At 48.9% G+C, this 70,128-nt stretch overlaps 5 protein-coding genes and 3 pseudogenes across 5 annotated transcripts; 4 read left to right on the forward strand and 4 right to left on the reverse strand.

Annotated features, from left to right (window-relative positions):
- Window positions 1-29,039: 29,039 nt before the first annotated feature.
- LOC119168359 (uncharacterized) lies at window positions 29,040-32,029 on the reverse strand (annotated as a pseudogene).
- A 9,506-nt stretch (window positions 32,030-41,535) lies between these two features.
- Window positions 41,536-43,900, forward strand: LOC119169941 (uncharacterized). Its single transcript, XM_037420937.2, has 2 exons — window positions 41,536-41,618; window positions 43,019-43,900. The coding sequence occupies exons 1-2, from the start codon at window positions 41,553-41,555 to the stop codon at window positions 43,877-43,879; spliced, it is 927 nt and encodes a 308-aa protein (XP_037276834.2). The 5' UTR covers window positions 41,536-41,552; the 3' UTR covers window positions 43,880-43,900.
- Window positions 43,901-44,378: 478 nt separating this feature from the next.
- Window positions 44,379-45,699, reverse strand: LOC142771888 (uncharacterized). The gene has a single exon (XM_075873849.1). The coding sequence runs from the start codon at window positions 45,647-45,649 to the stop codon at window positions 44,384-44,386; it is 1,266 nt and encodes a 421-aa protein (XP_075729964.1). The 5' UTR covers window positions 45,650-45,699; the 3' UTR covers window positions 44,379-44,383.
- Window positions 45,700-46,050: 351 nt separating this feature from the next.
- Window positions 46,051-47,702, forward strand: LOC142771890 (uncharacterized). Its single transcript, XM_075873850.1, has 3 exons — window positions 46,051-46,234; window positions 46,666-46,877; window positions 47,274-47,702. The coding sequence occupies exons 1-3, from the start codon at window positions 46,060-46,062 to the stop codon at window positions 47,643-47,645; spliced, it is 759 nt and encodes a 252-aa protein (XP_075729965.1). The 5' UTR covers window positions 46,051-46,059; the 3' UTR covers window positions 47,646-47,702.
- A 2,212-nt stretch (window positions 47,703-49,914) lies between these two features.
- Window positions 49,915-51,732, reverse strand: LOC142772103 (uncharacterized; annotated as a pseudogene).
- On the forward strand, window positions 51,419-55,110 carry LOC119174050 (uncharacterized). Its single transcript, XM_075873851.1, has one exon. The coding sequence runs from the start codon at window positions 52,522-52,524 to the stop codon at window positions 53,098-53,100; it is 579 nt and encodes a 192-aa protein (XP_075729966.1). The 5' UTR covers window positions 51,419-52,521; the 3' UTR covers window positions 53,101-55,110.
- Window positions 55,111-55,327: 217 nt separating this feature from the next.
- Window positions 55,328-59,059, reverse strand: LOC119174049 (uncharacterized; annotated as a pseudogene).
- Window positions 59,060-62,971: 3,912 nt separating this feature from the next.
- LOC142771891 (uncharacterized) lies at window positions 62,972-65,242 on the forward strand. Its single transcript, XM_075873852.1, has 2 exons — window positions 62,972-63,241; window positions 63,672-65,242. The coding sequence occupies exons 1-2, from the start codon at window positions 63,116-63,118 to the stop codon at window positions 63,960-63,962; spliced, it is 417 nt and encodes a 138-aa protein (XP_075729967.1). The 5' UTR covers window positions 62,972-63,115; the 3' UTR covers window positions 63,963-65,242.
- Window positions 65,243-70,128: the final 4,886 nt, after the last annotated feature.

Genomic DNA, 70,128 nt, shown 5'->3' on the forward strand with positions numbered 1-70,128 from the left:
TGTGTTGGCAATTCACTCAATCGCTTGGTAGAAGGCTTGGCAAATTACGAAGAAAAAACATCAAAAAACAATGACACATCATAGACAAGCTATTTACAGCTCTTGCGATCGCTTCCATTTTGTACAGTGTGTAATAGCATGACCTTAAGAAAGGCTTGTGGTACTTGAGTTGCTTCCAATAATTTCCCAGAGCAATCGCTTCTTCACCACACAGTGGTACCACGTCACTGTATGGTTAAATTGAAAAAAAAAATCAAATAGAAATTTGTTGTCACAGCAAATTATGCTAATATTTTTCTGCTTGCTCTCAGATGTCTTGTTTACCGTGCAATGCATGAATGAAGTTCGCGAATTTGGTGCCATGGCCTCCTTAAAATAGGTTATGAATCTGGTTTTAATGTAGCACATGAAGATGTAAGTTCATGCCATTAATACTATATGAAAAAGATACAGCTCCAAATAATCCTGGTACGCAAAAGTAAATAGTACCAAAATGTCTTGTATGAGGTACAAATAAAGTAGTGAAAAATAAAACTTCAATAGTAATTAGCAATTTACAATGAATCAATTAAACAGACAATGAATGTGGAAGCTTCACCTTTCTTCTAAAAACTAAAGTGGATACATTAGTTTAGGAGCAAGCCAGCTTATACACACAAAAATGGACAGAACAATGTATACCAAGCAATTCACACAACTCTAAATAATGCTCTCAGCCGCAAATATTGATAGCTCTGGTATGACCACTGCGCAAACGGAACTAGTCACACAGATAAACAAACCCACAGATAAAAACCTTGCAAAACACTAGAAAAAATTATCTTACTTAAACTTACTAACAGCTACACGCATTCCCACACTTTTTGATGCACATTTTGCTTGCTGTGTTGCGTTCTTCTGCATTTCTTCATTCTTTTTACGCAAACTAAACCTTAGTATACACAACAAGAACTGCTGCACAACCTTATGAGCAATGTTATGACATGTAGGTAGGGATGAAAATGCAGGTCCGATTGCCAAAATCACGTCAGCAATGTGCTTGAATGCAAGTTTTCTTGCTACTATTGACTCTTTACATTTTCTGAAGTAACTCTCCGTGCATTCTAAGAGGGACATGATTGATGCTGATGGTATGCATAACGATTGCTTGTTTGGTACATAATTCTTTAACTGCAAAAGCAAACCAGCCCGAGCAGCGTCAGTTCCAGTCAATGTGCCTTTGCAAAGGTCACAAAGCCCATGCTTCTTACCGACGCTTCGAGCAATGTACCCTGCCAGGTACTCTAGCGATTCGTGCTCTTCTGGCTCAAGATTTTCAAGCATGGCAGGCATTTTCACATCTAGCTCAGCCCTCAAGTGTGGTCTTGACAAAAAAATCTGTTAAATGAACAGTCGTCTGTGTCGTAGCTGCCATGCTTGCTTGGCTTAAACTGCGCAAGCGCTACGAGTCTCAGCATGTACTTCAATTCCCTATCTCTCGGGACAGGCAACTTGGCTCTTATGGCACTAAAAAGATTCTCTAGGGCGTTATGCGAGAAGCGACTCAGGAGAAGGAACTTCAAGCCTTTGGACTTGACATACCACTGGCGAAGATTTAATGCTGTAGTAGTTGTTATTATCATGCCATTCTGCACTGGCTTCTACAATGCATTAGGCTGGCTGTGGTCAAAAATGTTAAGGTTCCTGAACATCTCCATAAAATTGTGAAGAAATATTTCAACCTCCTTGCCCTTTTGCGGACACAAACCACGCAAAGCCAAGGTCGGTGTCCTTGATGTCATTAGCGAAAACCACCTAAACACCTGATCTAAAAACCAAACCGTTGTTACAGCTTTCTCATCAATTTTTTTCTGCTCAACCAGAAGCCGCAGAGCAGCAGAGATACTGTGGTTGAACAAGGCACAAGCTGGGCCAACATTCATTTTGTCAAAGTGGCTTGGGTTTAGATGTTTCTGCTTTAAACGTGGGGCAAACTTGAGGCTGTGCTGTTCGTTGATTTCGCACAGCTGCTCCACATACTTCTCAGCGCCGGGGCACCCAACGTGCTTGGAAGGGATGTCACGCAGCAAAGGACGACACAGTTGTCTATAAGGAAAACAAGTTTATTGGAGCGAACCTGTGCTCCCCTAACAATTGAAAGAATACACAGGCGGCGAAGCAGCAACCGGCAAAACGACGGGCACGCTAGTGAGCGTCGGCGATCGAATGTCCCGGCGTCGGCTGTGCGGGAGTTTTTATCTCTCGGCGCGAGAGTTTCTCGAATAGTCGAATTGTATCGAGAACGCCGTGATAGCGTTTGTTCGAAACGCTGTTCGTTCGGAACGCTCGAAGCGCTGTTCGATAGCGTTTGTTCGAAACGCTGTGATAGCGTTTGTTCGAAACGCTGTGATAGCGTTTGTTCGAAACGCTGTGAAAACAATGATAGCACAGGCCGGCGCAGCCAGGCCGAAAAAACAAAACACAAATAAACAAACCCAATGCATGGTTCGTGGCATTAACCCCACTCTAAGAGTGCATCGACCCAATGCTAACATAAGGGACAGTCCAAACAAATTGAAATAAAAGTTCGTCATCGTCCGTAGAAAGGTTTTAAGCGAACCACATGGACGACTTCGGGCCGCGTGCGTCGTCGTGATGTACGGGAGTCACCATCGGGGATCACTTCGTACGTTAGTTCGCCAACACGTCGTAGAATCCGGTAGGGTCCGAAATAGCGTCGTAGAAGTTTCTCACTGAGTCCACGTCGTCGAATGGGAGTCCAAACCCACACACGATCTCCTGGATGGTACTCGGCGTCGGAGATTGTAGCGTCCGGCATCCACCAGTTGCTGGTCTGTTATACGAACTCAAGCGAGCTGGCGGGCCTCCTCTGAACGTTGGAGGTATCCTTAGACGTCGGCGTTGAGGTCGCCGTCTACTACGTGCGGAAGCATGGCGTCTAGCATCGTAGTCGGCCGTCTTCCATAGACGAACTCGAACGGTGTCATCTGCGTGGTTTCTTAGATAGCCGTGTTGTACGCAAACGTGACGTACGGGAGGACTTCGTCCCACGTCTTACGTTCAACGTCGACGTACATAGACAGCATATCCGCGATTGTCTTATTCAGCCGTTCCGTTAGTCCGTTCGTTTGAGGGCGGTACGCCGTCGTTCTTCGGTGATCTGTGTTGCTGTAGCGTAAGATTCCTTGCATGAGCTCCGCAGTGAAGGTCGTTGCGCGGTCCGTGATTAGGACCTCAGGGGCTCCATGTCGCAGCACAATTTGGTTAATAAAGAACTTTGCAACTTCTTGTGCAGTTCCCCTAGGAAGAGCGGTGGTCTCTGCGTAGCGCGTCATGTAGTCTGTCGCTACGACAATCCATTTGTTCGCGGATCGGGATGTAGGGAGCGGGCCCAGAAGGTCCATTCCGATCTGTTGGAAGGGCCTCGTTGGGACAGCGATTGGCTGCAGAAGTCCGGCTGGTCTCGTCGGTGGTGTTTTAGGGGCGAAGCTCCTTAGGGCGTGGGCTGTGCGTCCCCTGTAGCCTGTATGTAGCCACCTCTAGTTTAGTTCTTGCACTGTTCACTAGATGGCGGTACCGTCTTCTGTATGTAGCCACCTCTAGTTTAGTTCTTGCAGTGTTCACTAGATGGCGGTACCGTCCCCTGTATGTAGCCACCTCTAGTTTAGTTCTTGCAGTGTTCACTAGATGGCGGTACCGTCTCCTGTATGTAGCCACCTCTCGTTTAGTTCTTGTAGTGTTTACTAGATGGTGGTACTTGTAGCTGATGATAAAAAGATGCAAGATGTTATAAACTAGAAAGCGGTACTTGTAGTTGATGAAAGACGCGAGATCTTATAAAATAGGAATGATGTCACATATGGCGCGTGTCATTGATTGAAGGCAATTGTTCGATTTAGTGCGGCGACGTACGCTAGGGGGAGCGTAGTAATAAAATCCCTTCACTGTTGGCGCGCGCTCGGAGTCGCCGGATGGATAAGGCTGCACAGCGGAGAGAGCGCAAGGCGGCAGCAGCGCGCGCTCGCAGACAGAATCCCGATGTGCGAGCGCGCGAGGCAAGGGACATCGCAAGCCATCCATCGTCTAAGAACAAATAAAAGTTGATTTGTGTATATACACACACAGCGTTTCTCACGTCTTTACATGATGATCGACTGGGCGAATTACACGGAAGATTCACGGTTTACCGATGAATCCCTCCGGAGCTTCGCCCATTCATCATCATTCACCCCGTGAATATGCCGTAATTTTTTTCGTCGCTGGCAGTCACGGCAGCTCCCGACATAGTGGGTGACATCGAATGTAAGGCGGGGCCAGAAGTATTTCGCCTTGATCTTTGTAATCGTGCGAGCTGTTCCGAGATGTCCGGAAGACGGGTCGTCGTGGCACGCTTCCAAAATTTCGTCACGAAGGTCTGCGGGGATGAGAAGTAGATAATTCGTTTCTCGTTCCGAGGTTGACATTCTTCTTCACTAGGATGGAGTTTTTGAGGCTGAATGCTGGTAAGTTGCGCTTGAACACTTTAGGCGCGGCGACGTTGCGTCCTTCGATGTAGTCGATCATGGCACGGAGGTCAGGGTCGGCACGCACAGGGTGGCTAGGTCGCTCTCTGTCACGACTCCGAAGAATGCGCTGTCTTCATCGGAGTCCTGTGGTGGTGGGTCGACGGGGGCGCGGGACAGGCAGTCGGCGTCGGAGTGTTTCCTGCCGGATTTGTGAAATATTGTAACGTCGAACTCGTGCAGGCGCAAGCTCCACCGCCCAAGACGGCCAGAGGGGTCCTTCAAATTCGGGTGCGTCGGGGCGTCGTATCGCGGCTTGCGCGTGTTGATTGTCGGGCACTATGCGTCGTCATCGTCGTCTTCTCAGCGGCAGGCTTCGTCATTTCGGGTACGCGTCGCGCAGCGTAGCTGTCGTCGTTTTCGGGGGTCTTGTCAGGGTTTCGTCGGGTCGTCGGGATGAGGGCATGTCGTGAATCACGGTCTTGTGTCGTTGGAGGGTTTTCCTTTTCTCGCCGTTGTGCAACTTCACCTCCAGAAGTTGCTGCTTTCAGTTTCCCCCTCGTGGGCTGGGGGACCTTCCACGGGCGAAGTCAGCATTGCTGCGACGGTTGGGGGATTGGTACGGGTAGGGCGATGGCGAACGGTTGAAACGGGATGGTCTACGGCTGGCGTTCGACAAGTATTCTTCGATCTCAAATGGGCACTGGCCGGCTCGCGGGCAGGGTGGGTTGACGGAGAACCCACGCAAACCCAGCCTCTTGTACGGGCAGCGGCAGTAGACGTGGTCGGCCTCTCCGCAGTGGTAGCACAGCGGACGATTATCTGGTGTTCGCCACACCTCGGTCTTCCTGGGCGCCTGGTTTCGTGTTACAGGGGGTCGGGCGGGCGACATTGGGCGGCGGTACGGCAGGGCCTCTTGATAACGGGTTGGGACGGGTCGGGGTCGACGAGCAGCAGCGGAGTAGGTCATCGCTTGTGGTTCGCAAGATGCTTCCGACGGCGTGGAATTCCCCAGTGCTTGCTGAACCTCCTCGCGGACGACGTCAGTGAGGGAGGCGACTTGGGCTGCGGCGTACTGGGAACATTTCCTTAGTTCCTCACGAACGTCGGCGCGGATGATCTCCCGCAAGTCTTCCATCGCCAATCCAGGGGCGTTTACCGGGTTCACCGAAAGGGTGTTGAGTGGTCTATCGTATTGCCGCGAACGCATATCCAAGGTCCTCTCGATCATCGAAGCCTCGGTGACGAACTCAGCGACGGTCTTAGGGGGGTTGCGGATGAGTCCAGCGAAGAGCTCTTGTTTAACTCCCCGCACCAGAAAGCGCACCTTCTTCTTTTCTGCCATTTCAGGGTCAGCTCTCCGGAACAGCATCTTCATCTCCTCAGCGAACAGTACAACACCTTCGTTAGGGTGTTGCATTCGCGTCTCCAACAAAAGGGCGGCTCGTTCTTTCCGCACAGCCGTAGCGAATGTTTTGAGGAATTCGCTCTTAAAGACAGTCCAGTCGGTTAGGGAGCCTTCATGCTTCTCAAACCACGTTCGAGCTGCATCCTCCAAATAGAAGAAGACATGACCAAACGTTTCTTCGTCATCCCACCTGTTAAAGATGTGGATGCGCTCCAGCTTCTCCAGCCACTCTCCCGGGTATTCCCCAGGAGATTCTCGGAATGATGGGGGCTCACGAGGTTGTTGCAGAATGACGGGAGGGTTGGTAGCGCTGGTCATGGTGCCTGCGTTGATCATCATGGTTTTTACGTCTTCTTTCCTTTTTTTATCCGTGAGCAGTCCAAACTCTGGCTGAAGGCCTTGCTGTTGGCGGCTGACACGAGTTGGGCGTCCTTGTCGTGTTGGGCTTGCTTATCGGCTTGGCAATGGCTTAGGGTTCATGTACCCCGCACCTCCACAAGATGTCACGCAACAAAGGACGACACAGTTGTCTATAAGGAAAACAAGTTTATTGGAGCAAACCTGTGCTCCCCTAACAACTGAAAGAATGAATACACAGGCGGCGAAGCAGCGGCCGGCAAAACGACGGGCACGCTAATGAGCGTCGGCGATCGAATGTCGCGGCGTCGGCTGTGCGGGAATTTTTATCCCTCGGCGCGAGGGTTTCTTGAATAGTCGAATTGTATCGAGAACGCCGTGATAGCGTTTGTTCAAAACGCTGTTCGTTCGGAACGCTCGAAGCGCTGTTCGATAGCGTTTGTTCGAAACGCTGTGAAAACAGTGATAGCACAGGCAGGTGCAGCCAGGCCGAAAAAACAAAACACAAATAAACAAACCCAATGCATGGTTCGCGGCAATATGGCGAGCGAAGGTCGCGTGACAGAAATAACCCGATCATTGCGGCTGTACGGCAGCGGCGGCTCGCGGAAAACAGATGCGTTACTCTGAAATTTTTCCAGTGACTCTAGCCCGCACCGGCCTACGCTGTTTGAACAGAAAGAGTTTAGTCGGAACAGTGGTGCCCTTGACCGTAAAGTCAATGGCGTTGCCGCGACTGAAGCCTGTAATCACACGCACCGCTGAGGTGATGCTTGCACTGATCTCCCCGAGTTCAATCTCCTCATCCACACCGAAGATCGTACCCACACGGGTGTTAGGGGTGAGAAGCTTGGCCTTCACTGGCGTGTCGACGATCTTGGTGATTTGGAGGAGGGGGAAATATCACCACTAGCAGCAGTGTCGACCGCGACGAGGTTGCGCCGGTATTTGACGCGAACGCGAATTGTCGCCGCGAAGCCGGAGAGGAACGCCGCAATCGAGTCCCTCGAGGCTTCCAAAAAGTGGGCCAATCTTCCAACAAGTCGGAAGATGATGGTCCTGACCTCATATCACCACTAGCCGCAGTGTCGACTGCGACGAGGTTGCGCCGGTATTTGACGCGAACACGGGTCGTCGCCGCGAAGCCGGAGAGGAACGCGGCAATCGAGTCCCTCGAGGCTTCGAAAAAGTGGGCCAATCTTCCAACAAGTCGGAAGGTGATGGTCCTGACCTCATCGCTTGCTGGGGGGCTGGGGTGCGTGGCTGGAAGACTAACCGTGGTGGCGTAGCTTTCGCTTGTTTTTGCTTGGCTCTGCGACTGCGCACTGTTATTGGCTGCTTGTATCGAGCGGACAGGGATCACACAGATAGGTGTTAATGATTCCTATGAGATGCTCGAGGCTGGCTCCAACTTCGGCATCAACCGCGGCAACATTGCGGCGAAAGTTTATGCGCACTTGCGCCACTCCACGTTCACCCAAGAGATGGGCTGTAACAGCCTCCTTCATAAGCTCACAAAAACTTCTTTTTTGAGGCCGGTCTGTAAAGGACAGTTTCTAGCTGTGCAGAGGGGTCGGGGCATTCGCGGGGCCTGTGTAGATGAGGTGCCACGGAGCGAGGTTGGGATGCAACCTGGGGCCGTTGTTTCCTGTTTCTTGTTGACAGGAACTTGGGGCTCGCAGAGTTTTGTGTTGGGCCTTGTTCCTGTGGGTGGTAGTGCTGGGAATTGCTCATTCGCCGGCGCAAGCACGCAGCTGTTGCGTGTCGGGTGCACAGGCCGAGGAGAGAGCGGCAGAAAACTCGTCCTGGAGAGGTAGGGGGCTTGCTTCTGGGTGAGTGAAACACTCGAAGCAGATGCCGCACCGCCTTCCTCACTCGTTCTGATTATGGTGGCTATATGGGGAGTTGTGCGAAACTACAGTTTACTAAAATATATTCTAGTACACTATTCGCAACTTTCATATCCTAGAGAGGGCGCTGGTGCAAGCCCATCATGGCTGTCGTTTGGGGATCGTGCAGCCAACGCGCCGGCAGCCGCCACCGGTGTGCCCGTCACTTCGACCTGTGTAGTACTTTCGGCTGCAGCCACCGTGTTGTCAAGGATTGGCTGAGAAGGTCATTGACTGTAGCATGTTGTGATGAGGGAAGAAAACGACAACGATGGAAGTGCGGGGCAAGGCGCGTGTGATTTCGAGCCAACTGTGCGCGTGAGGTAGGCCAATCAGCTGATGACCTGTGGCGGCCCATAGAGGTAGCGTGAGGGTAGCGAGGTTGTTGTGCGGGAAGGCTTGACGCACTAATGTAATTGCGGAATGGGCACGATTGTAGAGGCCGTTTTGGACTAACTCGAAACAGCCATGCGCCCTGGCTTTAGCACAGTTGGTGATGCAGCAGCCTTAGGTCGTTGAACGATCACGCTAAGCTTGCGGGTGAACGTGGCTTGACGGGTGACGGCTACGGCAGTCTTAAGGACATTGTAAGTGAACAGCGCTTGACATTGTGAGTTGGTGTTTGGCGTAGGCGCCTTGTAGTTTCGGAAGACGTTAGGCTTGAGGGCTCGAAAGCGCTGCTTAGTTTTAAGCTACGCTTCCAGAAGAATATCAAGTAAGCTGGACTTGATAAACTCAGCTTATGTGAAAACAGCCTATACTAGACGACTGAGTTGATGCTGTTTAAGAAACAGGACATAGAGATCCCATTAAATGGCTAGCCATAGCACAGGCTGGGCAGATAGCGTCTTTTTTCTTCTTTTTCAATTATCCCAGGTTGGTTGGCCAAAAGTGCAGCTAATACAATATGTATAGGTTACCCTATAGTGCCTCGAAAGTTGAAACTCGTTGCAGGAAGGGGTATTCCAGAGTGGAGTTGTTCGCTTGACGTGTAGAGGCTTGCGTGGAAGGTGACGTATCTACATGCATACATCCGTCACTGGAATTCTTCCCGCTTCAGCAAAAAAAAAAAGTCTGTTGTGTGTTTATTCAGAAGATTGCAGCAAATATTTCTTGGGTAGAGTATTGTAGCCTGTACAGAAAAGTTAAAAATTGAATTTTAATCGTAGAGCTGCTTTAAAAAAACAACTTTATTGCTGCGTTAAGTTAGTGTAAGAAACGAAATGCAAATACCGTAAAAAAGTATCAAGCCATTTGAAATCATACATTGTTTTGTATTGGTTGGTGTTGCCCGTATGCATGTCTAATTTAAAAGTTTTCATTCTTCTGGACTCTATCTTTGTAAAAGCAAGTCGGATTGTGATATAGAGACATTTCTGAATAGACCAAAGCTCAATTAACACCTGTTTTCATTCCTCATCACTGTGTTGTGTGAGAAAAGTTGTTTTTTTTTTTCTGAAACAACATTTTTGTGTGGGGGGAGTATTGTGATGAGTGAAGAAAACGACGACAACGATAGAAGTGCGGGGCAAGGCGCGTGTGATTCCGAGCCAACTGTACGCGTGAGGTCAGCCAATCAGCTGATGACCTGTGGTGGCGCATAGAAGTGGCGTGCCACGATTGGGCCACGTATGACCATTACGTGGCAGTAAGCTTTGTGGCTGGGGACGAGCTGAAGCAGCGGCAGACGGGAGACAGCGGGCCGAAGCGTCAGATGCAGGCGATCCAGGTTCCGGCCAGGGAACGCGGCTGTCCACGCCACTGTCGACCAACTACCAGCTGGGGTGACGTTGCCGGCACCAGTACTGCATCTCTGGGCGCGGCCTGGCCTGCTGTTCTCTTCCTTGCCAAGGACATCGCGGATCTCGGCGAGGCATCTCCGTGGTTAGACGTTCGGCACAGCAACGTACGTGGCCTGGCTAATGGTCACGGTTGCGCCGAGCATCGCATCTCGACGCAAGCTGTTCGCTGGACGGGCTGACCATTTACAGGCATGGAACATCGCGTCTCCGATGCGGGTTGACTGCTCCGTGGTCGCACCCACGCCGTCAAGTGCAGTCGTCACGAGCGCGTCGCACTTCGGCAAGTGAGTCACTCCATAGCGCCTTTCCACCGCCTCCTACCCTGCACCTCATCGGCATCTGTCGTATTGCCGATCTGGCTCTTAGGTTTTGGAACGTTTCTACTTGAAGGCTAATTGGTAATTTTTTAAATCAAGTTTAGTTCTCTCTGTCGGTTGTACGTACCTTTTGTGCCTCATTGTTTTCTATGTTTATTTTCTGTGTTTTGTCATAAACGTCGTGTGTGTTGTTACCGCGTTGTCTCAAAGTCCATTTCTCCTCGCACGACACGCAAAACAAGCGTTGAAGAACCATTAGCTCCGATAAAGAATATTTTCATTACACATGTATTTTATCCCACACTGCGTGTTGATAAATGCGTGTGCGCCGTATACATTGAAGGAAAATAATTTTCGAACGCCGGGCACATCGTCTGCTGCGGAGTACAGTTTTGTGAATGCTGCTCGTGCCACGGCCGGGGAAGGCCAAGCCGCGGTACTCGTGCAAAGCAGGAAACCTCGCCTTTGACTGCACGGCGTCTGCACAGCGGCATCCAACATATTCTGTGATTCTTCTAGCTGAGCAAGCAAACAATAAAGATTAAATCATTGCTACTTCGACTCGCAGTAACTGTCCGACTTCACAATAACCGTAGTACAAATTGCCAGTGACAAATTATCCCCGTCAGGCACGAATTAAATCTGGCAACGTGAAAAATTTTTTTTCGTTCATAATTTTAATATTTAAGCCTTTTAAAGTAAGAAACTCAAAACAAATGCAAAATATGTTTATTGGTTCAATTTTTGCTCAGCGTCCACATTTGTGGACATTGCACCTCAAAACAGTACTATTAGTGAAAGGCGACAAAGAAAAAAACACGCTTTACAAAAAAGTAATTTTAACTTCTTTCAAAGTAAAGTTGGAAGAAATTACCAGAAAAAGTCTATTTAGTGTGAAAGAGGTAGAATCAGTCATTCTGCGATGTCAGGCAAAGAAAAATGTCACACTTCCTGCAGCGGACGCGGCTCTTAGATGAGCATCCCTCCCTCCTACAGCGTTGTGCGTTGGGTATTGTTACGAAAGACGGCGACGCCAACACGGTCCCGAAGGCGCCACTGCTTCCAACTCCGCCGGGAAGGTCACCAGCCGTTTGGTAGCGTATGTTTATCAGCTCGTGACTGCTTCTGCGCAGAGCTGATGAGATGAGCGGACGAGACGACGGTGAGTTAAACAAGGTTTATGTACAGCCTATATACAGAGGCATTACAAATTCGGCACTGGGGCCGACAGAGACTCGAAGAGCCGAGCTCTCCTCTCTAACACATAGGTCTGCTCTAAAACGGGTTCGCTCTGACACACATGTCAGCTTTCACCTAGGACCGCCGATCGCGCCGCGCCGCAGGGCTTCTTTTATTTGCACCGGGTCCAACCAAAATGTCCAATCAGAAGCGCCGCTGGTCGTCAGGGCAGACTCCTCCAATGGGGTCGCCGCGCAATGCGTCAGACCCCCAGACATGAAGACGCCAGTTGTTTACTCGACGGGTCGCTTGCCGAGGCTGACTCACTGCACGTGCACGCCAGAGAGGCGCCGACAGAAAGGCGCCGTGGCGTGCTGACGCCGTTGAGTTGTTGATCGCGTCAGGCGGACTGCGGGCTGGCCTTGACACAGATTGCCTTTTTGAGAGGCACGGCCGTTCGCTGTGGACTCGCAGGCATAACAGTATGTTCGTTTGCTTTGGCCAGTGGTGGATGCCGTTGTAGCGAAGAGTGCTCACTGGCAGGAGTGACGCATTGGGTGCCTTCCTTTTCATCACCTGAGGGTTCTCACTGCTTGGTCGCCCACGCTTTTTCTGGGGCTTGTTGACGCTCAGCAGGCAACTTGCGACATCTCTTTGAAATGCCATCATATCCATTGTGTCATTTTTTTAGCAACCCTTCTGTATTGGCATCTCTGATGTACTCTAGCCAACTGTTACAGAGGGCAAAAGAAGCAAAATGGGATATCACTCTCACAGGCCACTTTCTGGTTTGTGTCCTCATTGGGTAGAGGGACATTATGAAGTCTAGTTTGTCCACTCCACCCATGTATTTGTTGTAGTCTAGAATTGCCTCAGGACATTCGACGTCGACGTGGGCCTTTGAAGCTTCGCTCCATCTTCTTACCGTGCCAACGTTTTCGACTCCTAGGTGAGTAGAGGCCATGTTGACCACGTCATTGTCGTGCCAACGGACAAGAGCAACGTCACCGTTCACGGAAACCCTTTCATTGTCACGTGGTACACTATTGACAACGACTGAGCAGAGTCGTCTACGTAGAGGACCAACGTCATTGCATTGCTGTATTTGTAGGGCCATTTATATGCCCACGTCATGCCCTCATTCTCTAGGTGTGCGCCGTCAGAGAAGATGGGGAGCAGCGTTCATCTTGAAATTTGACCCATTTCCGTGGCAGGTAGCGCTCCAAATTTTGGCAGACGTGATTGTGAACGCCTCGTCTGCGCATTGCGCTTGTCAGCTCAAAATCGTCAAACCTGGTGATTGGCCCTTTAACATATCACCAGGGTAGCCCTCGATATTTCACTCTACTGTGCACATGTAAAGGTTACATTGCAGGTCATTTGAGCTCCCTTATGCTCGAACCTCTGCGAAGTTGACTACAAGTGTCTTGTCTTGCCTACCACTGGTTGCTGCTTTGACAGCAAAGACACTTGATGCCGGCTTTGCCATTATTTCACTTTACTGTGCACATGTAAAGGTTACATTGCAGGCCATTTGAGCTCCCTTACGCTCGAACCTCTGCGAAGTTGACTACAAGTGTCTTGTGTTGCCTACCACTGGTTGCTGCTTTAATAGCAAAGACACTTGATGCCGGCTTTGCCATTTGTGCTCGGGTGCGTTGCCCAGCAGGGGTGCTGAAAAAAATGTTGCTGTTTCTTAACCATTCTTGGGACTATGGCTATCTTACCTGAGACTACCATAAGAGATGACAACTGCTTAGTGTAGAGACTGAAAGGAGCTCAAGGAAATGAGAACTTAATATTTGTTTCTGGGAACTGGTAAAACAATTCATAGGGTTATAAGTGTGTCTCTGGGCAGCATTCTTCATATTGTCATGTGCTAAGAGCTCGAACGAACGTACATAGGGAAGCGACTGTCCAAAATCTCAGAGACAAAGAAGGACGTCTGCGCTAGCACGGGTTGCTCGTCTTCGTCTTCCTCGTTCACCGGCACAGAACTGACCCACTGTTCACTGGCACAGAACACCAGGTGGCATTACTCCTCCTCCCAAGAGAGCATCGACCCGATGCTCAAGCAAAAGTGTGCATAGCAGTGGATCGAAGTAGGTGACATAAAGAAACATTAAACAAATTAGTGCACGAGAGAAAATGCGTCCTGGGCCCGGCAATCAGAAATAAACGGCATTGACTGTTCACATGAAGAGTTCACTGGCACAAGAAGAAAATTTGCATCACCGCGTGAAGTATGGTTTTAGGTGGACTACGTGTACAGTCTCTGGGCGTGGTCACCTGCGCTGGGATGATGGCGAGCCTCCGCTAGAACCACTTTGTAGTTCACGTCGCTCACACGTCTGAGTACTTTGTAAGGTCTAAATTACTTCCTCAAGAGTTTCTCACTGAGACCTCGCCGCCTAATGAGTGTCCAAACCCAAACTTGGTCACCAGGTTCATAATTAACTTCTCGATGGTGGGTGTTGCACCGCCGTGCATCTGCGCACTGTTGAGTTCGGATGTGCACACGGGCCAGTTGACATGCTTCCTCAGCGCGCTGAATGTACTCATTGATGTCGGGGGCTAATTGGTCGAGCTTGTCGATGTCCTCATATGGAATCATGGCATCCAGCATAGTTCTAACATCTCGACCATAAACGAGCCGGAATGGTGTGAAGCGTGTAGTTTCCTGCGTTGCAGTGTTATACGCAAGCGTTACGTATGGCAGGATGTCGTCCCACGTTTTGTGCTGCACATCCACGTACATAGAAATCATGTCAGCTAGCGTTTTGTTTAGCCTTTCTGTTAAACCATTACTATGAGGGTGATACGCAGTGGTCTTTCGATGGGTTGTGTAACTTAACCTGAAGATATCATCCAAGAGTTTCGCTGTGAATGATGTCCCTCGATCAGTGATGACATGTGACGGGGCGCCATGCCGTAGCACAATTTGATGCATAAAAAAACTGGCAACTTCAGATGCGGTCCCTCGTGGCAACGCCTTCGTCTTAGCATAACGCGTCAAATAATCGGTTGCGATAATAATCCATTTGTTGCCAGAAGAAGACTAAGGAAACGGGCCTAGGAGGTCCATCCCCACTTGTTCAAACGGTGTACGTGGTGGATCGATCGGTTGTACATGGCCTGCAGGCTTTAAATGTGGTGCCTTGCGACGCTGGCACTCACGGCATTCCTTCACGTAGCGTTTGATATAGGCAGACATTTTAGGCCAGTAGTAGAGTTGTCGCACCCGATCCATTGTTCTCGAGTAGCCCAGATGGCCAGATGTGGGCTCGTCGTGGCAAGCTAATAAGACGTCATCGCGGAGGGCTTCAGGCACGACGAGAAGATAAGATCTGTCACCAGCACCGGCGTTCCTTTTGTATAAGACCCCATTTCGTAGGCAAAATGATGGCAACGTTCGCAATATTCCGAACATTCGGAAGGCGACGAAGATGCTCGTCATACGTTTCTGAAAACACAACGACATCATCGAGGTAGACCAGACAGCTTTTCCACTTGAGGTCTGCCAGGATGGTGTCCATCATTCGCTGGAATGTGACTGGAGCGGAACAAAGGCCGAAAGGGAGCACTTTGAATTCATAAAGGCCATCCGGCGTTACAAAAGCGGTCTTTTCCCGGTCATGTTCATCGACCTCTATTTGCCAATAACCGCTCTTCAAGACGACGGACGAAAAATACTTCGCGCGTCGCAGCTTGTCCAGAGAATCATCGACTCTGGGCAACGGGTACACGTCTTTCTTTGTGACATTGTTCAACTTTCTGTAGTCGACACAAAAGCGAAGCTTGCCATCTTTCTTTTTCACAAGAACGACTGGTGATGACCAAGGACTGCTTGAAGGCTGTATCACGCCATCCGAAAGCATTTCCTTAACTTGCGTTTGAATCGCGTGCCGTTCGGTTGGCGAAACACGGTAAGGCTGCTGCTGTATGGGATGCGCGTCGTCGTAGGTGATAATACGGTGTTTCGTTATCTGTGTTTGACGTATCTTTGAACAACGTGCAAAGCATGTGTGGAACTCCAGCAACAGCTCGCTCAAACACTGCTTGTTCGCTTCAGAAAGCGTGGGATTGATGTCGACGCTGCGGAAAGGCGCTTCAGCAGTGCCGATGGCCTCGAAAGCAAAACACTCTGTCACATTGGTGACTTTGTCGGCGTAGGGATGACAGTTCCAGGAAAAAGGTGCCGGTGCTCAAAGCTGAAGTTTGTGACAAAAACGTTGTAGTGATCATCACGAAGGTCGACAAGGCTTCTCGCTACACAGACACCCTGAGACAGCAAAAGCGAGTGATTGCTTTCTACGACTGCTTCACCGTGCATCACTCCGTCCCACGCCACCTGAACCACAACAGTTGCACGGAGTGGTAACGTGACAGCGTCGTCGACGACGCGAAGAGACACTCGGGAGTGGCTGAGGTCGGCGTAAACTGTTGTGGTGTTTGTGGTCGCGAAAGTGACTAGACGTCGTCGAATGTCAATTATAGCACCATGCTCGAAAATTCATGCCAATGATCAGGTCTCAAGAACACTGCCGTAGAACGCTCAAACTGGCAACAAATGTACAACCGCGGACTTGCAGTTTTGCCGTGCACATACCGAGTGGCGTGACGATATGCCCGCCAGCTGTACGAATCGGCGTTCCGTTCCAAGGCGTCGTTACTTTCTTGAGAAGGGTGGCCAGCTTTTCGCCAATTATGGAATAGTCCGCACCAGTGTCCACTAAGGCGCTGAGAGAGAGAGAATAAACTTTATTGGGTTCCAGCATGCGGGATTCCCTCCGGCCGCGCAGGGCGTGGGGTTCACCCTATCTCACGTTACACTAGAAGTCCTAATGTCACGCGGGCCTAGACCTCAAGGCCTTCGTGCCCCGTCGCCGCTCGGGTTACTGAGGGTGTCCCCCTTTCGCCTTTGCAGCGCCAGTGCGACCTCGAGCTGCCGGACGGCCCTTCGCTGGTCTTCTGGGTCCGTAGACCCCACACGCTGTTCTACTTGCGGCGGTAACACCGGACCGTCCGCGCTGTCTGCGTCACATCCCCAGAGTATGTGAGCCAGGGTGGCTCTCGCGCTCGCGCACACACTGCACATTTCACTCACGTAGAGTTCGGGGCACACGTGTCGCGCTAGCGATGGGGTCAGCACAGTCTCGGTTTGGAGCTGGCGCAACCTCACCGCCTCCCACCGGGTAAGATCCCTGTGCGGAGGCGGGAAGCCACGCCGTTGCTCCCTGTACCACGCGAGGATGTCGCCGTAATCGAGCAGCTGCTCCTCGCCTTCTTCTTTGGTCGCCGTCGTGTCTTCGGAGGCGGGCGCGGCCGCGGTCCGGCACGTGGCGAGACCACGGGCCGCGGCATCCGCCTCCTCGTTGCGGTTCGGAGATCCTGGTATCAGGTCCCTACCCATGTGAGCCGGGAACCATTTTAGCGTCAGCCTCGACTTGGACTCGTCGCTTGCCAACGCCCTAGCAGCCGCCCCGCACACGGCTCCGCGCGAGAAGCTACGGATGGCCGTCTTGCTGTCACTGAGTATTGTCCGCACGCCCGGGGAGCGCGCCGCCAAGGCTATCGCCATCTCCTCGGCCTGGCTCGCGCTCCGCGTACGCACGCTGCATGACGTGACGATCTTGCCCGTCGTTGCGGCGACCGCCGCCGCCACGTAGGCGTCCTTGTTCTTGACTTTGGCCACGTCCACGTAGACGGCGCCCTCGTCGTTCTGATGTTGCAGCAGCAGCGCCCTGGCTCGCGCCGCTCGTCGTCCCTCGCTTTCGCCGGGACCCATGTTCTTTGGCAGCGGATACACCACCAGTCTTCGCATGGTTGACTCTAAGGCGCTGACTTCGCGACCATCTAGCAGAACAGGAATATCTAAGGAAACTCTTCCGCAATCAGCGGTGGTGTCGTTGTCGATGTATCGTCGGTATCTTCAGTCCGCGTCGATAGGGGGTCTTGAGCATGACCAGTCTGAGCGGCCTTGCCCCTGAAGGCCGCTGAGGCTAGTTTTCCCGACGCGGGCTAGGTGACCGGCCCTGCGCTATGCCCGCATAGGTGCGATGATTCGGCGGGAACAGCCGCGGTGATAAGAGCTTGAGTGGTGCCGAGATGTCGATCCGCACTTCTGAGCAACGTAGTCAGCGGTTTCCGGAGGCCGCTGGCCGAACCTAGGAGGCGGGGAGTTGGCCGAAAAACCACGAAGTCCCAGCTCTCGATAAGTGCACTGTCGGTAGATGTGCCCAGGTTCACCACAGTGATAGCAAAGGGGACGTCGATCGGGGGCCCGCCACACGTCCGATTTTCGCGGATTCGGTTGGCGGTCACTGAGATACGGGCCCGCTTGGACTGCCTGAAGCATGGCTGGGGCTGTGGTATAAGGCGGACTGAAATGTGGTGCAGGTGGGCGCAGAGTTTATCTGCCGGAAGCATGGCAGGGGCCGTGGTGGGAAGCGGAGGCAAAGGTGGTGCTGGCTGGAGCAGAGTTTGCGCATACGACATGCGAGGGAAGTCATTTAGGGGCCGCGGCTCTGTCTGACAGGACGGTTCTCGTAGTGCCTGCTGAACTACATCTCGGACAATGCCGGACAAAAAACTGACAGTGGCCGCCGAGGGTACAGATAACTTCTGCAGTTCTTCGCGAATTACAGAGCGTATGAGCTCTCGGAAGAAGTCGACGGGGGCCCCGAAACCACCCATGTAGTCCGTAGCAGAAGCAAAGTTCACTTGTCGCTCGTACGTCTGGGTCCGTTGCCGAAGCGTGCTTTCAATCAGGACGGCTTCAGCAAGAAACTCTGACGTAGTCTTGGGGGGGCTGCGTACAAGACCACCGAACAACTGCTCCTTCACTCCACGCATCAGGTATCGCACCTTCTGTTCTTCCGGCATGTGAGGGTCGGCTCGTCGAAAAAGACGCGTCATGTCCTCAACATACATTGCTACGCTTTCCTTTGGCATTTGAATACGGCACTGGAGTTCACGTTCAGCTCGCTCTCGGCGATCGGGACTTGCATACGTTTCGAGAAGCCGGCGTTTGAAGTCCACCCATGACGTGAACACAGCTGCCCGGTTTTCGTATCAAACACGTGCCCCGTCATTCAAACTGAAGTAGACATGTCGGAGCTTGTCTGTGTCATCCCACATGTTATGAGCGGCAACGAAGTCATGGTGGACTAGCCAATCTTCAACATCCTCATGGACAGCACCATGAAAAGGATTCGGCGTTCGTGGTTTGAACAGTGTATATTGCAATGGCGTTGCGCCTACCATACCGGCTGTGTTGGAGCCGCTTGGGACGGCAATGCCTGGAATAGTTGGGGCCGTCATCTCTTCTGAGAGAAGTCCGAACTCGGGGTCCAGTCCACGGATCCTGCGGCTAGCACGGTGAACAGGCGTAACCACCGGTATGGGGCTGGAGCTTCTTGTACTGGGAGGGGTTCGGTGCGTAGGGTACCCCGCACTTCCACCAGTTGTCACGCGCTAAGAGCTCGAACGAACGTACAAAGGGACACGACTGTCCAAAATCTCGGAGACAAAGAAGGACGTCTCCGCTGGCACTGGTTGCTCGTCTTCGTCTTCCTCGTTCACCGGCACAGAACTGACCCACTGTTCACTGGCACTGAACACCAGGTGGCAATATGCTTTCTAGCACGAAAAATGCAATCAACAATACATTTCAATAAACACTTCCCCTCCTCCTTCTTTACTGAGAAAGGCCAAAGTGCACCTTGTAGTCTGCTTTGGCCTTTGCCATGTCTGTGCCCACTCAGCCGGGAATGGTTGGTGCACAGTTGTAAAAAGCTTTCCAAAAAAAGAGAAAGCGTTTTGCGCATGATATAATATCAACAAAATGAATCATGTTAATAATTAGTAGTTAGGAGGGCTGTATTGAAAATAATTATATTCGAATAAAAGATCTGGTACATTTTCTGTCATACTTCGTAGGTTTTTCTTCGGCATTTGGGCTGTGCACACAATGATCACATGTGTAGGACTACTGTTGCATGGGTGCGCAGCACTTGTGCCAGAACTGCGAGCGCCTTAGTATCTATCTTAGCCAGAAAGGAGAAAAACCAGCTTACCTGGAATTCACCAAGCAGCCTGTCGATCAACTCCTCAACGGCGCGATAGATTTCAGTCATTTTTATCCCCTGGGCGCCTGTCCTAAGATGTGGGTTAACCCTGACCATGCGGAAGCGGACCTTGTATTTCGCTAGTTCAACAGAAACGTTAATGTCAGCAACTCGCGTGTTTAACCCCAGTTTCACCAAACTGAAGGTTTCAGGCTAGCTCCATGGGGTTGTGTCACTCGGGAACTTGGCAATTCACTGGTGCACCATGGGATGCAATTCCTCAGTTGGGGCCCATTTGTGATGTCCATGACATACAGTGAACACTGATCCCAGTAAGTTTGAGCAAGCTGTAGGAGAGTATTTGGTTTTCTTCTATCTGAACTATGTTTCGTGACATCTTCATTTTTATTGGCATGTTTCGTGACATCTTCAGTTTTATTGGCAGAAGTGTTTCACGTGGTGCACGCCACTGCACCACAACCGGTCGGACAGGGGCCCCGGAGCCCATGCTAAAGACCCAACTAAAAAACCCCATAATTTTGACCCATTTCACCTAATAGGGAAGCACGTCCATTACTTCCTTGGGAGCTACTTCTAGAGCAGTTTCCCGAATGACCTATATTCGCACTACGACACGCAAAACATTGCCTCCTAACATGACCAGTTTGACCACACTGGTAGCAGATCACTTGCGCATGTCTGCGTTGGCCACTTAAGACTATCACTGAAATCACGCCTTTCTGTTGATTGGCCCTCGGAGTACCCATTACAGGAGCGCCTGTCGCAGTCAACTCGCGCAGGACGGGTGAACGTGGCATATCGGGACTGCGGGGTCCGGCCGACTATGCTATTTTTCATTCAGAATTTGTTCATTAGAAGTTTATTCAAGACAATTTACAATTGTCTTTAGTTCGAGTAAGGAGCGAGTGCTCTGCACTTTGACGCCGCTCCGCGGACACTTGCTCCCAGGAACAGCTGACCCAAGATAGGGTACTGAATGGGGCCCCGCGTTGCCCTTGCTCATACGCGAAGGGATCCAGGGCGCGCACGGGAGGAGACAGCCGTGATTTCACCTGGGCTCCTCAGGTCGCATGAGGGACTGGCAACGAGGGTTTGCCAAGCCTGGGATGGCTCAAAAGCAAATAGAGGTAATGGTGGTGGCAAGTGAGGGCTCTCGGCGAACAGGGCGTCTTGTACTCTGCGGGTTTCCCGTGCGAGATGCTCAAGGGTTTCGAATGTGTGCCCGTAAAAAAAAATGGCCTGAATCTGGGATGACTCTGTCGAATTACCCGAGCGACTTTGTCCCTTTCCAAGGCAGTCGGTGCTGCTCGGCGATGCGATCCCTGCATCGTCCGGATGTACTCAAGCAAACTTTTGTCCGGATGCTGGGTTCTCAGTTCAAGCTCACGCTGGACTCGCTGCTCGTACCCAGGGGGCAGAAATTCCTCTCGTAAGCGCTTTTCAAAATCTCTCCTTGTGGTGAAAGGCGATTGTAGCCTCTGCCATCATCCTGTGGGATCTCGTAAAACCAACGGCAGGATTCGAGCCATCACATACGCTTACGAGGCGCAGTAGCTCTAACATAGCTGTCTACTTCGTCTAAATGTCACCCACTGATTTTGGGTCGTCGTAGCCGGTATACTTGGGAAACCTCTACCTGCGGTCGGAGCTGTGGCTCATTTTCACCCTCTCTGGCTCCACGGCCAGACTGCTTTCGCAGTCTATGATTGTGTTGCATTACTCAGCGACACGCTAAAATGTGTTCAACTGCTGTGCGAGCAGCTGTTTCGCTGGCTAAAGAAATAAATTCTCCTTGTCGCCGATGGGCAAGATCGTCCCTGAACCGAGATGATTTCCGTCTGCCTGCGCCATGGAGAGAAAAATATACTGTACAACAAAAAACACACTCTTGAAAAAAATTCCAGCAAACGAAAGGTCTATTCGATTAAAAAAAAGTTCACAGCACTGCATACAAGGAGGTGCAGCCGGTGCCGACACATTGTGCAGCAGGTGTAGCTAAGTGTCTCGGCACCTACTTCGGGGTGCAAATGCAACGCATCAGCAGCGCCACTGCTTAGTGTCAATCGAATGTTGAGGTGCAAGCAGAGAACAGCTGTTGTCTGCTGGTTGGCAGACCAACCAATGTTGGTTGGGAGGCGGCCACGCCGCTCCAGCAGTAAACGTGACAGTCGGACCATGCCAACAGAAAAGAACCGCCAGTTTTATTCACACTCGTGAATATATATAGGAAAGTAAGGGGGAGAGGGAAGGGGGATAAGATTGTGCACATGCGCACTTGAGAGCTTGGGTCGCGTCGTTCAATGGGTTACAGCATTTCTTCCCCCTTAGTAGCCAAAACGCACGACCGGTTTCTTGGCTCGTGTGGAGCGACGTAGTACGTATGGTTGCGATTCAGGGGTACTCTGAGAGGTAGCCGGCGCCGTTGTTTCTAGTCGTACCGGCCCTGGGGAAACCGGTGTAGAAGGCCTCGACATGTCGTCGGCTGCTGGCGTTTCATCTGGGCTCCGCTTGCGAACTTGATCCACGTGGCGGCGGACAAGGCCATCCACAGTCTTTACCTCCAGGAGGCGAGTGCCACGCGTAGCCTCCACTGTGCCTGGGAACCACTTGTCTCCGGCGCCGTAATTTCGCACGTACACGTAGTCTCCCGGTGCGAAATTCCAGCCTGGGTCACTCGCAGCTTTGGCAGGATAGACTCTGGAAGGAAAAGACATCTCCATTCTTGTGCGCAGACGGTATCCTAATAGCCTCTCTGAGGGAGAAGGACCCTCCTGGTGTGGTGCGTTCCGATAATTGCACAATACACGTGCCAGTGAGGTGAGGAGGCAAGTGCCGCCTATCTTCTTCAAGCCATCTTTGATAGTGCGCACGGCTCGCTCTGCTAGTCCATTACTCTGGGGGTGATAGGGAGGTGTTCGAATATGCGCAATGCCATTGCGCTCCATGAACTGCTCGAACTCTCGTGCCGTGAATGGCGTCCCGTTGTCAGAAACCACCGTGCGCGGTATACCAAAACGGCTAAATATCGTTCTGAGGGCCTCGACTGTGCTATGCGAGTTGGCCTGCGACACGGGAAGCGCCTCAATCCACTTGGTGTGCGCGTCGACAACGATGAGTAACATTTTCCCTTTTACTGGTCCCGCATAGTCCACATGTAACCGCGACCACCTTTCGTGCGTCTCGGGCCAATTTACTGGTTCTTTTGCCTGAGCCATCGGCAACGCTTGCACACAGTTTTGGCATGTCGCCGCAACGCGCTCGATGTCTTGCTCTACGCCGGGCCACCAAAATAACGATCTGGCCTTCGCCTTCATGGTGGAAATTCCTTGGTGGGCTTCATGCAGTAGCCTTAGCAATTTCCCGCGTGCTGCTGTCGGCACTACAAAGCGATGGCCCCAGTAAAGAAGTTCTTCACTAACAGACAGCTCATGCCGCCTTTTGTAAAAATCGGCGATTTCTGTAGTTTCCGTGTCGAGTTTTTTCGGCCAACCTTCCCGGGTATACTTGCGTACCTGGAAAAGTACCTCATCCGCGACGGCGAGTGCCTGGAGTTCCTTCCATGGCAGGGCCGGCTGATCCCACTGGTCCAGGGTCAGAACTTGAGCTTCGTCCTCCTGGTCCACTTCTTCCTGCAACGGTTGGGGTAGACGGCTAAGAGCATCAGCATTGCACATGAGTTTACCCGGTCGATGTTGCAACCGATAACGGTAGGCACCAAGTATGATGGCCCAACGCTGAATGCGCGCAGCGGCCATAGCCGGCGTCTGGCGATCCGCTCTTAGGAGACCCAACAGTGGTTGATGGTCGGTTAGAAGCGTGAACTGTCTGCCCAGCAGATAATCTCGGAATCGCGTGACGCCATAAACCAGAGCCAACGCCTCACGTTCAATCTGTGCATAATTCTTTTCTGCGGCAGTAAGCGTCCTGGATCGAAATCCAAGGGGCTGATACTGTCCTTCAATTCGGTGGAATAGTGCCGCTCCCACACCGTAGGGTGACGCGTCGCACTCCAGAAATAGCTCTCGTGCGGGATCGAAGTGAGTTAACACAGGCGCGGAACACAAAACGGCTTTTGCTTTTCGGAAGGCATCGTTTTCGCGCTCATCCCAAGACCATTTCGATTTCTTTTCCAGAAGAAGGTATAGGGTACTCAGGAGCGTGGACAGATTAGGCAAGAATTTATTGTAGAAAGTTAGCATGCCCAAAAAAGACCGCAATTCCGTGACATTGTGAGGAGTCGGTGCCAGCTTAATTGCTTCGATGTTCTTGTCTGACGGGTGCAACCCTGCCGCGTCAATTCTGTGTCCTAGATACGTAACTGACTCCTCACCTGTTCGGCACTTGTCCGCGCGGAGCTTCACGCCGTACTCCCTGAACCGCTGCAAGACTGCTTGCAGGTTCGCAGTTGGCTTATCGTTCGCATCTGCTATCAGGACGTCGTCTAAGTACGCTTGAACCCCTGGGAGGCCTTGCAGCACCTGCTCAATTGTTCGTTGAAAAATCGCAGGGGCCGAGGCTATCCCAAACGGTAGCCTGTTATAACAAAAGAGGCCCTTGTGAGTGTTTATAACCGCTAACTTGCGCGAATCTTCGTCTAGAAGAATTTGGTTGTAGGCATCACGTAGATCCAAGATACTGAACTGCTGCCCTCCACGAAGCGTAGCGAAAATGTCGTCCACTACGGGTAGAGGATAACTTTCCATTTCACATACTGGGTTTAGAGTAACTTTGAAATCGCCACAGATGCGGACTGTTCCGTCACGTTTCAGCACTGGCACCACCGGGGTTGCCCATTCTGAATAGGAAACTGGCGTAATAATGCCTTCGGCCACGAGTCGATCTAGCTCGGCGGACACTTTGTCTAGCAAAGAAAATGGAATTTTTCTTGCCTTACAGAACCTTGGGGTTGCTCCGTCCTTTATATGAAGCCGTGCTGGTGGTCCCTTGATGGCTCCCAGGCCCTCCGCAAAAAGGTCTGCGTACTGTTCCAGCACGGGTGCCGCTGTCCGACTCTCCAGCTTCCCGTCCGATGAGAGTGACGCGATGTGAAAAAGCGGTGCCCCTTGTGTCTCGAGCATCTGTAACAGGTCACGGCCGCAAAGGCTAGGACCTTCGCAGTCTAACACAACGAGATCGCAGTCAACTGCTGCAGACTTGTAGGAAGCTTGCATTTTGACAATGCCCCGCACTGGTATCTTCCCAAGATAGCATGACAGAGTTAATGCAGCTTTACAAAGCGGTGGCCACTTATGACGATAGGCTTCGTATATCGCTTTAGGCACTACGCAGACAGGTGAACCTGTGTCGATTATCATATTCAGTGGCACTCCGTTCCATGTAACCTGCTTGTGTAGGGGCGGAACCAGGCTTCCATTACCCTTCACTGACCATATTTGTAGTGCGTTACAATCGTTATCTTCACTTTCCGCTGAACACTCTGTTATCGCGAAGGTTCTGTTGGTGGTGGCTGTCCGGGAGCATACTCGCGCCAAGTGACCTTGTCGCCCACATTTGTAGCACCTGCGCCGTCGTAATGAGCATTCCCTGGCTTGATGTCCCTGTTTGCCACAGCAGCTGCAGTGCTGCGATAAGCTGCTCCGTTCGCTCCTGCTGATTTCGGGTTGCCTGCTACGCTGCACGTTGAACACCCCAACGGCGTCACCTTGCCCGGTCATCTGTTGCGACCCTAACTCCGCGCTTTCGGCTGCTAGAGCTAGTGCTTCCGCTTCTGCCAGCGTCAAGTCCTTTTTGGCTAATAGTTGTTTCTGCAGGTTTTTCGAGCGCACTCCACAAACGATGCGGTCCCTCAGCATTCGCTCCAACATTGAAGAGAAGTTGCAGTTATGCGCTAGTTTGCGAATCTCGACGATAAACGCCTGCACGGACTCCCCTTCTTGTTGGTTTCGGTGAAAGAACTTGAAGCTTTCTGATATCTCGTTAGGGGACGGATCATAGTGCTCGTTCAAGGTTGAAACAACTTCTTCGTAACTCAGCGAGCTTGGTTTTCGCGGTGCGATTCTGCCGCAAAGGATTTCAACGGTCCTCGATCCTAACGCAGCCACCAACAAGGCCCTTTTCTTCGCGTCGTCCGTAACTTCGTTCGCTTCGAAGTAGGCGTCAATCTTAACGAGATACGCTTGCCACTTATCTGTCTCCTCTGCAAAATCCGGAAGCTTGAGGGCCATGGCTGCGGGCGGGCTGATGGGCGTCTTCGTCTTGGTCTCGCCGCTGGCGCCCGGCTTACACGTATCGGTGGGTATTCTCGTCGCCACTGTTGGTTGGGAGGCGGCCACGCCGCTCCAGCAGTAAACGTGACAGTCGGACCATGCCAACAGAAAAGAACCGCCAGTTTTATTCACACTCGTGAATATATATAGGAAAGTAAGGGGGAGAGGGAAGGGGGATAAGATTGTGCACATGCGCACTTGAGAGCTTGGGTCGCGTCGTTCAATGGGTTACAGCAGTTGCATTACTCAGCGACACGCTAAAATGTGTTCAACTGCTGTGCGAGCAGCTGTTTCGCTGGCTAAAGAAATAAATTCTCCTTGTCGCCGATGGGCAAGATCGTCCCGGAACCGAGATGATTTCCGTCTGCCTGCGCCATGGAGAGAAAAATATACTGTACAACAAAAAACACACTCTTGAAAAAAATTCCAGCAAACGAAAGGTCTATTCGATTAAAAAAAAGTTCACAGCACTGCATACAAGGAGGTGCAGCCGGTGCCGACACATTGTGCAGCAGGTGTAGCTAAGTGTCTCGGCACCTACTTCGGGGTGCAAATGCAACGCATCAGCAGCGCCACTGCTTAGTGTCAATCGAATGTTGAGGTGCAAGCAGAGAACAGCTGTTGTCTGCTGGTTGGCTACGTAAGTCGTGTGTTTTGTGCGTTCAGATTTGCAGCTCCTGATTTGTCAGCATAGAGGAATTCCACATTGCTATGGAAATAGCTTAACCCGACTGCAAAGATAACGAACTGGACGCATTGTTATGTCAAAATGGTGCTCAACTGGAGCGCAGAGATCGCAACCGCACACTTAGGTACTACGAGGAAGTTGTGGTCCGCTATTTTGGCTACGAGTTCAAGTGCCTGTTTGGCAATGTTGCTGAAATTCTCTTTGTATTTATCAATAAGTAACATTGTCTTTCGTCCGCACCACAGCACTTTCTCGGGGTCGTCGCGACATGCAGGACTTTCATCAGCGCTCTGACGAAGCACTGCAGCTGCTGCAGTGGCCGCTTGCATCGTCAGCATTGCATCGTCGGCATTGCGTAGTTGCGTACATCAGCATAGTCCGAATTTGCTGCATTGCTGAGAGCTCCTATGCAGATACTGCACTGCCCTTCAAACATGGCAAGGCGCATTCCTTCTGATAGTACAACAGACTCGGATGAGCAGTTAACTACCCATAATTTAGTTTTTTTCTCGGTGAGAGACACAACGGAGCGCGGCAGAAAGATGTTTTTCTTCATGCAAGGCAAAGGCAACGGCTTAATCACAATATCAGGAGAACTGAAACTCGAGTTGGCATTCGAAGCAGCAACGGGCACGCTGGCAGTAGACCATGCCGGTAGAATAGTGTCTTTAACTACAACGAGGTTGTCGTCTCCGCTACGCTGAGGCTGCTGGGCGAGGGCGGACAACAGAACCTCGCCTGCCCCGCAGTCGACAGCCGCACGACACTCTTGCAAGAAGTCAATTCCAAGGATAACGTCATGCGTGGAATGAGCGAGCACTGCGAATTCTGCCTTGAATGCTTTATCAGCAACACGAACAGACTCAGTGCACACACCTACTGGACACAAAGCCGTGCCGCTGACTGCTCGAAAAGTAGAAGATTTATCCCAATAAAACATAACCTTGCGGCCAAGTCTCTCCTTGAAAACTAAACTCATTACAGAAACTGTTGCACCGGTGTCTACCAGAGCCATCAGGGGAACATCGTCAATGAATACATGAACCTTGTTGTGAAGCATGTGAACTAATGGAGGCATACTTGTGTGCAAAGCGGTACGTCCAACGACCTCGCCTCCATCGGCCGCGCCGGCGAGTTTCCCGGTGGCGGAGAGGAAAGCCGCGGCCGGGGACGGGGAGATGGGGACCGTCGCTGGCGTGTAGTAGGTGGCGTCAAGCTCCTCACAGAGGCAGGCGAGTCACTGCGGATGTTTGGCCAGTGCCCGTGCTTCTGGGCGGTTGAATCCGAAAGCCAGTAGGCGTAATCGGGCTGTTGGCTTCGCCGTGTAAGCATTGCTAGTCGGTCAGAAAACGTCGTGCGTGGGCGACGTCGCGATGGGCAAAACTGGGCGATATGTCCGCGAACACCGCACTGGTAGCACACGGGGCGTTCCCGAGGCACATTGAAGGCTGCGGTGTGGAGAGGATACTCGGGGAACCGTTGCCACTCAGACACAAACGGAGGCGGTTGGCTGTCGTAGCTATAACTGCTGCGGGGCGCATAAGACGGCTCGACGTAAGTAGCCTGTGGTGGCGGAGCCCTCAGCCGTAGACTGCGGGTGGAGTAACTGCGCTCGTCGAAACTCGCAGCATTGATGCTTGGGGGTAATGTATCACACTGCGGGTCTCCAGCTTGCATGGGAACAGAGACATGGCGACGCAGTTCCTCCCGTACAATCTGACGAATGGTGGAGAAAAGGTCGGCAGGTGGAGAATTCTGGCAGACATCGACGGTGGCAACAGTTGTGACGTTGGCCAGACGTCCGAACTTCGATGTGATGCGGCGAGTTTTAAGAGCCTCGAAGGTTCGGCAGTGGTTACTCACGTCGGCCACGCATTCCAGGCTCTCCTTGCCAATGAGGAAGTTGTAGACGTCATCGGCGATGCCCTTGAGTATATGGCCCACTTTGTCTTCTTCCGTCACGTGGGCATCCACCGACTTGCACAACTTCAGAATCTCTTAAATGTAGGTTCTGCATGTCTCACCGGTGACTTGAGTCCTCTGCAACAACGTCTGCTCGGCACGTTTCTTCTTCGTTGCTGGGTCTCCAAAGCATTTCTTAATTTCCTCCACAAACTGGTCCCAGGTTGTCAATGTGTCTTCATGGTTCTCAAACCATACCAGCGCCGTGAAATCGAGGAAGAGCCCCACGTGAGACAGCTGGCTAGCTGCATTCCAACCGTTCGAACGGCTCACCCGCTGATAGTGGCTTAGCCATTCGTCCACGTCATCGCCGGGTTTCCCTGTGAAGGTTCGCGGCTCCCTGTAGTGGTAGGGCGACGTCCTTGCGGCTGGTTGCTGGTTGTCTCCGTCCGAGCTCATTTCTTGAGGTAATGGTGCCAAGCCAACACCCTCTAGAAAGGCAAGGCCTTAGCTTTCTTCTAGTGACGTCAGGCGATAGGGCGGACTGGTAAAAGTACGGAGCACTGTTCTAGAGAGGTTGTCGCATAGAATTACCAAGCGGGCGCTTTTTTTTTTGCAAGAACGAGCATGCACGTAGTTTAAAATAAATTTCACTCGAAGCAAATTATAGCAGCGAAACATTTATTTACACAAACTAGTTTCGTTTTGTGTTTGCGCTTTATCAGAAGCTGTTCACCTATTTGTTCTGGAGAGTTGTGGCTTTCCGTTTTTTTGCCTTGTCAGCAGCGTCAAGAAGTTTGTCGTTGAACTTTTCACAAACGTTCTTCAGTAAAATGTTAGTGCTGCACCGCAGGATGTGTTTCAGCACTGATTCGCTTGTGTGACCGTTCTCACAGGTGTCGAAGTCAGATGGCTCTTCGTTGGCCAGCAAATGCAGCGTCAGCTCCGTGACGAACTGGCTCTGTTCGCGCATCAGGAGCAGTTCCGGTTGCTTAGCGAGCTGCTCTACGACAACGTAGCAGTGAGCAACAGCATTAATCGCAAACATCGATAGGTAAACTAGACCTCCACGGTCCAACTGCTTCACGAGATCGTAGTGTTCATGGGCGGCCGACATTGTGATTGTCTTATCCACAGTCAACACGTCCTTGCATTTTGCACAATTCAGCCTTTTTAGGGTCGCGTACACGGCATATCCTGCAACGTAGACCAGGATAGGAAGGACTTCCTGTATCTTCGACAGCGTCTCGCTGCTGACAACTACGTTGCAACTAGGATGTAATGCCTCAACCTGCTTTCGTACACATTCCCAATACTGCTCAGTGGAAATAGTCGGTAAAGTGCTCTGCAGGCGCAGCTTGTTTTCCACTTCATAAATCTGTCTGATAGAAACATGATATTGCGCACCAGCCAGTTGCCTATACTTTCCAAAGCGGTCCTCTAGGCAGTCTGTCTGTATCTTGCCCAAAAGAATATAGGTCATTTTAAGCTCTTCGAAGCAGTACCTTGCGAGCTCCACAAGCGCATAGGTAGTGTGCTCCAGGACAGCGTGAGTCTCCTTTGTCAGAGTACCTTTGTCAAGGCCTTTGTTTTTCCACTCATCCAGCCATTTCAAAAGCAAGAGCAAAAAGTCAACTTTTGGATCGTTATCCACGGAAAACACTGGCTGTTGAAACTGGTCTCTCAGCCTCTTCCCCTTCCATGGAGTTTTCACATTCACAATTTTGCACCACTTGAGTATGATGTCGATGAAAGTAGCAGTGGCCTCAAATGAGAACAGGTTGTGCTTCGCTCCAAGAGCACGTAACGCCACAGGTAAGGCATCATTGAAGATTTGCAAGGCAAGCTTTACGTTTTGCCTTTCAATATTCGACGGGTAAAGGGCCTTTCTCGACAGCCCATAGCCATATTTCAACAGCTGTTCACACTCTTTGCTGTGCAGATCCCTGATTGTCAAAAATGACGCTGTTTGCATCTCAGGGAAGTAGAAGCATACTTGGTCATTCTTCTGGTTGATCCAGTTGTTTCGTATGCATTTTAGTATGTGTACCGGGTCTATAACGAAGAACAGCGGCCTCGCAGGGTCCGACGGGTGTTGATACACAATTCTGTTGGAAGGGGTCGATTCGAAGTGAGACATCGCTTTCCTGTTCACGGAGTTGTTGTCACTCACGACACACACAACGCGGTACCCAATCTTTTCCAGCCCGCAAATCACATTTTTCAGCATCTTGTGCAGGAACTCCGCGTCTAGTCGGTGCACGGGCACGATGTGCGCAACTTCTTTGAATTTGCATGTCAGGCTGCGCACCATGAAAATTAGCGCACAGTTTGCAGCTTCAACTGAGTTAAGCGCAGCTCCGGTGATGTTACCCCCTTTATAATCAAAGTAAGGTTTAATATGGATTTCATCGACCATTACGGATTTCATCGACCATTACGGTAACAAAGCGCTGGTCGTCTTTGAGGTCAGAAATTCTTCTCGCGATGTAGGTGAGGAATGTTTCGCTCTGATGCTCTTGTTGAGGGTTCATGCCATAAGAAGAGCATACCGATCTGATCGTCATGGGATGCGGCAAGATGATACTTCTATGGCTGCGTATGTAAGCGTACGCATGGGGCGATATGGTGAAAAGAATGCAACAGAACACCATGAAATCTGCAGAGTAGCGCCTGCGCTGTTTTTTCGCTTGGAACAAGCTGACTTGTTCTCGCAGAAATCGAATGCAGTCGCCGTCGTCTTCTGCGTAGGGCGTGGACAGCTGATCCAGCAGCAAACAGCCTCGCAAATTTCTGCGACTGAGTCGGACATCAGGTCCCCGTCCCACTTCTCGATGCCTTCGAGGAGTTGTACGATACCGCTCTTACTGTCAGCAATTTCTGGAACGACCAGATTTGCGCCTAACTTTCTTACCGCCGTTTTCATGACATGTACCGTCACGCTCATGTCTCCTTTCACGCAGACAGAGTACTTCAGCCACGGTGCTTCATCGTCGACGATGTGTATGATGACAAGCCTTTCCTCTTTTTCTATTATGTTCCAAAACTTCATCTCCTTGCTCCGCAAGTGGCCGATAAGTTCTCCTAAAGAATGGACTTTGTCCTCTTCATGTGCCCTGTTAAACATCTCCTCGGACTCCGCGATAGCTTTTTGCATAGCAGCATGCTCTATGCGCGCTCTCTTGGAGTCGGGATCTTCTCTTCTGGTAGTTTCCCTAGACAGGTAGGTCGGACAGCTCGGGAACTTGGACGGTACAGCGTCCGGGCGGAGGCGAACATGGGATAATGGCACTGTAATTGTGCGGCCAGTAGTTACATCGGTATGCGAGGCTTCTCGGAGAATGTCCTCCTCTTTGAAGTGAAGTTCGCATACCTACCAAGGAAATTTACATACAATGAGCAAACCAATGAGTATTTGACAAAGTGCGGCTTGTGAACCACTTATTCGAGCATATGCAAATATTGAATTTACATTTGCAATGAAACAACAATGCTCTACCAGAAAGAAAGCTTACCCTGGAATTCTCGGTCAGGGAGAGGTCTTCCCGTGGCACAGCGTGTATCCACGCGTTCCTCAGAGTTTGATCCCTTGGGAACTTGAAAACGTGCACTTTCGTGTCCACGGTGTAGTTGCCACGGCATCGCGGCACACAGCATTTGCACGGCATCTCACGGTCGCACCTTCAACATTCTGAAGCCGCACGTGTGTTGCTGCGACGTGCTGGGACCGGTCGGCTTATCGCTCCCGCCGAACCGGTCAAGCAGGTCAAGCCGCCTCTTGCAGCCGCCCCATTAGCTGACGTGGTGCGACTGGAAAGGGAGGAGAACTGAGGCCTCCTTCCTTTCCAGTTGGTGTTGGCCAAGCCCGCTAGTCGACGGCTGCGGCGAAGCTCGTGTAGCGGTTCCGTTGTTAGGGACGGTGCCTCTCCGGTATCACTTGGTAGTAGCTCGCTTACCCAGCACCTTCCACCACAATTGTGACGATGGAACGCGTTTATTTACAAGATGGGTAACGCAGAGGTGTAGCTCAGCGACGGATCCACAGCGTCGCTCGCGAGCCAGTCGAGTCTCTTCCTCCTCTTCGTCGAATCTTCGCTAGCGCGTTTCAATATAAAGAAACAAGTAAATGCAGTGCTCAATAGAGCAACTTACATGGAATCAATGTTGCATGTACGTAGATTATTACAGCAATACATGTCATGACTATGTGAAAAAAAATGAACAAAAATGTCATCTTATTTTGTACTACTGAACCAAGCTGCTGTAAGTAGTTCAAACCTGAATAATAGTCAGCATCATGAGTGGTCCGTCCACTGCCTAACTTATTGGAATTAACATAGTCATGACATTGCTACAGGTCGCATTTGAATCAACGTAAGCCAGGTTGAATATTGCACTGTAAAGTGCATTTAGCAATCATGCGGGCAGCCTTCAGGGCACTTGCAGCAAACATACAATGCAATATACTCAACAGTGTCAGTGCACTTATGCAGTAAACAGTAATGCTCCATACTCAAAGGGTGTGGCTGGAAGCCATACTCATGAAAGGTATTATTTACTTTAAAAAAATGCCTTCTCATCTATAAACATACACTTTCTCGAAGACGTAAAAACACGTTTTTAGACCCTGCGCCCATAACAGAGTCACGTAATCACCTGCTTCAGAGTGTCGTTATAAAATAGTTGAAAATTGACCAGAAACTCCTAAGAAGTCTTATTACAATAACTAAGGCAAACCATACTCCTATCAAGAGTGAGCCGAAGACACGATGAGTGTACACAGAACGGTACAATAAATTCTACGCAGCAATGTCATGTATCAGCAATCGGTGTTCTAGTATTGTGGTCGTTAAATGCAGTTCCTTGGAGCCCGGGAAATCTGCAAATATTATTGTCAGAAAAAAAGTTTAACTTTTTTTAGTCATATTTTGTCTCATAATTGGACCCCTTTCAAATTTTTGATATTTGGCTGCGATTTCGCATAGCGGTGCAGCTCGTTTATGTATCGCTTTTTCTATAAAATTGCTGTGAAATACTTGTTGAGTTTTCCTACATCGAATAGACGTGGGCCCGATCCCATTTGAAGAGGAAACAAAGCTAGAAAAAGCTTGAATGACGGCAGTTTTATTTACAAGCTGCTCAGGCGAGGGCTCAGGCGAAGGCAGCATCCCCCATTTACAAGCTGCTCAGGCGAGGGGCGAGGGTGCCTCATCACTTGCACCAGTCCACAGGGATCCCCAAAATATGCAAGTGATGCAAATCGTTTCTTCTGTCCTGAAAATCTTCATGGCTGAGAAACTCTGCTCTAGTAAAATACATTTGAAGACAGAACTGCTCCCCACAAAACACGTCCTCTTCAAAGCGTACCAATCACAGTAAAGTAATGATAATAAGCTGACACATACTCCAATGGCTCACATAAAAAGAGTTAATAAGATGTTCACTAAAAGCAGCAAAATTAACACAGAGTATACAATCACAATGGCACACTCTGGGCCAGTCGGTCCCGCAGCCTTGCTGCCAACGTAGGTTTGTGGTCAACATCAACTGGCTCACTGGAGAATATGCCAAGGTCGCTGTTTGCAATGTCACTATCTTCAAAAACATCGGCATGTCTGCGGGCAAGGTTGTGCAGCACACAGGCTGCCATCACAATTTCCACAGCCTAAACAATGCTATTAACATCGATCTTGTCCAATCGCCGAAAACGTCCCTTCAGCTGGCCAGATGCTATTTCAATAACAACGCGTTGCTTGGAGTGCACATGGTTAAACTTGCTCATCCATGGCTGCCAGCTGCTTGTGACGTGGCGCTAAGGTGGCAGCAGCCACGGAAGCAGAGGGTACGCAGCATCCCCCAAAAGATATCCACCTACGAACGTACATGGATGTTACTTCGGAGTGCCAATTATAATGAGTTATTACAAACATATAAAGTGTGTACTCTTAACATTATTCTCTTGCTTACACTCCAGAACAGGGGTTTTTTAGCTACCCTAGCGCAACAAGAATCAATCAAGGCCACTGTCAGCCAAACAAACCTGTAGAAATTGCAATCTTATTCGATTGAACATTACTCATTCGTTCACCGTCGTATCTCGAAGCTGCCTCTTCGAATAGAAAACTCTCCTCCAACACCCTGGCGTCGTGTGCTCTGCCTGGAAAGCGAACGAATACATCAGTGACATCATGTCGGCATCACAAACATCCGGGAGGATGATGGAGTGGAACTTCTTCCTGTTGTAGTAGTCCTCCTCGCACACTGTGGGTCTTGTGATGCGAACATGGCATCCATCAATGGCACTGATGACGTCTGGCAGGCCAGCCTCGACGCCGTCACAACGACCAAGCGCGCGAAACGCACGCTTATTTCGTGCAGCCTCCTCGTCGTTAGGCCAGCGTATTTCTCTTTCGCTTATGGACAGCAGAAAGTCCAAAACGCGGCGTATCGCAACGTGCACCGTCCACTCGCTGACACCAAACTTGTCGGCTATGGCATTCATGGACCACTGCGTGCCCAGGTACGTCAGGGCAATCAGCATAGTCTTCAATGCTGTTATTTTCTGTCTTCCGCGCCCACCACGAGGATAGTATGACGAAGACTCGAAGTCGGCCGTGATCACCTCAGTGGTGCACCTCTGTAAACGGAACAGCCTTCGGAACTCTTCGTCACTGTAGCTGTCCACCACGCTCTCTACATACAGCCGCACCCGGTGTCGGTCTTCCCTGATAATTTGTGCGACAAGCACGGCAGCAACGGTGAGATCTAAAGTCTCCTCCAGTTCTTCCTCCGACTGCAGATCCGACATTTCGCCGTCATCGTCATCTGAAACCAGCACGTCTGCGACAAGCTTAGCGAGCGCGGCAAAATTTGCTTTCACGGCAGCCATTTTCACAGCAATCGGCGGTGTCGCTGGCGATACGGCGAGCACCCAGTCACCGGAAGCCCTGACCCTGCAGCCCGGGACCACTCGCATCACCTGACAAATGACGCCAATCACGTCGTTTCTTTCAGCGAGGCGTCCGCGCGCCAGCTCGGGACTGGCTCGAGACTTCGTAAATCGATGAAGCTCAATAGAATCCCGGTTTCGCGCACGCGCCGTATTTCCAGAGATCTTGTATAGGTTTTTCGGTCCAGCAGCCAGTCTATGAGAAATCGCATGTTTTTTGACAGGACGCCATCGGTCCCACTAAAAAATCTTTCGCCTAAATATACTTTATGCGCTTGTTGCTTGCCTTATATATATGGTATTATTCAACTTCACGTAAAACTTTACAGAATGCAAGTGGGGGCCAGTTTTGTTATTCCTGTTTTATCTGTGCCCCGAGTTTAAGATGGTCGAGTCATTACCTTCACCAACCTTGTCACATTTTCTGTGCTTGTACGGCTAAATTCTCTTTTGTTATTGTCCCTCCTTTAACCAATGTCATGTAGCCTGGAGAGCAATAACAAATAAATAAAATAGCTTACTAGGGACAACTCATCTAGGATCGTGCCAGGCAGGGGCTCTGCGGAATACAAAAAAAAGGGACCTTTTGGGATTGCGTGTGTATGTATGTATGTTTGCATAAGTGCGCATACCAATGTGTTCCTGTCCATATATATATGCACACTTACATATTAGGGCTTCGTGCACATTCAAAAGACAAAATATTTTGTTATAAGAAGAACAACTCAAAAACAACTTTATTCAATGCACTTGCAAACAAATCACCGATAGCCAGTGAGGCATTGCGGGAAAAAATGCAACAAGGAATATTTTCATCAAGCAAAAAGCTGTTTCAATTCAGCCCTTGAAAGATTTGAAAACATTTAGTTAAAAACACAATTTTAGGCTTTACTCTCGCATCCTGACCTTGAATAATTTTTCACACATTGCTGACCTCCACTGTACTTCGCTTTTGTCACTTGCTGGATGGCTACGACGAGTAGAGCTTTGCGAGCTTCTTCTTCTTTTGTGACTGCTTCTTTAGAGCCCCGTTGACATGCTGACAATGCTGCCTCATTCGCATGCTTACATAGTAATGCAGCAGCTGCGTGATCACTTCTTTGTGCTCAGAGCATGGGAATATTAGCGTGTACGTGTCGAGCACAGCATCGATCGTGTCCCAGTAGACAGTGTTCCAGTCTGCATAGTCGACAAATAGCCGCTCAGCATGCTTGAAGAGGTTAAAGATGCCAACAGTGGGATGTGTGAGGCCTCCTCTCGTTTTTGCATGTGTGAGAGCTGCTGCAGTCGAGGTGTTCGTCTTAACGCTGAAAGCCGACAAACAAGCTGCGCATGTTGTGATCTTTCGCATTTACCTGCATATGAACCCTGTTACGTAGTAGACTACGCAGTCCGTCACTTCCATTACGTCACCATGGTGCTGGCGTATGACCTCTTCACAGTCCCAGTCGTCCGCAGAAACCAAGTTGTCCAGTTTTTCCTTAACCTGGGCTACGAAGTCAGTGGAAGTCAACTGTTCATCTGTGCTTTTTAGTTCTAAAATCCGAGATCGCCAACAAAGCCTTCTCCCCTTCAACCACAGAGCAGTTACCATACTTAGGGGGCTTCAGGATACTGTATATTGACAATGTTTGATAGAGCTGCAGGAACGTCGTCATCGATGGGTGATCATTATGACTTCCTGCTAGCCGTATCTTCCCAAAAAAACGCTTTATTGGATCCTGGTTCAACTTGCTTGTTAGGACATACCTGAAGTTGTACGCAGTAAGCAGAACATGACAAAGGTCCCTAGTCGAAACTAATGTTACTCGCAGGCCTTCAGCTGTGCTTTTTGTACGGAACATGTCTTTCGTGATTGCACCAGTTTGCATTTCTTTTTCCCACTCGTTAAGCCAGTGAAGGCCGTCACCCAGAATTTCTAGGTCGGGGCTGTGCATCCCAATTCCCTCAGCTGGGAACCGTTGGTTCAAGGCGTCAAATAAGTTGTTCAGAAATAAAGTGAATTTCTCTGTTGCCTCACTCCCTGCAAGACTGTGGACACCTTTTCCTCTGTAAAACTGTATTCCGGCTGCCATTGAGCGGCTGAAAATCTGCGTCGCGAGTTTAACTCGCATTTTTTCACACTGGCTTGGGTTGATGTGGGAGTTCGTTATTTTTGGGCATACTTTTAGCCCTCCAGAATGACCAAGGTCTTCTTCGTACACTGTAGCATAGTCGTTCCACCTAATCCACTTCCCTTCTTTTTTGAGACTCCTCTTCTGCTTGAGCCGGTTTCTTATGCATTTGAATAAATGCGTGACGTCACAAAATGCAAACACCTTTTGTTCCGGCTCAGTGGGATGTATGAAAGAGTTGCAGCTTCTTCCAAGCTTTCCATTAATGCCGAGTGTGTTCCACATACTTCTATTTGTGGAAGCACCGTCACAGACAAATCCATGAACCTTGGCACCAGCGTCTTCCATTAGCACAATTGCCTGGAGTAACAACTGTGCAAGAACTGACCCCTTAGTCGCGTTTTTAGCAACAAATACTCCAATAGGTTGAGCGTAACTATCACCAAATGGACAAAACATAAACACTAGGGCATGGTCCCCAGCATCTTGTGTCAAGCCCGCATAGGTCATACTTTTGAAATGCACTTTTCTGCTTTTGCGGACCTGCATCTCGTCAAAGATGATCATTCCATGCCGCTTGAAATCGGCCATCTTGTTTATTCTTTTTTCCAAGGCAAAGAAGAACTTCTGGTCGAAGCCAGATTTGAAGCCCACCATTGAAACATAGCGGCAAATGGTTCGTACTGATGGCAACGCAAGGACTTCATTCTCCATCAGAAACCTGTAGCCAGCAGGTGACCTGATGTGGAGCAAAAAGCAAAGCAGGATCCAATTATCCGAGTATCTTCGGCCTTTTTTGGACTCCGTTTTGCTAGCAGTCACACATTCCTTTAGGACTAGCTGCGGGCCTTCCGTCAGGTTTGCTTCATGAGATATGCGTTCGAGGGTGTCAGTGCTGATATTTTCCAGCTTGGATTTGCAGGCAGCTAACTCCGTTTCGATCTTTTTTTGCTTTTAAGAATGCGAACTTTTGATCTGTAGCAAGCGATCCTCGCTTTTCGCATTAGGTCCACACGTGCTTTCTTCGAAGGGCTGGCTAGGAGTGGAATGTTTTTTCTTGTAGTTTGGTTCTTTTTTCGAGAACTGTGGATTCGGAGAGTGTCGTTTAGCCTCCTGCAGGCCTGGCAGCTTCCTGAATCGCAAAACATCAAACACCTTTTGTGCCGCCACACTCCACACGGATCAACGCACGCACTTTCAGGGTGGATATCGTAGTAGACATCATTGCTAGGGCCACCAGCACACACACGCGTTTCATGAAACTTTTGCACAACACTCTCAACATCACTCAAGCAGTTCAGAGGGACATCACCGCCAATACCGCTGATGTTCACATGACGGCCATAAATGAAAGTGCGCACTAACATAGTGCCAGTCGTTGTAGCCGTTACCTCAAGTGTTTTGTGCTGAAAAGGAGGTTGGTCGCAGTTCTTTGGCAAAGCCGCTTCTGCGAAGACAACAGCTTGTACCCCAAAACCAACACAATGGGCTGCCCAGGTGGGTCCTGGAAGTTTAACACTGGCAACTGAGGTTGACAGCCGCGAAATCGAGAGACGCTTCGTTGCATCTTCCGCACAGTCCGTCATTCCTTCATGCTTTCTGTTCCCTTGGCAGTAGGCCATAGATCGTTCTGAAGCGTTACTTGTCTCGGGTGGGCGGCGCACTGGTCAAGAAAAAGAAGAATCTTCCGATTCTTATACGCCATCCTCCTGTCAAGGAGTGACAGAAACTCTTCAAACAACGCCGCTGTCATCCAGGCCTTTTTGTTTGCACGATAGACGCACGGCAAATGATTGTCGCGCTTGAAGCACCGGGGCTTTTGGAACTTTCAAACTACGGTCAGCTTAAGCTTTTCTGATCCGTCGGCGTTGCAGCACAAGAGCACAGTAATACGCTCTTTGCTTCTTTTGCCTCCTCTGCATTCTTTGCCTTTGAAATAGAGGCTCTTTTCGGGTTGCAGGTTAAAAAAGAGACCTGCCTCATCAGCATTAAAAACATCACGAGGCTTATACTCTGGAATGAGTGACGGCAGCTTCTCTAACCAGTTGCTGACAACTGCCTCTCCAGCTTTTTTCGCTTCGCCGCAGACGCTTTTGTAAACGAAAGCGTGCCTAGTCTTAAATCGCTGCAGCCACCCACCTGAGACCTGAAATCCATCGATGTGCAGAGCAAGTGCAAACTCGTCGGCTTTCTCCCGCAAAACTTTGCCATCTATGTTTACGCCAACTGCGGTTACTTCTTTAAACCAAGTCAGGAGAGTCTCTTCAAGTTTCACGTGTTGAGCGGTCTTCGCTTGTTTTGCGTTGACGTTTTTCATTATGGTCTCTCCCTGTCCAAAAACTGTGCTCAGTATTGTCGTTACAAGGCCTAGCTTCTTAGCCAACTCCGTCCGCTTTCTCTTAGGATCCTCATCGACCTTTTAAAATATGTCTAATTTCTCCTTAAAGGAGAGTGCTTTTCGCTTGCGAGACATAGCTCGTTGCGACTAGGCAAAATGGCGCAAACGCAAAGAACGCGGCCCGAAGCACAGTGGCCTTGAGCAGCAAATACTCCAGCCACTCCGTCCAACGCCACGCAGAGAAAGAGGAAAAGCACAACAGCAACAAAAGCGTCACCACTCCGAACTCGTTGTGCCTTGCCCCGCGCAATACGTCGCGTCCACGCCGCCGCACCCAAAAAGAGAGGGAGAAAGGAAACCGTGGCCAGCGCCATCTCTAAACCTAAACCGAAATCAAAGGGCGCAAGCGGTCTCTAAGGTCTCCGATATTGCGCACGCCGCGCGCCGATGTTCGAGGCCGCCACGCGCTGCTGGCAGGCACTGTTCGCGGTGCAGCGCGCATTCCGGCGCGCGACTGAGCGCTGTTCTATTTCGCCACTGTCAGTGCGGCGGAGTTCATTCGTATCAAACGACGCGGGCAGAAAATCGATTCGTAACAAACGTACTCTAGCGTATTGCAAAGTAATGGGGCTCGGCAGGGACCACAGAAAAATTCGTATCATCCGGAAATTCAAATTAGCCGTGATCGTATCATCGAGATTCCACTGTATAGCACCATGAACAGGTCAGTTATCGTTTCATGGCCCAAGCAAGGGTTTTATAAAGCCAGCCTACAAGTATTAAAATAAAAAACACCAGCATGTGTTTAATGTTTTTGGTGTGTCCGGACCGGTGAACTTTAATGTGCCCTGTCCAGCTTGATTTAGTATTTCAATGTGTCCAGTGTAGAGCTTTTCTTAGCACGATGCTCGTAGTCATATACTACAGTTTTCTGTAGCCTGTTTCAGCAATCGCGCAAGCTGCTCGATAAGAGCTGTGAAAAATGCCGCAGTGATGCGTAACATAATAGCAAAAAAAATTCTTGACTGTCATGATAACAATAAATGGTGCACTCACCACTGTAGAGTCTTGTGTCCATTGTCTTGCTCTCTTGCCAAGGCACCTTGCCGTTAGTGATGAAGTGCTTTGCCAGGAGGTCCCGCATTTCGTAAGCAAACCTGGGAGAAAAATTTCTAGACAGTGAAATACACTATACCACAGCACTGCAAATTACGCCGCTCATATGGATGAGCTTTTATTGTGGCTAATGCTAGCGCATGGCTTACAATTTAAGGCCCGCCGTGAACCTTCCTACATGAAAATATTTTTACCTTGTGGCGTGGCAGCCAGTCTTCGGTAGAGATGGCAGAGCAGCACTGCTGGTGTCATCAGCCCTCCAGTTGCCTTCGGTGATGTTACCCTGCCAGTCAACCTGATCAGCTGTCTCTGGAGGGCAGTAGGCGCACCGAGATGCCTCCAACTCTTTCATCATGACATTGTGAAGGACCACGCTTGCGGAGATAATTCGCCGGATGTTATCATCTGGCTTTAAAAGGACGCCGCAGGATACGCCATCTTTGAGCCATTATGCCAAATGCATTTTCTATCACTCAACGGGCTCCGCATAGGCGGTAATAGGCAATATGCGAAATTAACAGCGCCATCTAGTGAACGCAGCAGGTACCCTATCTGCCATTTTGATGCTGGCGAGGCTCGACCACTACGCACGGGCGACCCGCATGCGAGCGTACCACGGAACGTACGCGCTTCGACGCTTCGACTGTCGCAGTTAGATTTTTTTTGCTGGCGAAATGCCAGTACACTGCTGTGTACCGCTGTGCAAGCAGCGCGGAGTCACAGACAGCGATGGGAGCAAGGTATGTGGCATGAATTACGTTTTTGCAACGATCATTTAAACGCAAAACAGGGTATCGCGTGCAGAAGCTTTATGGGCACATTCTAGGTTGCATGAATCTCCGCGGTGCACGGGCTGCACGAGAGCAATGCAGGACTAACCATTTTTCTGTGTTACTCAGACAGGCCGTGTTTTTATAGGTTTGTCAGCTTTGCGGCTAGGTGTTTTCACTACGTCGGTCCTCTCCACGACAGTGGTGCTCTTCGATTTACCGTCTCGGACTCGCCGAGAAGCTGTCCGGCATTCGAATTTCCCTATGGCTTCGGGGAATCCTCGGACTACCCGCGGCGAGTCCGAGATGGTAAATCGATGCTAGAATGCTAGTCGATCTAGTGATAGAACCGAAGTGTTAGGACGGGCTGTTTTGTGATGAGATTACACCATGTAGGTAGACGACGTATAAATGTTATTTTTGAAGGTGATTGCGCACAGAGACGTGTAGAGCTTCCGCTACTCCGAGTAACATGCCGTACACGCATCCTAGAAAGGCAACTCGGTTGCTTGTCCGCGTTCAGGCTCCGTTGTGTCCCCAAGTACGGTCACCGCGCAGCAATAAAACTGTCATTCGGAAGATGAGGGCTATGCCCACTTTCGAACAGAAAAGTATCTGCTCAGGAGCTTAACTTCAGTTCCCCCAACGTGCGCGGACGCAACTTTTCCATTCGGTTCTCTCTCACCGATATTCCTTTACCAACGAAATAAAATCGAAAAGATAGCGGGGCGCGCTGCCGTAGGTTTGGAAAACTGGCACCATGAGTATCGCCAGGGCTTGACTGAATGACGTTCTGCATGAGTTCAGAGCGTCACCACTCCATTTATTCCATTTATTCCAGTTCCATTTATTCGTGAGACGGGATTCATTCTCTGCATTTTAGTCTCTTCGGCTCAGTTGTGTTGCAGCTGTTTGGTTGTGTTGCAACTCACCTCACCTGAAAAATGTTTCATGTTGCATTATCAAACATACAGCTGTGGAGGCAGCCATAACTTAGTTGTACGGGATTCTGCCTTTTGGCTGCCTTAGACTCGCAGATCATAGAAACCTTTGAAGCTACCTGGAGATAAAAAATAACTGATTTAAATTCCCCCCAGTGTCCACAAGTGACTAATGCCTCTTAAGGCTTGCTGTGAAGGGCCATATCTAGGAAAGGCTGCTAGAAAAGGGGAGTGTGCGCAGAAAAAACTGAGGGGGGTGGGTCACATTACAAGTGCATCATTAGTCCTGCAATGCACGTATTAGTGTGACCTCTATTCTTTGTGAGATGAATTTGTGATAGTGCCTGTGTTTGTAAACAACAATCAAACAGCTAAGAGAAACCTAGCTCATGACGTCGCACTGAATGTTTGTTTGCTTATATCTTGTAGGTATCCTTCCACCGCTTTCCGAAAGATGCAATGATATACAAGAAGTGGATTGTTGCGATCAAGAGGGATGAAGGCCCGGAATTTCAAGTCGGCAAGTCAACGAAGGTCTGCTCGAAGCATTTTAGGTCATCGGACTTTATACCTAGCGTTGTGAGTGGCCGCAGCCTCCTTCGGGACTCGGCAGTTCCGTCAGTTTTTGCTTTTTCCAAGGAAAAGAAAGAACGGAAGCCCCCAAAGCCACGTGCTTCACCACAAGTAAGAAGCCAAAACCCGGTTCTAGGCCCAGGAGTGCCAGGCGATGAGCTTATGCATAGCCCAGATGAAGTGAAGGCAGCACCGGTAGTTCTAGAGGAACCCACTAGGCTCAACAGCTCACTTGAAGGTGAAAATGCACGTTTGGCCGAAACGATAAAACAGAAAAACAACGAAATCGCGCGGCTCCGAGACGAGCTTTGCCAAATCAAGGAGCAGCTTGTTGCTGCAAAAGGAATCATCGGGCAACTGGGCTTCGAAAAGGCGTCCTTGAGTTGCCAACTTGCTGCTGAAAGAGAACGAACGGCTCCCTTCACAGTGGAACGGTTCAAGGACTGCGACGAAGACATGCTATTTTACACTGGGCTGCCAAGCTACAACCATTTCAAGAAACTTCTGGTCTACTTGAACCCCGGTGATGATGGGTGCAACGTTCTACGTTCAGAACGTACAGAAAGCAGTGAACCCAGACAACACCACCTAGATTTTTTAAGGCCCCTCCACGGCTCCATGACGTCACCGCACTACGACGGCTCTGGAGGTTTGGCTTGCGCGTGCGCACAGCTTTCCGACACAGTTCCGCGTGCGCCTGAAGGCTTTCGAAGCTGAGGAAGGGCCAGTGACGTTTTTTTTTTTTCAGTCGGCTCCAATTAACGTTTTACTCGGTCGCAGAATCGTGGTTTAATTGCACAGAGTTTAAATGAATGTTTCTTCTGGTTTCCTTGATCGTATAACGAGTAACATTCAGGCATATCATTACTGATTTTGTATCGATGCGCAGGTGTACGAAAACACGTTCGTAATAATTTTTAAGGACCACGCACGCGATTTTGACAAGTCATGTTTTATTTTAGGAAAAAGAAACAGCCAGCAAAAGGTTATCAAACTGCTACAACAATAACTCATATGAAATACGTGAAGGCTGCCACAAATTTCTCAGTACACACAAGAAAAGATGCAGAATATGAAAATACAATACGTGAAGGCTGCCACAAATTTCTCAGTACACACAAGAAAAGATGCAGAATATGAAAATACAATGAAAAATCAGTTTCTAAACTCTCGCATAAAAAAAGAACAACAGTCACAAGCCAACACCGACAAGCAGAGTAGTCACTTCTTCAATGTCTTCAATTTTCGCTCTTTATCTCTTGCGGCCTTTTCAACAACCAACTGATCATTTTTTCGTTTGCACAGGTTATTCAAAAGCGTGTTTGCTGCTGCACTTAGGACATAATGCATTACCAACTGGGGACTGTGCCCATTTTCACACACATCAAAGTCAACATTGTTGTTTATCGCATCATGAGTGAGTGCCAAGAGAGCCTCCTTTTGATTCGGTAACGCATGAAATTGCTGTGCATGCTGTTCGCTCCTCAGTTTGTCAAGAACTATTTCCGCAGTAACAACGGCATTTATTATGGCAGGCTGCGGAAACTTGAGACCACCACGTGTCATGGACTTGATCAACTCTCCGCCTTCAACTTCAATGTCGTCATCCAGCATTAAACTTTCTTTGCAAGCCATGCACAAAAGCTTCTTGAATGCAGCATGGGCGCAGTAGCCAGCAACGTATGTGATTGCTGGGAGATTTGGCACCTTCACGTCATAGTCCTCATCCGTTATTTCAATCTCAAAATCATCAAGTACAGCATTATTCACTGCCACCGAGTCTGCTGCAGCCTCCATTTCTGGGAGCTCCAGAACGTTCTGCAGACGAAGCTTTCGCTCAGACTCATACACTTGTCTGATGGAAATGTGGTACTGAGCACCGGAGAGTTGGCGGTATTTGCCGAACCTCTCTTCCAAAGAGTCCGTCTGAAACTTCCCTAAAAGCACATAATCAAAGTTCAGCTCATTCAGGCAATACTCAGCAACCTTTACTAAGGTTTCTGTCGTGAGACGGAGGGCACTGTGAGTCTCTCTTGTGAGCACACCTGCGTCAAATCTTAGGGACTGCCACAGATCTAGCCACTCCACTATATTCAGCAGAAAGTGAACCTGTGGACTTGTCACTGATGCAATCGGTGACTGCAGCTCATCCCGAAGTCGAATGCCCTTGTTGCATGTTTTTACATTAACAATGCTCCACCACTTAGTTATGAGTTCTAAAAACTCTGCTGTGCCGGCCACATGCTCGAGCTGAAGTTTAGGCCCACACGCTCGAAGAGCTGCTGCTGTAGACGGGTTGAAAATCTTTAGCGCGAGCTTAACATTTTGTCGTTCCATATTCGAAGGATTGAGAGATTTTGTCGTAAGCGCCGGTGCAGATTTGATGAGCTGACCCTGTTCTTTCAAGTGTAGTTCTCGAAGTGTACGAAATGACGCTGTAAGTATGGGTGGCTGTACGCTAGATTCTGTGGCGCTAGGAAAGAACATGCATGTTCCAGAGTTTCGCTGATTGAGCCAGTTGTTCCTCACACACTTCATTAAGCGTGTATCCACACGACGGACCAAATCCGTCTTTTCCGCGGCGGACGGCGCGTCACGTGACCCCACGTCACGGATTTCCGCCATCCGTGCCGCGTCCGCGGACGTCGCGGACGGAAAATGCCACGCTCTTTTTCGCAAACGGATTCCCGCGGAAAAACACGACAAATTTAGCGGAGGACGCCAATACTAGTGTGGCAACAAGCGCTTATTTTTCTGTTTCTCGTGTGGTTTCGTAAATTTAGCTGACGAAGTTATAAGGGTCTGGCAACAGGCACGTTTTTTTTTTTCTGCTCGTCTTGTTTGGGTTTTTGCGTGGGAAGTACGTTCGACGCACACTACCCCAAACAACTCCAACTATGAACTTGAGCGACGACGCAACTTTTTTTCTGCTGCGCCTTGTTGAGCAGTTCCCCGCATTGTGGGATATGACACTCGCCGAGTACGCGGACACAACAGTGAAGGAGAGTATATGGGAACGCATAGCGAAGGAAATGAACGAGGAGTGGCCTGCGTACGGGCCGTACGATGCCAGTAAGTACCATTTATATTTACTCTCTATGTTTTGCGTTATTATATGGGTGGGTTTCGTGATAATAACCTTCTGGAATGTACCTGTTATGCATGACGTGGGGCACATTGGTGTCTACAAGTGACGGCCGTGGTCAGCGCATTCCCAAGCATGCTACCGTGCCGGAGGCAGGCCTGCTCAATAAAAATGCATTTTAATCAAGGAATCGGCGCGAAATTCAAGAACAGTGTTAATGGCGACGAGTCCGCCAAACGTTGCTTGTGATGCGTAAGCTTGCGGTAAAACTGAAAACATTCACTGCAGTATTCGTTAGAGCACCAGCCACGTTTTTTCAGCATAATGTGTTGTGATGGTGATTGACCGAAACTGCATGGTGTAAATCGTACTTATAATCACCCCCCCCCCCCTCTGTTTTGTTCTTTTTTTTTTACAGAAGCCCTTCGGCGCTTCTTTGACAATAAGAGACGCACATACCGGTTGGAGAAGAAGAAAGTAGAATCCACAAAGAGTGGAATGCCAAGCTCGGACGTTTATAAAGGTCGCTGGCGCTTTTATAATTCACTCAGGTTTTTGGATGCTTCAAAAGTGACCTGTTGGCGTTCTGTGAGCACTGATGCATGCCAAGCTGCGGCGGAGACCATGAAGGTAAACTGCCCTTGTTTTTCGTATTTGTGATGAAGCCTTCTTGTGCCGCGTAAATTTTTACAATATGTATTTTTTATTACTTAGCACTTTCTTATACAGCCTTACAACCTTTTCAATGCTTGAACACACACCAAAATAATTCTACATTAAGATTAGTTGCTTGGTGTGCTGAATTATTCAAACGTCGTTTCTATATTTAAATTAGATATGACCAAAAATTGTTGACACTGAAGTTTGAATCTTGCGCTCTAATTACGCCAAATCACGAATAATGTACCATTGCTTTTACGTGGTTGTAATACAGATTGTAATCGGAATAGATACGCAGATGTGTGTCTGCAAAGCATTACATTTTGGAATTGCGAGAGACTTTGTGCGCCATTTTGTGTCTTGCAGGTACGACCAGACATTGATGATCCTTCACAAACCTCAGACGATGCAGCTGCAGCGACTGACGACCAAAACATTACCGTGGACGACCCAATTGCGGGCAAGGCACTCTCTGCAATGTCCCGCCAAGGAACACAGAAGAAAAGGCGCCGATCTCCCCATCGTTTAGATGAAATATTGGCCCAACGGCAAACTGTGTTGGAAAAAATAGCTGCAAGCGTAGGCCAACCAGCGAGTACCACACAGCAGGAAGATGATATCGACTATTTTGGTAAAGTTGTTGCTGCACACATGCGCGAGGTTCCGAAGGATAAGCTGATCCCATGCCAGAAGGCTATCTTAAGCGCACTTGAAATCTACATCAACAAAAGCGAGTAAGAAAGCTCAACAGATCTCATTTAATATTGCCAGTTAATAAATCGTTGCTTACCTCCAGCATTGTTGTCAGTGTGAATGAAACTCAGTTTTAAGTAAATATCCGTAATTTGAAATGCCATTCATATGACAGCGTATACAAGATCTCGCCCTTCAACTAAACAAACCGCATTTTATTTTTCAACAACTTTATTTTATGACAACGCATGTGCATCTTGCACTATCTTTGCGTAATCTTATGGCCTTCTGTATACATCGGCCTCCAAGTGGGCTGACGTACGCTGCCATGACACAGCACCCCTGCCATTCAAAAATTCGCATAGGCTGTCACGTACGGCGGAGCCAACAGCACTTACTCGTCCGCGAGAATAAGGCTGTGTAGAGAACAGAGTTGCAGTAGGCGTTGTGTCGGCACACGAGTCAGCTGCGTTCAATTCATTGGCGAGGAAGTTGTGCAATACGCATGCTGCATTCACCATTGATGTCACCCGTTTTGGCTCAGCGTCAATCACGGTGTGCAGAAATCTAAACCTATTCGCAAGTATTCCAAAGGTGCTCTCAACTACACGCCGAGCCCTGGATAACCTGTAAAGCATTAAAAAAAGTAAGATATAATTTTATACACTTTACACCACTGAGAAGATAGTAGCATGCTAATGTGTGCTGCAAATCTGGGTTAGCGCACCTTCGATTAAACGGTTAAATATCACATAGTGCTGTTTCAGTAGTGACATAAATTACCTGTAATTAAATATTCTCTTCTCTTCTGATAACGAACGTTCCCCAAACGGTTTCATCAAGTTTCTTCCAAGAGGAAACGCGTCATCACCGACGAAAACTGGTGGCAAGTACAGATCAGGCAAGCTTCCCACCTTGACCAGTTCCGGAAGACCAGCCGACATGTTTGACAAGTGTGCTTGCAGAGGCGTAGTTTGCCAGACGCCCGCATCTCCCTGTGACCCTGGCGCACCAACATCCGTGTACAAAAATTTGTAGTTCGCATCGACCACGGCAAACAGTATAATGCTAAAGCTCTTCTTGTAGTTTCTGTAAACTGTTCCCGTGTTTGCTGGCTTAGTAATTATCACATGCTTTCCATCCATCGCTCCAACGCAGTTTGGAAAGTTCCAGTTTCTACTGAAACCAGCAACGACGTCTCTCCACTCATCCTCGGTGCTTGGAGTTTTGAGAAATTCATTCTTCAGCTCTTCATAAATTACATTACATGTTTCATGGATGATATCATTTACAGTCGAGTGGCCCAGACGAAATTGGCGACTCAAGGAGTGGTGGCTCTCTCCTGCACAAAGGGAAAAAAATACCGTCACTAATTCGCAGATGTATGCCAAGAGTGCCAAACTGTACATCAACGACAGCGAGGCTGTGTAAGAGGGCTTTCGTAGCCTTCGCAAGATTTGTTTTATTAGTGTCACATATGTGCCTATTCAAGACCTTGCTGGCGTTTTACAACACACAACGTAATGCCACCTCTAAAAGCGAGGCTCTCCAAGTCTGAACAGTCTCGGATGCAACAATAGGAGCAATGTTTCGAGTAGAAATGCACAGACGTGCAACACTTGCCTGAAGCAAGGTATCGTAGCGTGACCTGCAGCCTTGTTTCAGCTGATATGGCTCGCCGCATTACGGTGTCCTGTCGTTGTATGCGAGGTCCTACGAGCGACAGCAACTGGACAAACTGCTCTCTCGACACTCGCAGAAGCCTCCTGTATTCTTGGCTGTCGCTAAGCAAAAGTTCACGATAGAGTTGATATTGCATACCCAGATGCTTGTTAGCGATGTAGTCCTTTTGCCAACAAGATCGTTTTACAGGGAAGAACAGCGCTTCATCGTCTAATTCTGCTAATACAACAGCCATTGCAGCTATTCGTTGCTTTCTTTCGACCTCCATATTCACTTCAACTTCAAACTCAGCGTCATAGACGGAAACCTAAACCTCGAATGGCTAGCGATGAATGGGTTTTCTACTTTCAGACTGGTCGCGCCATCTATAGAAAAGAAGAATAAGCAAACATTCGCACATTATCATGAGCTCCGAGATATGGTAGCCCCAGCGCTACCGCAGATCACCGAGCTCATGTATTGGCAATAGCGGTGGTCGCTAAGCCTACACTTTTCAGAAAACGAGTACGGCGCTCGGAAACAGTACCAAATAGTCATGTATACGTTGCCGTCGAAGCTCGAGGACACAGACCTAAAGCCTACACAACCATCAGTTTGGGAATAACAGCCCACGCGATGCGCTACGAAGAGCTTAAAGATTTGAAGCGGGCAGCTCTCGCTTCAGACAGTGCCGCCATGTTTTTTTTCTCCAGCGCGTCCGTCTGCTCGCTTCGTCCGTCGTCTGAATGTGCTTCGCAGCCGGACGGGCGGCGGAACGAACGTCCGCGGGAGGGATTTGCGCGGATATGTCCGTCGTGTGGATACACGCTAAGTGCACAGGATCAATCAGGAAAAAAAGAGGACGGTCAGGGTCAGCAGGGTGTGGATACACACTCTGAAGTTTGCACGGTGCCCCAAAAAGTGACATTGTTTTGCGGTTGATTGAGTTATTGTCAGTTATTACAGCAATGATACGCAACCCAACATTTTCCAACTGAGTAATGATACTACGCAGAAGAGTGTGCAGCTCCTCCGCATTGATGCGCTCTACTGGCAGTATGTGCACAACATTCTTCTGACTTGAAAGTAGGCTTTGCATCATAAAAACATGCGCTGTTTTTGCTGCATTAGGGCTATTGCTAGCCGCACCAACAATCGTTCCTCCCTTATAGTCAAAATAAGGCTGCAGGTGAATTTCATCCATCATGAGAACAACAATTTTTTCGTGCTCTTTCATAGTAGTGACCAGCTTCTTTGCATACGAAAGAAAAGAAGCGCCTTGCTGCTCAGCTTCTGGGCTTACATTGTATGAATTACACACACGACGTATAGTGGATGGATGGGGCAGCCTAACATTACCGGTACTGCGCAAGAATCTATAGGCATGCGGAGAAATTGTAAATAAAATGCTCGAAAGTACCAGGAACTCTGGAGAATACCGAGATTGCTTGCTATGCCTGACGAGAAGAAGAGAAACTTGCTCTTTCAAAAAACGGATGGCATTGAGTCGTTCAACATCTGCCAGTTCACAGTTTGAGGCATCTTCAAGCAGAGAAAATGCCAACTTGAGCAAACCCTCAATTTTGTCTTCATGCTTACAGGAAAAGTTCTCCATGTAAGGACTCTACAGAATCTAGCAGGCGTGTCAAACAACGAATGTCGTTCACTTTGTGAGGGATGGCACCAATGCCATCAATCGTAGTAAGCTGCACATCTTGGCAATGAACTTTCACCGTGAGATCCTCTAAGACCGTTATTGACAGCAAAACACGAGGGGCGTCTTCAAGAGCAAGATTCAGAAAATGAATGCACGCAGGTCTAGAAATAACACTCCAAAAGTTCGAAAGCTTCATTTGAGGAAGGCATTCCAGTAGAGCCTGGAAGGTGTCAAACTTGTGCTTTGTTTCCTCCTCCTCATGTGTCTCAAGTGAATTGGCGATGGCTTCTCGTAAAGAGGCTGCTTCAAGGCGCATCCTTTTCTCAGCGGGCGCCTCTCGCGACGTAGCGGCGGGCGCGGAAAGGTACGCTGGACAGTTCGGGAATACACTGGGAACGGCGTCGGAGCTGAGTCGAGCGATCTTCAGTTTTGCCTCGACGACTTTGCCGGTTTTTGAGTCCACATACTTAGAGGAAGTCAGAATGTCCGACTCTCTAAAGTGCCGCTCGCAGACCTGTAAAACCAAACCCAAATAATGTTAGCGTTATTAAGACAGTTAATTTCATGAGCGAAACAGCAAATTCATAACTTAAAACTAGCATAGTTCAATACGTCACCACAAAAACGTCGCGCAATAAATATCACGCGTTTTAGACTTACCACTGAGCGCTTTCCGGGTTCAAAGTCGGCACGCGGAATGGCTTTCAACCACCTCCTCCTTCTGTCGGCATCAGCTGGGAAAGTGAAGACTCGCACAGTCTTTTCTCCGTCGTAATTCCCGCGGCAGCCGGGAACACAACAGTGCCCAGGCATTTTCACAAATCACTCAGTAACTGTCACACAGGCACACATCACTTTCTCGGACGTTGTCCAGTAGTTCCCTTCAAGTAATCACGGCCGTCAACAAAGCTTCAGCAAATGGCAAGGAAAGAACGGAGAAACAGCACGTAATGCATATGAAACGCACGTGCCACGGTGCAAACAAAGCACTCAAATGAAAAGAAAAACACGACGATGGTGATGTTTACAGCAATAGTGATGCCCTTTCTGAAATGCTTCTTTCGAAAGATTACAAAAAAAACTACTCAATTTAACTTTTAAAAATTACAGTATAAAAAAAATAAAACAAAATACTTCTCACTTTTTTTATATTTTTTTTATTTTCTAAAAGAGTTAAATTAAGTATTTTTCATTTTGTCTACGAAACCATGGCTCACAGTAATCAGCATGAACGGCGGCTGGCTGCCGCTCGAGCAGGAACGGCAGCCGCTGCCGTCAGATGGCGCTACCGCACCGGTTGCTCCCGCCGTCGTAGTGTGGTGACGTCACGCGTCAAAGGAGAATTCGTGGAGGGGCCTTAAAAAATCTAGGTGGTGTTGACCCAGATCATTGCGAGGGCAGAAGAGAAAACTAAGCACGTAAAATGAGCTGTTTTTGGTGCTAGTCCGACTGCGCCTCGGCCTGTTTGAAGATGATTTGGCTCACAGGTTCTGCATTGCCCAGTCAACTGTGTCCCGAATATGCACACCGTGGATTAACTTCCTGTATGCCAAACTAGGCCTGTTACCTCTGTGGGCTCCTAGAAGAATTGTAGATGCTACAATGCTACCCGAGTTTAAGGAAAAGTATTCATCGACTCGAGTAATCCTGGACGCCACGGAAATACAGTGCGAGGTGCCATCATCCTTGTCCCTACAGTCTACAAGGTACTCCCCATACAAGTCGAGCAACACATTCAAGGGACTCATTGGCGTCCTGCCTAATGGCCTTGTCGCCTTTGTGTCGGAGCTTTTCACAGGATCCCGCTCAGACAGAGAGTGTGTGATTAGGAGTGGTTTTTTAGACTTGAAGTTTGACGACGAAGATGCTGTTATGGCAGATAAGGGCTTTCGCATCGAAGATCTCTTGGAAAAAAATGGAGTGAAATTGAACCTGCCGCCGTTCCTGAAGGTTGGTACATTCTCACCTGAGGAAGTGAAATCTACAAAGGAGATTGCTGCTTTGCGGATACACGTGGAGCGGCGGATACAGCGGATAAAGGCATTCCACATTTTTGATAGACCCATACCGTTAACCTTGGCTCCACTGATTAACCAAATTTGGACTGTGACGGCAATCCTGAGCAACTTCCAGTCTTCTCTCATGCAACAGTCAAGTGGCAAACCGCAACAAGAGCCTTAGATGTGGCAAGCTAAAAAATTACGCCCTTTCCCACGAGGGGATTCCTGCGAAGGATGCGGAGCGTAACGGGGCTCCATCTGAACAGCACTTTGCGACTTATCACAAAGTATATATTTTTGCAATGCACCAATGAAGTGCAAGAGTTTTTTTTTTTTTTCAGCGCACGCACTAGCTTTCACGAGACGAGCCCGCTTCCACTTTAAAAGCTCTGAAGCGACAGTGTTGCTGGTGTCCTCCTGGGCCGGCACGAGCCCCGACCATGAGATGGCTCCTGGAGCGACAGTGTTGCCGGCGTCTTCCTGGGCGCATGCGCAGGTGGCGTGCGGACGACGGACTATGGAGGGACAGAGCCCAAGCCTAAGATGAATTCGCAGTTACGCTCCGCATCTAAAAGAACACACAGCACTTGGCACGTTTAAATGCACCGACGATTGATGATTGACTGGTTGTGAGGTGTAACGTGCCGACGCTACACAGGCGATGAAGCGCGCCGTAGTGGAGGGCTCCGGAGTAATTCTGATCACCTGGGGGTCTTTAACGTGCACTGAAATTTCAAACACGCAGGCAATTTCACTTTCCGCCTCAGTCCGAAAAGCGGCTGCTCCGGCCAGGAAACGAGCTCACAAATGGAGGATGACTGCAGGATCAAAAGGGAGATGACAGCACGGACCGTGAAACTGGTAATCTGCAGCTGTGTGACTTGAGCACTCAGGGGCGCCACGTGCGCGAACAAAAAGCCTTGAGCAAGAAGGCAATGTTGTGCGCTGTTAAGTTGTTGCTCACTGTGTGATTCGTTCAAAGACGTAACCACCAAACTTGTACTCACTGTGTAAATACTTGTGCAATTTTTTTTCCTGGTCATCTCCGGACACCATTCACGCTACCAAAAGGCTCCCGAACCTGGATTCACAGCAGTACTTTGTCAAGCTCTATTATTATTTCTTCGCTCATTTGTAATCCTTCCTTATTGTTCATATACTGTGTTGTGTTTGTTAACCTACCTCAAGTTGACTCTCATTGTAACAAATCTTGCAAAGATTGACTATAAACTGGTTTTGTTTTGTCCATGTGCAGCTCAATGGCAGAAGATGTGGTTGTGTCCAGTCATGACATGCTTTTGGTTGCCACAGACTAAATTTTAAGTAATCTAGTCCAAAAAAATGCTCACAAAGGGATTGAGTGGTGCTAGCATGTACATTATAACTTATTTGGATGAGATAAGAATTTAATTCGCAGCATTGCAATGTGGCCCACAATCATAGCTTTTCTCCCCCCCCCCCTTTAGGCATGTTTCGTTGCCTTTTTTGCTTTTATTTTGAGGCCGTAGCACTTTTGTGTATCGCTGTGTATCACATGTTAAAACATGTGGAGCTGTCCACCTTGAATGGCTTGAAAGGAGCACTCGCTGCGTGCAGAGTATTTCTCTATTTCAAAAAAAAAAAGTGCAGGAACACAAAAGTACATGTCCCTTGTGACTCTGTAGCATGTGGTTAAGAAAACTGCTACGTTGTGTTTGCGTCTCTTCCTGCAATATCACTCAAACTGATGCGTTACAAAGCATCACTATGCCTGAAAAATGGTGTTTTTCTGAACTTTCATCGGCGAGATTTTAAATTATTCAAGATTAAATCGAGCGGGTGTAAGCTCACGTACAATATCTATATTCTCTTAGACGTATCCAAAACTTTTAAGGGCTCACTAAGTTCTGTATGAATACAAGCAACTGGATGCTGCAAGTATGTACTAAGATTCATTAAACACTGCTTAAAAAACCTTGGATGGGAGTCTAATAATAATAGGTATAGCATGCAATCTTTTATCTTTACCCAAAATATGATGCATGAGATTTTTCATTTCCTTATTGTGGTCTCCACAACTTGTGCTGTGGCAATGTGAAGTCTAGTGAAAAAAGTGAATCTGAAAAAATTCTTGCACGAAATCAGCCTGTGTATGTTTGGTTCACAATAAAGCAGCCAATGTTTTTATTTCCACATGTCCGCAAAAGGAAAATTTTTTGTCTCAAGGTGTTATGTTGTGTTGCCTACTCTGCGTTGAGATTTTGGTGCACGTTAAGATGCCCAGGCAGCCAAGACAATTTGCAACCATCCATTACAGGGCACAGTATTGCCCAGATGCACAAATGGCAAGTAAAGCTCGGAGCGTTATTTTTTTAGTATTGAAAAATCCTCTGGCACGAAGGTAGCACCGAGTTACCTCTTGTCTAGGGTGTGCAGGTACTGTGCACGCCTCATAGGTTAGGTGTAGCTTTGGCGCACTAATCAGCCGAAATCTGGAAGCTTCACTGATTACCGCCTGGCAAGATGGGGCAGCATTTGCTCAAAGAAGAAGGCATCAAGCTTTTTGCGCATATCCTCCCACTCGTTCCTGTCGAACCAAATGCGCTCAATGCCAATCCACTTTTCCGAACACACGACAAAATCGCCCCACAAGCAGCCAGTGAGGGCCATCTGCCCAAGCACCTGAGCATAATACTCATGGTCTCTGTCCAGCTGCGGTTCACCATTTTCCCCGAACACCAAGGAAAACTTTCTTTTCTTCGCTTCCTCTGGCTCAGAGTCTTTCAGAGAATGGGGGCACTTGACCTCCAACACACCATATGAAAGTTCTTCCGGGTCGTACACGAGTCCGTCTGGTGTTGCACCCAACCAAGGGCACACAGGGTCTACCACAAGGCCGCAATGCTGCACTGACACATTGTGCCCGTAGCTGTTCATGACAGCTATATACCTATCTTTGGCCATGTTCTCATTCCTTATGCCATATTGCACCGGACGGACGTGCGTGAGGTCCTTCGGCTCAATGAGGTTACGGAGGCCCTTCTCCGTCCATGCCTGCCGCCTGACGACGTGGCCGAAAGTTGACGCTGTCAGTCGATTGGCTCGTGCCTGTCGCCAGCGTTCACTGAGCCGCTGCTGCCTTGAGTTCAGCTCGAGGTCCCGAGCTTCTTCTTGTGACAGCTGGATCTCCTGCACAATGTGGAAGTAAATATAGCATGAGAAAACGCTAGAAACATTTAACGGCTCAGAGCTTGCATACACTGTACTTTGACTACTAGCAAGACCCAATCAGCTTTCCTGCAGCCTAGCTGGTATGCCAATGTTTGTTTTCGGTACCGTGCTGCACTAAGATTAATAGCCGGTCATCGAAAGACAGATTTAGGAGCCACTTTTAGGAGAGTCAATGGCATGAATGGCAGAACAGCAGCAGCAATGAAATTGTGCTTTTTAATAAGAACAGGCAAGAGAGGAGCACAGTTCCCGGTTTTTTAAGCAAAGCTTGGATAGCTAGGGTTCCATATATTTTTTGCATTTGGATATAGAAGCTCATGAGGCTGCAAATGTTTTCAAAGCGCAATACAATAAAAAGAAGTCCACACGTGTGTCCCCTCATGTTTAAAATGGCATATGCAGTGGATGGTGACCGCGCACAGAAAAAAACAACAACAACGGGGTGTTTGTCGTCCTCGCAAAAGTAGCTAGAGATTTGGGCTTGAGAGTGGCACACACCCCAACCGAGGCATCGGTGTTTGCACCACAGAATGAATGCGCACCTGAGTCGGGCTCCACCACCTGCCGCCGCAGCGTTAGCGCCCGGTCATCCCTATTCTAAAACTCTATTGTTATAATGCAGGTTTGACAAAATCAGAGGACATGCAATCGACAGTGGCCCCAAGTTCGATTAAATGTAAGTCTTGGTTTACATTACACTGATGCATTGAAATGAATCAAAATACGGATATTGGGTGGTAAAGCTAGCAAATAGCAAATGTTAGCCTGTAGAAGCACATATGAGTGAGACTGTTTAATAACCACACAGCTTAACATCCTTCAAAGCGTAAAACATAAAGCAATGATCTGCACTGATAAAATAAAGCACAGCATTAGTGCTGGGTTTGCCTGTAGTTTAAAATTGTTTAACCACTACCATCACTGGGGCCATTGTCTTGGCATTTGTAACATTTGGTGGAAGCAAATAGGGCATTCATAATTTTCTCGCTTTCTCTTTTTACAGAGGACTGCATAAGAATATTTCTAGGCTGCATGTGCTCTACATCCAGGTCCACCTAATCAGTTAAAAGCATCAATGGTACACACTCCACCAGTGCAGAGAGAAGTATCTTTTCTATACTGCACTTACAGTCAACACCCTCCATTCTTCAGCCGTGAATCTGCCGGGCAAGGGTGGCTGTGAGGCTCCGTCACTACACAGAGTCAAAGCTGGCACTGGTGTCACGGTGGCTGCCCCTTGAGAAATGCTGGGTGACATCCACGTAGTGAAGCCTGCAGGGAGTTTTGCCTGCTGGTACGACAGTGCAGACCCCGCATGCGCAGGCCCAAGCTTTGTGTCCACTGACGGCCCCCCAGCAGCAAGGAGAATGGCAGCAAAGTCGAAGGTCCCGAGGCTCTAAAGGTCCTCTCCCAGGCTATGGATCGCTTCAAGGTGTTGCTGCTCCTTTTGCTCCTCAGCCCGCGCATCAAAAAGTCGCACGGGCATTGGCATGCCCATGCCACCCTCACGTGGACTCTGCCAGTCCACGTTCTGCACGGCCATAGGCCTGATGCCTTGTCGTCGGGGGCGCCTCCATTGCTGCGGCAACTCGGTGCATGAAAGCTCTGGTTGTGCCTCTTTGAAGCCCTTCTGCTTCAGCAGAACAAGGAGGCGCAGAGCCGCAAGAATGTGGCTGCAGGCACCACCAGCCCCAGCGGGGCACTCACAAGTGGAATCTGCCACTGCTCCACTGTCGCTTTTCAAAGCCAAGCTGACTTTGTACGGCCGCTCACTTTTCTTCTGGCTTCGGTAGCACGTGGCACGTGCATAGACAATCCCGAGACTGTAAGAGCAACAACAACAACAAAAAAAAACTTTGTAAGCTGCACACAGTCAAGTTTGTCATCTTTTTACCGAGTGCCATATCACAAGTACGAATAAAGCTGTCGTGGCACTTGCCATGACAGCTTTATGCAAAGCAACAAGGTTATGCAATCTACTCTCCACAAAGTAATGACTATGTCATTCGGGAAAACCCCTGCGCAGCTGACGTTACAGTGCAATAATACAAAACCTGCATGAAGTGCTTCGATGTGAACAACCTCTAGTGGAACATAAAAAAACACTGCTTTTTATTGACGAGTTGGAAAACCACATGCCAATGCTGCTGAAAAATCTCCAAACCAACATGCACTGAATGAATCAGGTTTTTAAGGAGTCCCACTGTTAACTTACGTTGACACTTGCGGTGGATCAGTTCCGTTCTTTCTAGCTGTCCTTGTAGACCCGTTTAGTCTAAATGTTTAGTGAACTAACTAGCGTACGTCGTGTTTTATACAAAACAGCATGCGCACTCGTAAAGGCAGCACATTAATATTAGACCAGTAATGCATACGTGCGGACGCGAAATTTGTTTGCGCAAAAGACTGTTTTCATAGTACGAGCGATGTCCTTCAAGGCATGCACACTGCACCACCGGAACAGCTGCGAAGTTCCTGCGCGACCACGCCTGCTGATCGGACGTGCTAAAAATAAACGCCAAACCATAGCCTCCTCTTGCCAAGCCATAATGACAAGTTATCCAAGCACGTGAGCACGCGTAGTGAAAGAAACACGCAGTGACATGACCGACCTCGCCGAGAACGCCCGCACGACGTTAACATCGGCAGCACTATTTGTACGTTGCTCCAAAAGGAAAAGCACTGCATGCTTTCAGAAGGTTACACAAAACGTCGCTTACCTACCTTGTGTCACAGGCGTTGGTCACAGCCGACGACGGCAAGGTGTACGCTTCCACGGCGAAGGCATAAGATTTTGTTTGCTGCTTGGATGACGTCTGCGCCTGGTTTATTAGGTCCGCTACAGTGTCGTTCGATATATGCGGCAAGTTTTCTAAACAGTTTGTCCACATCACATGTTCGGACACTGGGAAACGTCTTGCTGTGGCCATCGCAGTAGCTCAGCGCAGTGAAGCGGGTGTTCAGAAGTCGTACGGCCGTACTAGCGAACGCGTTTCTGTCGACCGCTCGCCCACATTAAAATGGCGGCGGGGTCGAAGCGCACAGTGTTGCCAGAGCACAAAGCAATTTCGCATATGGTCTATTGAAATTCCTTTTGTTGTGTGCCTCTGCAAAAGGTGATAGGTTCGCAGTTGGTTTTTTCTCCTTGAGATGCCTCTTCAGGTGTTGAAGTGTTGAAGCGAGGAACGGTTGAAGACCTGCATAAATGGTTATCTCCGCACCTACATGAAAAACACATCATCCTGATAGAGCTTCACAGTAACGCAGCTCAGAACACATAGGCACATGATCAATAAACACATTGTGCCATGTTTCTGTTTAATGTTCATAATAGTTGATCAAAAACATACTTCCACAGAGAAAAGAAACATACTTTCAAGGAGAAGTGCCAATATGTGGTGAAGTGCTTTAGTGCCTCTAACATAAACCAATCACTGCGTTTAGTTATGGCATCATGTTTCGGCTGCTTGTCACTACAGTGAATCTGTGTACTGAACAGCCTCAGATTAATAGCATAGAGCAATGCACTCCAGTACTAAAAGAAATCAAAGGGGCAACTTGCCTTTTCGAGGTTTGGCCGCATCAAGTATGTCTTCAAAGGAAATGCTTCATCTCCGGCCAGGTAGAAAAGAATGCGGCCAATGTTCCCCAGTGGTGCATCAGGGGGAAATCCTTCATTCTTCGAAAAGATAATATTAGGCAGTTGGCTTTCGCTGAATAATCCACCATCTGAATAGCTCCCATGGTGCCCAATCTCCACATAAATGAACCTGAAAATGTTAAAACATTATTTTATCAAGCACTAGCATGCATGTCTTTTATGATTGTTTACATGCAGAGGCCAAAACAAATAGATGGAAACCGTCCATGCAACTACCACGGCCACTGGAAGCTTTTTGATCCAGTGGCCGTGCAACTACAAAGCCTGAAATGTAACACCAGCTTTTTAAAGGCTAAAAATTACAGGACTGCTTTTTCACAATTTTACAAGCATTTACATGTACATACTGCGACTTTCTACTTTCTGTTGCATCAAGAGTAAATAAACATCTACCTGTAGCAGGCATCGCTGACAGCAAGCATCGATTTACTGAAGTAGTGTTTGTAGTTATAGTCCGCGCTTCCCGATTCCGTGCAACTACAAAGCCTGAAATGTAACACCAGCTTTTTAAAGGCTAAAAATTACAGGACTGCTTTTTTACAATTTTACAAGCATTTACATGTACATACTGCGACTTTCTACTTTCTGTTGCATCAAGAGTAAATAAACATCTACCTGTAGCAGGCATCGCTGACAGCAAGCATCGATTTACTGAAGTAGTGTTTGTAGTTATAGTCCGCGCTTCCCGATTTGGCAGCGCATTCGATGGCGATGTGTTTTCCATCAATTGCACCCACACAGTGGGGCATGTTCCAACGTTCCTCAAACTCTTTTGCAATCTGATGGAATGAAAATATCGATAACGGCTTTTGTGGGAATAACACATAAGTCATGTTTGTACAGCAAAAATTAAGGTAGACGTTGAACAGGCAAGCCAAATGTTCCAGGTGCAACGTATGCAACATGCATTTATAACGTAAATTTTACCTGTAGCCACTCGCCTGCACTTGATGGACGGGCAACGTATATAGGACCAAGTACATCCCAGAGCACCTGGCACACTGTCGACACAATATAGCACCCTGTCGAATGACCATTTAAAAAGTAGAAAGATGAGCAACGAAGTGTTTCCCCTGCAGCCAAGAATCTGAGAAGAAACAAAGGTAGAAGCAAGCAGAGCGCACGTTTTCATAGTGGTGCAGGATTTAAGTAATGAGAAAATGTCCATATTTAAAAGAAATAAACGTCACTCACAACATCTTCTTTTACGTCGTTTCGTCGGGTGGCTTTTTGCATTTACGACGAGTTCTTAATGTTAATTAGCGAGACAAACCGAATGACATAAAGTGCATGCACGTACATAAACAATGACCCTTTGACACTACGTAATAAAAAATCTATAGTAAACATGGTGTGTACCAAGCTAGCCACATCTAACTGCGCGAAAAGTGTGAAAGGCTTGCTCCTTACTTCACATTTCACAGCCACCCTAAGCAAATGAATGCTCTGGACGATTCATAAGGCGACCTTACCTCAAAGTTTGTGCAAGTCTGTGCTCAGGACTGATTGCCTTCCGGAAGTTGGTGTCCTTTTTTTCAATATGACGTTCCACAAGGTGCAACAGCGTGTCGAATGTACGTGGAGGCATCCTGATGTATCTATGGAGATACAAATGGCACTGTGTGAAGCGCTACAAAACACCTATGCACCCAAGGGCACCTAAGCGAACATTGTAATCAGAGTTGAACTCACTCTCGGTAAAACTCCACGTCTCGATCTCGTAAAAGAGGTAGCAGTTTGTTGGCCTGTGGTGCAATTATATACATATTCCAAATCCGGACGGAGGCGGTCTGCCGGTGACGTCAAAAAGTGGGCGGTCCGCAGCGGTCGTGAGAACGAGAGGAAGCGAACAGCCAATAAGGGAAATAAAAGCCTGCGTCATCATTTTGACGTCAACTGGGGGACCGTATAGCAAAATAAAAAGTGTTTGTAATGTGTTGAAAAATGTTTAACTACTATTGATCATTATCAAAATGTGTCGGCACAAGTATTCACTTGTTTAATAAGGAATACAATACAATCCAAACGTATTTTTTCTGTTATTGTTCTAAACAACGCTAAATTTAGCGGGACGGTTAGTGGTGGCGCTAAGTACAACTTTGTTTAAAGCAGTTATTGTTTTCAAAACTCCACTACTAAACGGCGCAACTTTCGAAGTTGTTGGCTCGGTCGAGCGCAGTCATGGCGGAGGGCAACGGCACCGCTAGCCACCAGCAGCAGCGGCTCATCCGCGTTTCCGAGGGTCAGCGTGCGCTGGTGCTCGCCTTCATGACCGAACATCCACAGCTCGCGGCGAAAGCCATTGAGCTGCAGCATGGCGTCACGGTCACCGACCGGTGGCGGCTGTGGCAAGAGCTCAGCGAAGCGCTGAACCTTGAAGGCCCTGCGCAGAAAAACGTGGATCAGTGGCAGGCTTGGTGGCGCAGGCAGATGCACGAGGCCATCAAGGAAGTACAAACGTGAGTGACCGTCGAATGTGCGGGCGATTTGTTCTTTGACATTGGTATATATTTCCAGGGGCACTGGAGAGGGTCGTCTGCCAGGCTTCCGTGGTCGCTTGTTGCAGCTAACCGGGTTGGCACGCTTCGGTGGCGTCTTCGCTTGCCTCGAATATCAACAGGTAAGCACTCTGCCGCCGCGGTATCACGGGTTCCTGAGCGGTGCCATGAGAGAGTTTGCCCATTTTGTAAGGGGTGCCTTTAGGGGAACCTTGTTGAACAGTAAGATAGTGCAGGAAAAAGAATTCAAAAGCAGGTAGGTTTATCAACTGAAGTCTCACTTTGCAGCCCTTGCAGTAAAAGGCGTATTTATTTATCATAACAGACACGCAATGCCTGCGGGCAAGTGCATGCACTAAAATGGTAATACATGATATCAATCACCACTGAATAGCTGCAGAACATTTCCGCAGATGTTTAGTATGTAAGGTTGTAAAATAGCCAGAGTAACGAATACGCTTTTTCTGAAAGATTATGCCCACAACACTTTCCAGCAGGCGAATGTTCCCTCTCCTGCAGTGGAGGTGGAGGTAGAAGGCACTGAAGCGGCTGCATGTGACAGTGACACAGTGACACGTAAGCATCTGAGAACTTAGTGTTTTATTGATTATAGGACGTATGTGCCCCCAGTTTGTGAACTTTTATTCTTTACTCCACAGAAGGCCCCCCAAGTTACCCTGAAAGCGTGCCCGCTGCACCGGGTAAGTTATTGATCATCAAAGTGTTTTGAGAAAATAACCTCTTGTATGTTATTCGAATTGCCCAATTATCCACAACATGGCCATAGACTTAAAGCCTACCACAGCATGCGGTGACGAAAATGCTGCATGTTTTCAGTGTCTCAGCCTCCTGTGCGGCCTCGCCGTCGACAGAGGCCACGGCGCACCGACACCTTGTTGCAGGTGTCTTCGCAGTGCGACCAGAGCCTCGAGCTGAATGAGCAGTTGCTTGATGTGAGTAGACCATTTGTTTAAATTTTACGTATGGGGTGTGAACATTTTTGATGCTCTTTTATGATGACTGAAACCAACTTGGGCTGTAAATAAGAAACATGCATTGTATTGAGGGCATGGTATCTGACATCTGCAAATATAAACTGCCGGGCAAAAGATTGGTTAGCCCTGAAAAGGGCTGTTTGATGGTAAGAGATGCATTTGAGGAGATGAATGAAGAGTAGTTCCAGCAATTGTCCAAACGAAGAGGGCATAGCTTGTACACGAAGCTTCACACTTTCAAAGGATGCCACCAGGTCAATGAATTTTCAACTGAGGGGAAATTGTTGTGCACCTTGCAATTCTCCGCAGCAGCACCTTCGAGCCACGAGATGGTCGAGAGTTCTTCAGCAGCTCATGCAAACATTTCCACCATGATGATTCATTGCAGGTGGTGCGGGGGATCAAAAGGTCAGCCATCCACATCACTTCTCTAGCGCGGTGTATGGCAGCAGCACAGGAGCGGACGGCCGTAGCACAGAAGCGGGCGGCCGCAGCACAAGATCGGGCGGCCGCAGCACAGGATCGGGCGGCCGCAGCACAGGATCGGGCGGCCGCAGCACAGGAGCGGGCGGCAGCAACACAGGAGCGGGCGGCAGCATTGCAGGAGAGCATCCTGCAGGCGGTTCAATCCTTGGACCGGGCCATGGCTGAGGGCCCTCTGCGGGAAAGAGCTACATAGTTATTTAAGTTTTTCTTCACTGGGCCATGGCTGAGGGCCCTCTGCGGGAAAGAGCTACATAGTTATTTTCAGTTTTTCATCGTGTTTTAAATGTTTATCATGCACTATTGTTTTGTTAGTTTTTATATGTTTACGTGTTGCAGTCAATGTTCTATTTCACACGTTGTTTTTTTGCATTTAATACATATTACTAGCTTTAAGTTAGCATTTACTTTGTACAAGGAGTACAGCATTTTTTCTTTACATGTCTTTCATCTCTTTTGATGTTCGATATATGCGTTTCTCAATTTATGTTCGACCTACTCGTGAGGCAGCGTCTCCCCCCTCCCCACACCATCTTAAGGGTGTCTAGTCATCCACACGAAGACCAAGAGCGTATAGTTGACATTTTTTTTTTAGTGTTTTTAGCACAGTGATATTTGTGTTGCCTCACTGTTTTCTAGCTCACTGCGCTTTTTAAGCAGCATTACCACATAGTGTTGGACTGTGATATCTTTTAGCCTCACACTGTTTCGCAGCTCGCTGCATTCTTTATGAAGCATGTTTACTTGCCCAAAATTGCCTACACTTTGATATTGTCATTTCTGCACAATGAGGCTAAGGTACAATTACAACCAAGTCTTTTTTGAGATCACTAAACTAACAAGTGGGTATGTCGCACAGCTTCACTAATGAAAATGGTCATCATCACAGCAACATGCCAGCGACTGTTTTCATCTAGTTTTCATTGTAAATTACTCATTGCAGGAATTAATTTTGAACGTGGTATGCTTTGGGAGCAGCGAGATTGCTGAGCCAAATATTCATGCCGTATGTCATCAAAACAACCCACATGTTATTTGCTGCTTTGATTTACGTATTGTGTAGCATTGCAGTATAAGTGCAGTCGAGAATTCAAATCAAATGAAATATTATTTAAATATTTATACTATGTTGAGGACAATGAACAAAAAGCCAGCACGGCATTGTGCTCGGCAAGCCTAGCGTGTACGATTGAATGCTTGCAATGACTATGAGAAGAGATGGACATGTGTATCATGCGTTCTTGCAACATGTTTCTAATATAACTGCAATTTTTATGCGTTTTCTTGAAAGAAGTTGTGTGACGTTGCTGCATTGTTCTCACAATCTTTTGATGGCAACAGTCAGCACAGGATGCCCCGCATATGCGCTTGCTCCAATGTAGTCTGTTGTGACTGTGATCACTGATATAGAAAAGGGTGTGTCCGTTGTCTATTTCGTGTGGCATTCAAAGAAAATGCAGCATTTTCCCATTGCCACCATGCATCATGTTGAAGCCCGAGTAAGTACTTTGTGCTGTGGCAAACACGGCCTTGTCTTGGCTGGGTGCACTGGAATTAGTATGAAAAAATTATGTGTGTGATATGACAGCTTACCGCGTTCCTGTGCACTTCAAAAAAGGCCCACGACAGCGCTGCGCTGCTGCTGTCTTCTGAGCAGCACGTTGCGCGGTGTGAGCACATGGCTCTCTCCTGGCTCCCCATCGTCATCCTCAGCTGGTGGCATGTCTCCAACATACTCATCCAAGGTCCAGTCCCCCGTGTCCAATGCGATGTTGTGGAGAGCAGCGCAAGCATAAATAATTCGCCCTGCTCGATCGGGGTTGTAGAGCATCGTTCGAAAGTGCTGCAAGCAGCGGAACTTGCTCTTCAACACTCTGATACATCTTTCCACAACATTGCGCATGGATGCGTGCTCCTTGTTGAATTGGCCTTCGGAAAAGTTGCCGAGGTGACTGCCAGGGACTGGAACAAGGAGCCATGGCTCGAGGGGATACCCTGCGTCTCCTGCAATAGAAAACTGGCGGCTCAGTGGTCTACCCCAGTTTGTTCACATTAATACTTACCAAGCAGATATTCGCCAGGCTGCAGCTGTGCAGCTAGGCGTGCACGCAAAGGGTTGTGTTCCCAAACCCAGGAGTCGTGGCACGAACCTGGGAATCATGGGTCTACGGCAAGGATGTGCAGCCGCGCGTTGCACACCTGCAATGAGTGATACAAAATAGTACTGCATCTATGCTCCAAACAAACCTCTTCTTGCTACACATAAGCCGGAAACAATGCATACTAGTACAGTCATTGGTACAGGCAATTTGACCTAGAGGGGAACACAGGAACAGGGTGTAGCAACTGAGGAGGGAAGGGGGCAATGACCATTCCCCTGTACACATGGCTACGACTTCCACTGAATGATCGATAAATGAAAACCTACGCCATGCTATTGGGAAAGAACACTCGTAAATACCACAGCTAGCCCATGCAATTGTGGGTATAAGTATTTTCGTGCTTGAAATACTTTCCTATCGTGTATATAATTCTGCTACGACTACAGCCCATATTCTGATTACCTTCAAAATGCTCAACTTCATTGTGCATGCATGCCAGAACGAAAACACAAAATACAACTGGCTCACTTACACAAACACTTGCCACTTATGAAAACCGAGGCCATGCGAGCCACCAACTAGCACGCACCCATTTCTCCGCATGTTCTCTCTTATTCAAATTGGTACTTTTCCCAGCTCCGACGTCAAAACTGAACAACTATGGGCAAGTAAGAAAGGATCCTAACGGTACTTACGATCATGACGTTCAGGGCATAATAGCCCTTTCTGGACATGAAACTCGCCGTGTCGGCCAGGCTGTATCCCTCTGGCTTGCGAATGGCGACCAACGTGCCGTCGACACACCCCAGCACGCCTGGGATGCAACCACGTCGTGCAAACTCCGCCTTAGCCTCATCCTTGGCAACTGTGGTCAGTGGGAAGTCCACCACCCTTTTTCTAGCAGCCACGGTAATGATCGCCTCCGTCACCTCGTGGATGGTGTTGCTCACCACCGGCTGAGACATGCCGATGTGTTCCTCGCGACCAATGCTTTTCTGGAAGCTACCGGTGGCGAAAAATCGCAGCGCGCACAACACCTTCCTCTCTGTGGAAAGGCCACTGGCTCGCTGGCATCCGATGATAGGGTCAAGTTCTTCGCACAAGCTACGCACTGTTCGTTTGGACAGACGAAAACATTGCCGGAACTCTTCTTCGCTGAACTCTTCAAATGCATCTTTTACCTCGCGTCGTCGCATCTGCTCGGTTAAAGCTACTGCACAGGCAAGACAAAGTACTGTGTCAGTGGGAAACGCCATGTTGTCTAAGTGCCCCGATGCCGAAAAGTCGCGAATCCCTTCTATTTCAATCCAATCCAGGCCACCTTGCAGCCATTTCAATCCATCCGGTAGCTTTCGGACGGTCTTTCCGACCGTTCCTTTGCCTTTCTCCGAAAACCAGAGAAAAACAGTCGCGTGACACCCCAGCCCACGTCACTCTTAACGTCACAACATTCGTCACAGCTTGTATGGGCCAATCACGTGCGACTCAATGGAACAGACCGCCTTTGTCCGGATTTGGAACTTGTATATAATTGCACCGCTGACCAAGGTTGGCGCGTTCCTGCAAAGCAGGCCGGACCCACCAACGTCGCTGGCGTCATCGTTGCTTCAGCGACGTTTTTTCCTCTTCTTCGTGCATTGCAAGGCTGCTGCTGGCCAGAAGAGCTAGAAGCACTGTTGCTTCTTGCTCACTTGACAGCATAGCGGCTAAAGATGAGAGTTCAACCGCACAAAACAAAAAGATCGAACTCGTCATAGGCGCACTGGTGTTGCGAGCCGCTGACAACATCCGGGAAACAGCTGATCCGTTCCGCGCTCGCCCCGTAGTTCATTGTTCACTCGGCAGATGGCACGCTATGGCTATTCGGCGAATGTGGCGGCGTGGGGCGCATCCAGTGCGAACAACGCTTTGCTCGGCAGCAGGAGAATTTCGGTCGCTGTAAAAAGCGGATGCTTCAGTGTGAACTAGCCGTTACTTCGAAAGGGTTGCAAGTCGCATTCCCCCCTGCTCTCGGCGAGTTCCATCTCGCGCTGACATTTCCGCAGATGGCACAGTTCACCATTATTCTAACTGCCAATTCGTACTCACGGTCGCCCCGTGAAACGTTCAATGCGCCAGAGCAGAATTGGCATTTCGCGCACCGAAACAGTTGGTTCAGCAGCGGTAGGCTTAGCAGCGTCAACTCGGTGCCGGACCCCGCCGCTTCCGGGGAATCTCCGATAAGCGACCGCTTTCGGCGGGTAGCTGATAACGAAGACAGCTTCTATCGTTGCTCTTCCGCGCGATGCTCAATTGCCACTTTTCTGCTTCTGTCACAAAATGCGTATCGACGCGCGTTGTTGTCGTGTCGTCGGCCACAGGCATCGCTTGCGCGGCTCCAGCTTCGGTGGATATCGTACACTCGCTGGCGCATGTCGCGGAGCTCGTCGCCGTCGATTCACTCGACGCTGCTTCAGGTATCCGAGACCGGCGCTTGCATTTTTTGCCGTAGGCATGAGCTGTCACAAATTTGCGTCACCCGCCAGCCATGGTCGCGTCCGAACAATTTGTGACAAGGAGTCGGGCATTGTTAACAGTCGGGCAGACGAAATTTTCGGTCGTCCAATCGGAGAGCAGGATTTGCCTCACGTGGTATAAATGCGCCAATGCCGTGCGAGTATTCCCTCCTTTTCGGTGGCGTGTAGCTCCATAGTCACCAGACTAAGAATTGTTTTCTTGCTAAAACTGGATTGCAGAAGATTTTAGCTTTCGAATGATTTCAAAATGGCCGTGCTGCGGCTAACGGTTACTGCAGTCGACGGCATTGAAATTGCCCGTTTTGGGGGGGCGTTTTCGAGCGAGAGTGATCATGAAGGTCTCTTTAGAACGCAATAACAAAATAAATACTAATTGGAATGCGTTAATATTCCAGCAATAGATTTTTTTGGACGTCGAGGTTTCAAAAAAATATTTAGAAAAATTGATTTTTTGGCAATTTTTTGCTCTAAAAGACCCGTGTCTCCCCTTAAGGCCCCCACATGCTGCCGCGACGTCATGAAGGTAGAATTGTCCGGGAAGTTGGCTTCACCTCACCTGTTCGCTCCATAAGTGGCGCATTGCAACAAAAATAAAATTCGCTTGTGTTACGCGTCAAAACTAACTAGAATACCATGTCTACAATGCTGTATGCAGCTTGGGTGGGGAAAAATTGTTACAGATGGTAGCCTCGCGCCTTGTAAAGGGGTCCGGCTAATTTGCTTACTGTATTTGCTCAAATCTAATGCGGCCCTGATTCTAACGCGCACCCCAATTTGGCAACAGAAAAAAAAAGAGGGAGACCCGATCTAATGCACACTGTAAAAGGTATGAAGGTAGATAGCAGGTTCGGTGGGTATCTTTAGGGTAGCTTGCTCCCCGCCATCGTCTGCATAGCCGATCTTTGCCTGTGAGGGGACAGAGCGAAGAGTTTATTTACTTGAGAAAGATGAAACTGTAGAGAGATTCAGCGTAGCAACAACTTCGATTGGGGTCTGTACAAGCTTGTCTACAGCTCTCCTAGGTGTTTCTCCAGCATTCTGCTGGCACAGCACCTTGTCACACTCGCTCTGGTCTTTGTCGGCCTCTCTTGTTGGCGCAGCCTCTTTCAGAGCTATCACATTCGGTTTATCTTCGAACCTGTTGCTATCTTCACACGTCCTAGCCTTTTCTACGTACCTGAGCTGGACGTCATGCACTTGTTCCTCGCACTTCTCATGCGCTATGCTTGCGGATAACTGAATAATCAGCCACATTGCCTCAACTTTCTGATACTATAGTTCGAACTTTTGGTTGAGTGCTAGCTCCCGTTTTTCTCTGCCTATTTCGCTCACTCTCTACCTTGGTGCTATCGGAGACGGGCGTACCTCTGTCAGGCTTGGTTTTAGTACCAGCATAATGTCGCGGGTTCTTCCCTGCAGGAGCATTCGTGAGCTTGTACTCGATTTGCTTACTCTTAACTTTGATGCCCAAGCACCGCAGTAAAGCTGCCTTAGCTACTTCATACTTATTGAACTCTTCCTTGGGAAGGTACCTTATCCTACCCATTAAATCGCACGGAAGAATAATCGATAAGGTAATAGACCAATAGTCTTCGTCAAGCTCTAGGTCTCTGCAAACCTTCTTGTAAGAGGTTAGATAATGCTCTGTATTCTCGACCTCTCGGAATGCATGGATCCTCGAACCTATTTGAGACCATCTGAAATTCTGCATTGCCCTTCTTGTCTCTTCGTGTGCTCATTCTAG

Source organism: Rhipicephalus microplus, chromosome 9, assembly GCF_043290135.1.
Source record: "Rhipicephalus microplus isolate Deutch F79 chromosome 9, USDA_Rmic, whole genome shotgun sequence".
Taxonomy (NCBI): Eukaryota; Metazoa; Arthropoda; class Arachnida; order Ixodida; family Ixodidae; genus Rhipicephalus; species Rhipicephalus microplus.

Excerpts from the sequence above, each read along its gene's own strand:
- LOC119169941 (XM_037420937.2), top strand. The coding sequence starts at position 41,553 with ATGCCAGTACACTGCTGTGTACCGCTGTGCAAGCAGCGCGGAGTCACA. Across the intron at positions 41,619-43,018 it reads CAGACAGCGATGGGAGCAAG|GTATCCTTCCACCGCTTTCC; the intron begins GTATGTGGCATG and ends TATATCTTGTAG.
- LOC142771888 (XM_075873849.1), bottom strand. The coding sequence starts at position 45,649 with ATGTTCTTTCCTAGCGCCACAGAATCTAGCGTACAGCCACCCATACTT.
- LOC142771890 (XM_075873850.1), top strand. The coding sequence starts at position 46,060 with ATGAACTTGAGCGACGACGCAACTTTTTTTCTGCTGCGCCTTGTTGAG. Across the intron at positions 46,235-46,665 it reads GTACGGGCCGTACGATGCCA|AAGCCCTTCGGCGCTTCTTT; the intron begins GTAAGTACCATT and ends TTTTTTTTACAG. Across the intron at positions 46,878-47,273 it reads CTGCGGCGGAGACCATGAAG|GTACGACCAGACATTGATGA; the intron begins GTAAACTGCCCT and ends TGTGTCTTGCAG.
- LOC119174050 (XM_075873851.1), top strand. The coding sequence starts at position 52,522 with ATGCTACCCGAGTTTAAGGAAAAGTATTCATCGACTCGAGTAATCCTG.
- LOC142771891 (XM_075873852.1), top strand. The coding sequence starts at position 63,116 with ATGTTTTCAGTGTCTCAGCCTCCTGTGCGGCCTCGCCGTCGACAGAGG. Across the intron at positions 63,242-63,671 it reads TGAATGAGCAGTTGCTTGAT|GTGGTGCGGGGGATCAAAAG; the intron begins GTGAGTAGACCA and ends GATTCATTGCAG.